Below are 70,959 nucleotides of genomic sequence, written 5' to 3'. Positions count from 1 at the left end.
CAATGGAGAAGTCATCTTATAGTTCCTTGCCTCAGTTTCCCTCTCTGAAAAACAGAGATCTCACCCAACAGGGGAGCTCCTAAGCATTCCAGTCATTATTGATTTGCATGTTAATCAGCCAAATGACCTACGTGAGCTTGTCCATGGACACCTAAGTGAGGGTGTCTGCGTTGCGAAAAGCCATGCATGGGGGATCTCTTCCCACAGACTGGGCTAGAGCTGCAGATTCAGGTCTCAGAACTGCTCCTTCAGCCATTCATCCTTCTGCTGCTGAGCCAACTGCCACATGGTTGGCCTGGCTCCCGGCATAAAAACTGCCCTGCACAAGGGCATCCTGCTCAGCCCGGCCTGTGGTGATGCTGAATAGGTGTTATCCCAGGCTGGGAAGAGTATTTACATACCCAGCACAGTCTGCTTTTAATCAGGACTTTGGTACCCAGAGCCTGCTGTGTTTTTTTTTTTTATTTTCTGAAGGTCTATCCTTCAGCCCAAGCCACCACACTTACTCTTGTTCAATGTTTCCTAAGTCCCCTTGCCATGCCGTTGCAAGGGAGGTCGTACACAACGGGCAGCCAGCTTTCCCCACCGCTCGCTCAGCAGGGAAAACCCCAAAATGAAAGGGCAGAGGGAGCAGTAGATTGCCCTCCATTCTTCCCACAGGGATCAGTAAGAAGGATTGGGCTTGTCTGAGCACCAGGGAGATCAGCTGCCCGCTAATTCACGGGAGCCCTGTGGAATGAACCGGCCATCTGGACCCTCCAGTCCTCGCTGGTAGGTGAGTGTAGGGGACTTCATTCCCACCTTCATCTCCTCTGTGAAGCTCTACAGCTGCTTGTGCTACGGGAAACGAGCTGGGCTAAACAAAATGTACCCAGCGCATCTCCCAAATCACTCACTGTAACACAAGGGCACCCTTCCAGAAAGCATATTTTTTGTAAATTTGGTTCATTTTGCAGCTTTCTGGGCATCACTAGCCAAGCATCATCTGAACAGAGCATCTGTGGGAGGCAGTGGGGTAAGGCTGAAGGGGCTAAAAGATCCTTTAAACTACTTGTGGGTGCAGAGAGATGTGTGACATGGAACTATACATGCCACATGCTTGCAAGCAGTGGTCAACAGAAGTCTAGGAGTGCTTCAGTACAAGGTCTCCACCACGGCAACCTCCCCCATGGCTTTCTTGCTGGTTCTGAAGAGACCCCAAATGCGAGAGGAACCCAACAGAGCTCGACTCTGGAGGGAGAAAGCCTGAGGAGCCTGGACGAAGCCGTTATCCTTTGATTGCAAAGAAGGGGGTTGCTACTCTAATCTGTTTAAGTGGTATTTCTGTGCTTCTTGTTGGCACTTCAGGACCGGAGTCCAACCACGTGACTGGCCATACTGCCTGGGGGATCGCTCCGCAGTGCTAATCCTCCAGAGCACATGCTCGTTAAGCATTGGTTAGGAGAAATTCAGGTATTTCATTCTAAACACAAATTCTGTTCCTTTCTCCTGAAGTTCCACATCCCACGTGATTTTCCTGTCTGCAAATGCACCGAAGAAAATGAATAATTAATTTACGGGGTGTGTGCATTCACATTCAATGACAGCCTGTCCCCCTCTGCACCCAGCCTGGTGTAGAGCCTGTCATTTGGAGAACACCCCGGCACTTAATAATGTGAAAAAAAGGGAGGTGGCTGTTCTTTCACTGCCTTATGTCTACATCACTTGACTGGCAGACAGGTAATGTATCACCTTAGCTGATCAAAGAGATTTAACACACCGATGCTCTCTGCACACTGCTGCTTTCTCGTCCTGCCCTCCAGCAAGTGATCTGAGAAGAACTAAAGATCTTGCAATGTATTTTACTGTTCATCTGAGAAATGGTGAATAAAAAGGTCAAACTTACACCCTTGGAGAGAAGCACCTTTGTCCTTACCAAAACCAGGATTCAGGTCAGGAAGAAAAACAACAGCTCTTGAATGAGGTTAAACTAACACACCTGTCTTTGGGATCTCTAAACATTGTGCATGACAGCGAGCAGAGAGGAGGAAGGTAATGTCACTACATACCGCTCCTCCTACTCTTTGTCCTGTTGGAAGTTGGCATGCTTGGGAAGTTATGACAGTTTGTATTTTTGCATTCTTCCTGGAGCCCCGAATCAGATCCAGGGCTTTGAGGTCAGAAGATATTAGTCTGAATATGGCAGCCATCCATCTTCTTGGCTAACAAGTGTCTTCCCTGCTAGCTTGATTAACAAGCAAGCTCTCAACAGAGACAACCCTCTACTTCTCTAGGTAATTAGCTCCAAAGGCCAAATCATCCTTAGTGTTTAAAAGGAAGTAAGTATCTTCTCCTCATCTGCATTTGCCTTCAGCTTCCCAACCGAAGCTAGCCATATCTCACCAGCCACAACTGACCCCACAGATGGCCCACATGGCAGGGTCTTGCCCCACTGCTGCACCTCCACTTCCCTCGTGCCAGGGTCTCATGCACCACTTGGCTTGGAGGGGTGACCAGGGCATGGAGCAGAGGGAGGCCAGAATGATACGCCGTGTCTAGGAAACTCTTTGCAAGAGGCATGTGCCCTTCCTTTGATACCAGGCTGGGCCCTCTTCGAGGTATGACCTGTGTCTACTGGCTTGTTAGAGCTTCAGCGCCTGGTATCTGCTCCCTGTGAAGGCACTTACAGCCTACTCCCATCAGTTCTCTGCCTTTCAACGAATTGAACACTTAGGGTCTCACAGTAAGAACTTCAGACCACCTGCCATGGTTTCTGAGCTCATCTTGGATAAATCTTAGATACGTCTGATCTTCTGCCACCCAGTGCTGCCTGGGACATCCCTGTCTCCTTGGGCTGTAGCCTCCCATTTTGCTTCCTTTTCTGCACTAAAGGTGAGTTCTTCCATCTGCTCAGGTTTGCCCTCAAAACCTATGTGAAGGTTGGCTGTCCAGGACCTGCTGAGCGATAGATAACTTGAGTTAAACCCCCACATTGATGGAGGAGAGCCCAGACTTTGAGTCTCACTAGATGAGTGCTTTAGCTACTGGGGTGTTGCTTAAAACATGAGCATCTCCCCCGTCTGAGCTTTGGACCAAAACGTTCATGGTAATGGCCATTCACTTACACCTTCCCTTCCCGTAGCACAAATATCTTCATCCTTGCAGGAAGAAATAATAATTTCTAACTCCTCCAGTGCAGAATACATGGAGAGTAAAATTCAGCCTTCTGATTTTGTTACCTGTCACCTCTTTTAATGCGGGGAAAAGATGCATTCCCATGAAAAGCAACAGTACTGCCCTGAATGCAATGGCAACCGGAATTCACCCAGAGTATTTGCTGATTTTTGCACACACAGGACGGCACTCCCTGAGCTTTTACAAGTATGAGACTCTCGTGATGGAGGTTTGGGGACACGGCGAGCACCACCCGGCCAGCACGCCGCCTGCCACCCTGCTGAGAAAGTTCCCTTGTTTATGTCTTAATTGCCGCCTCCGCACGGACGGATCAGCTTGAGGTCGTGATGACAGGTGACGTGAGGAATGCAAGGAAGCTGTCACCTCAGCAAGGCAGGTCACAACAGCAACAAGCTGCAGAAAACCTTAGAATTACCATTTCTCGTGCGACCGGTGCATCCATGACAGGCAGGCTCTGCCTGCCCTGGGAGGTGATCAGCACAGAGCATGCTTTCCTGGAAAAACTCTGACCCAAGCTCACTGAAAGTCAAGAAAAGCCTTTCCTACAGCCTTGAGTGGCCACCAGATTTCCAGCGAATGCTGGTATCAGGAGACAGCGGAATAGCTGCTTTGAAGAAGAGGTGCATTTTGGTGTAAAGAATTACCTCCCCGTCAGCTGTGGGTCCAGCTGCCTGGACAACCGAGGGAAAAAGAGAGATTCAAGCGGAGCTGCAAGCTGACACATAAAGGTGACAGCGGTGGGTAAAGATCCATCGTGAAGCCCTGGATCCTCAGAAAGACTCCTCGGTGTAGAGTCACGGACGCAACACCATGCAGCTAAACAACAGCCTGCGAGGGCTGTTTTAGGGAACATGCAGATTTTTCTCTAGCTATTCCTGCAGCGTTAAGCCTCACAGTGATGAGAACCAGAGGATTAGGTACTAATTAGATTTGAGGGTACTCCTGTCAGGCTTCTCTTTCTGGTGGGCGGATGCTGTTCCCAGGGAAGACCTGGTATTTTGTTGTTTGCTTTTTTTAGAAAAAGGGATGTTCCAGTCATCCTGCAGACCTGGGATCTCCAAACCCAGAAAATTCCAGCTACTCAAAGTAAAAACAACCTTTCCTACACAAAAGAACACAGCCAACCTCTAATCAATTAGCCAAATAACTAATGGGAGAAAAGACTGCAGGCGCCAAGATGGCTTGGTGTAGTAAAACAGCCCAGGGTGGGAGTAATCTTGATGCATTAGATACACAGATACTTTGCATTTCTGAACATCAGCGTTTTTTTCATGCAAGTAGCTCAAGGAAGAAAGTGCAGCGCTAATGCACACTGCAGTCTGTCATTCTGCAAGTGCAACTGAAACCCGAGGAAATGACGCTCGTAACTGAAACCACCAACAAATCGGGTGTAATCTACTCAACATGAGTGACAGAGAGGTGTCAGGGGTTGTGCAGCAGGTAGAGTTTCCAGCCAAAGAATTCAGTACCCAAAATCAGGGTCTGATTTCCAAGAGATCCCAGGTAGAACTGAAAGCTTCTGAAAAATCTGGCTTCTCTTGGAAAACTGAGCACCGAAACCGTGCTCTGAGCTCTCCTCATCGGTCAGGTTGACTATGGATCAGCTAAAAATGTAAACACTGTTGTTTATTTTGACCCAGCTAAAACAACGGACTGGCCAGACCCCCAGCAGTGTGAAATGATCGGGGTACAACTGACTTCAATGCAACCGTGCTGATTCCCACAAGCTGAGAATCGGGGTGCCATGAAATGCCGAGGTGGTGATGTCTCTGGAGGCTGGGTGTGACGGGTTTTAAAAGACAGCAAGTGAAAGGAATATGATCCTCTGTGCCTTCCCCCGCCAGGAGCTGCAGGCATTAATCACAGCCCGCGATGACAGCTCCAGGCTGTGCCATCCTGTTTGCCTTTGCAAAGCATCGCACCGGTCAGCGAAAGGACCGTGGACACTCAACTCCAGCTGCAGGATCTCAGAGCTTGTTTAGTCCTCTGCACACCAGTACCCATCTCCTAACAGAGTTACCCAACCTCCTTCATATTTCAGATGAGGACAAGATAGACAATTCCCCGGTGAGGCTGACACCGCGCGTGTGTTTAGCTATACCGAGGGTGCAAGAGTGCAACACTCTGAGTTGACACCATGTCTTCATAGGACATGTCTCACAGTATTAAAGGAAACAAAACTAACCCCAAAACACCGCAGACATCAGGATGTGATTTTAAACAGAGCTCAAGACACACGCTAAAGCTTCCACAAAGCCAAGAGCCCGTCCTGTGATTCACTTACTACCTAGGAATGGTGCAAAGCAATGCCTGAACATTTCCTTGCCTCCTCCTGGCCACGTGCATAGATCAGAAGAGAGCTGGAAGCTAGTATCAGTGTCACCGGTGTTTATCCACATGACCCTGGGAACCATGGAGTAAGACAGAAGCATGCAAATCCTAGAATGGGAGTTCATTATTGCACATCTCTGTGTGGCTTTCTGCACCAAATCAGCACACGTTGTCCTCTCACCAGTGATAGTGTTGTCATTTAGGTGACTTTGTGGTTCTCAATCTTTTTTTTGTGCTCTAAGTCCCATCTGACACCCAAACTGGGACTGAGCTGTTCAGATACAGACACGTCATTTAATCAAGTCAACTGAGATCACCTCCATGACCATGGGGACAAACAGGTGCTTCCAAGAACTGATTCACTTGGAGAAGTCACTGAGTACAGAGGAAGCCTGAGATGACTGGTTTCACTTGGATGTCCCCTCCTCTCTCCCATCCCTGTGCTCCCTGAGCAGCTGGGAGCATGTCAAAAGACCACTTAGCTGACTCTGCGGGACTGGTTTGACCCTCAAACCACCATTTGAAGGGTCTTCGTAGTAGTACCACCAAGAAAGACACCTCATCTGAATGAGCCCCAGGCGAAAAGGCTACGTTAGGGCAAGAAACCACAAAAACCCTCCCTTCTCTGGAAAGTCACAGAATCAATACATAGCCTCTGTTCATCTGAGAGTAGTCAGGAAACAGGCATCAATTTTTTAAGCCTCCAGCAGGAAGTTCAATAGATTTGCCCTGCATTCAATCCCTCCAAAACGCCCAGCAGGTAGAGAAGCTGAACAAAAGACCTGACCTTTTCTCCCTCCCTGTGCTTTCACATAGCCAGAGCAGAACAATGGGCCACGGCGGCATCCGATCCCAGCTCACCGCAGAGCGCTCAGCGCAGCCTCCCAAGGAGGGCAATTTCCCTTTGTGCACCAGCCTCTACCGGCAACTGGGTATTTTTCAACAGCCACAATAATTAATCAAATAAAGTATCCTTTTGCAAGGAGGTCAGGTGTAATTTCAGCATAATCTAGCAGGCTGAGCTGATCTAGGCAAAATGCTGCACTTGGCAGGTTGGCGAAATGGTGTTTGCAATCTTTTTTCATCTCTCCTTTACCCATAGATGAACTCCCAGTCTTGCTAGGGTCTACACATGGGGCCTGGCACACGACAAGAACAAATTAGGAGTAAAGCCTATATTTGAAATTGAGGGTGATTTAGCACATGAACATGCTCTCAAGACTCTCCTCCTTGGAGCAGGGCTGTCCTGTACAGTGCTGGGCTGTACTGGAAGTCCCCTTGCTGGTCCTGAGCACGCCAGGATGTCCGCACAACACTGTGGAAAGATCAGAGCTCAGATCCTGCCCACTCATGCTCAGGGAACCCCAACTAGACTGCGCTGAGCGGACCAACAAGCATCGGTGGGGTCACCATGGACCTCCTCCTCCATGGGCTGCCCAACCCCTGCCATTGACAGAGCAAGGTATACACACAGATGCGGTGGTTGACGTCATGCTGATGTGTTTTACAATGAATGCATGAATTTGGGAGGAGATTCGTGTGTGGCATGTCCTGGTTTGGGACAGGTTCAGGAGGCAGCAACCTTCTCAGCCATCCGGGCTCTGCCAGCCCTGCAGCTGAACCACAGCCATTAGCCCTTAGCTCAGATGCAGGTTTAATCCTTTGGTCATGTTGCTCAGGCAGCTACAAAGACTGTGTCTATAATTGGAGAACAACACCATGAAGATCCAAGGGAAGGTGTACATGTATATATACCCTATACAGAATGAGAGATATATATATCCCCTAGGTATATACTCTGGCCAATCCTACATTACTGGCTCCAGTTAGGAATAATTGGGCCATGTTATGAAGGAGATTGGACTGGATCATCTCCAAGCTTTCTATCATCTCATGAATCTGCAAGACCACAGGTCTTGCTCCAAGACAGAAGGCAGGAGATGGAGCACTGCACCCTGTAATACAAGCTGGGATCAGGGCCCCAAAATGAAATTTCTGGGGTGTCAGGTGATTTGTCCTGTGGCACACTGGAGCTTGTTCCTGAAGTGATTTCAGAGGGATTTAGGTACTTGGACTCCTTCTAAGTCCCAGGAAGTGCTCCCTTTTAAAACAGTCTCTAGATGATCTGCCATCACCCAGACAACGTATGGCAGAGGTAAGATCTGAATGCCAGACTAATCTCAGTCCAATAACTTAATTACTAACCCACTGCTGCTTCTTTTGCTATAGAAAGGTTCGTTAAAGAGAGTCTTTATTGCAGCCACTGTTTTAGTAATCACTCCAGCGAGCTATTATACTGTGTTATTCCCTCACGAATCCCAGCCTATTTATGGAGGAGGGGATGATGCTATCCTGATTTCACACAGAGGGAAACTGAGGCATGGAGGGAGGACGTGACTTTCCCCAAGGTCACGCAGGAGAACCAGGAAGGTGTGATGTGCCTCTTGCAGACACCTAAGTCTGTGCCTATGACTCCAGCAAAAAAGGCCTTTAATAAAGGCAGCTCCCTTGCTCTTCTCTGTCCTTAAATTGTCCTAATAAGTGGCTGTCTCACACTCTGCTCTTGCTGGTCCCTAATGGTCTGGCCTCGGCTGTGCGGTCTCTCTCCTTTCAGTGCTATTAGTGCTGGCTGGAGCAGGGCTTCTGCCAGCTGTTATAATCCTGCGAGGTTTTTTCTCAGCAGGAACCCCTTTGCTAGGATTTTCAGTGAAATCCTCCCTCCGCCTGCCCCGACACTATCCTCTTATCTCTCGTGGTCCTGGAGAAATTCAGGACGACCCTTCAGTGAGGCTGGGGTCAGCCTCCAAATGCCAGGACTAGTAGGTTTAAGTGGGTTCAAGTCAGAAGATACCAGCACTGTTTTATCCTGCTGAGACTCCCGATGACTCCAGAGGGTGTTTTGCTTGAACGGGGACTGTAAAAATTAAGTAGAGACTCTGTTCTGCCCTTCCAGGGTGCCTTTGGTGCAATCACCACTGCATCCCTCAGGGCAGCATGAGACAGTGCTGGGAGACATCAGCCCTGTAATAGCCTGGACTAGAAGGGGACAGACACTCCCTGACTCATTGGCTGCACATGCAAAATGTTATATTAATTTTTCAGCTGGGGAAGCTGATTCACAGGGGCTGTTTGCTGCTTCATCTACTGCTCTTCATGTTTTGGTGGCATATCGAGTTGCTAGGTGTGCTTCAGCACGTGGGATGCTCTGTGCTCTCAAGGGCATCATCTGGCTGAGCTGAAGACATGCTTATAGGTCTTTGCCAAAGCAGAGTTAGAGTAAAGTGCATATGAGAGGGTAGATTTAGATCAGATATCAGGAAGAAATTCTTTAGAGTGAGGGTGGTGAGGCACTGGAACAGGTTGCCCAGAGAAGTTGTGGATGCCCCAACCCTGGAAGTGTTCAAGGCCAGGTTGGACAGGGCTTTGAGCAATGTGGTCTAGTGGAAGGTGTCCCTGCCCATGGCAGGGGGGTTGGAACTAGATGATCTTTAAAGGTCCCTTCCAACTCAAACCATTCTATGATTCTATGACATGTTAGGTGTTGCACATGCATAAAGTAAAAGTCATTGCATCCCCAAGCAGCCTGGATGGGTGAAAGAACTGGAGGCTCCAGGAGGTGAAGTAACTTTCCTCCATGCCAAGTTCCCACCTGGTGAAGAGCAGAGCCAGAAATAATGCTAGAAGTCCCTCTGTGAGCAGCAGAGCTAACAAAAGCCTCATTTACAACCATGAAACTCCAAACAATAAGATTTCCTGACAGTCAATAGGGCATCGTCCCCCCAAGAAGCCTTTCCTGTGGGTAGGGCATCCAGGACAGCTTTCTCACCCTACCTGGGCTCTCTGGTGTCCGACGGGAGCTGCCATCATGCTGCAGAGTGCTAGTTTTCTCCCACGCCCGCCTGCGTATTTTTATGAAATGCCTAGAATGTCATTTCCTTGCTACAGCTCTGTCAAATTTGGAGTGAACTTGGTCCATAAACTACCGTGATTAGGTGACACATCTAAAGAGACAGGCAGCGTGACCACACAAGCCTGGTTGCCTATGGAAATCAGACTAGATGAGCAAGTCGGCTTTAATCAGGTACTTAATTTATTTCAGTTTTAACAAGCTGCTCTGTTCCCACCCTTGTTTGCAGTATTTTGAGATATTCCTCCGAGGAAAGGGGTGGCTGTTACTATTTGTGATTTGCTCTCAGCTACACATAAGAAATGGGTGTTTGCTGGAGACAAGTCTCACTCCCTGGGCTGAGTTCAACATCACAGCTGCACCTGAAAAGCTTGACTTTTGTTCCAGCCCTTTTTATTTGATATCTTCCCTGACTACTGAGCTCAGCGCTGGGAGGACAGGACCTGGTTTGCTACTCCGAACAGTAGTCTGCTGTGCACAAAACCCAGATATGACAGGGCACTGGAGGAGATCCAGAGGGTTATTTCTAAGAGCAATAAGGTTGTCCAAACAGCTTTCACCCTCTGTTACGCACCACCCTAATCTGTACTGGTACAATTAACCTGAATGAACAGCAGTCCGGATTTGCCCCATCATGGTATCCCAAGCTGACATGGCTCTCACAGCAATTTGGCCAAGATCACAACCCCAGTTCCCTCTTACGAGGAGCGGTTGAGAGAGTTGGGTTTGTTTAGCTTAGAGAAGAGGAGGCTGAGGGGAGACCTCATCACTCTCTACAACTGCCTGAAAGGGGGTTGTGGTGAGGTGGGTGTTGGTCTCTTCTCCCAAGTGATGAGTGACAGGACAAGAGGAAATGGCCTCAAATTGCGCCAGCGGAGGTTTAGGCTGGATATTAGGAAAAATTTCTTCACTGAGAGAGCGGTGAAGCACTGGAACAGGCTGCCCAAGGAGGTGGTGGAGTCACCGTCACTGGAGGTGTTCAAGGAACGTGTGGACGTGGCACTGCGGGACATGGTTTAGTGGGCATGGTGGGGTTGGGTTGATGGTTGGACTTGATGATCTTACAGGTCTTTTCCAACCTTAATAATTCTGTGATTCTGTGACTGGGTGCTTTCTTGTCTCCCTCCTGATGCTCTGGGGGAGAAACTTAGCAGTGGAGAAAGCAGCATCTAAGTGCCTTGCTGGAGTAACACAGCTGCACTCTCAGAAACTCCCTTCCCCGTGGGACAAGGACGTGCTCCGTCACCCACAAGCACTGGTGGCATCACCAGGCAAAGCTTCACCCATGTTCTGCTGGAGAGGAGCAATTCCTTACACAGGAGGGATGATGTCCTTGCAGTATACCTGCTCTGAGAGACCCCCTTGGCATGACAGCAGATTGGGCTGACCTGCTCATTAATTGTTGATGAGTCTCCATGTACCAGTTTACTGAATTACATAAAAGGTCTAATAGTTCCTGCTATGGATCCTGATCCCTGGGCAGGCTGTGTTGCAGCACCCCAAGTGCTCTGAGATAGTTGGTAGCTCTGAAAGCCTGCAGAAGTGAAAGGAAATCCTAAAGGACTGTTGGAGAGTTTGGTCCATCCTTTTTTTGGCTCAAGGATACCGTAGCACCACCAGCCTGGCATGGGGGCATGTCTGGGAGGTGTATCGTTACCACCATTGACAGCTCATGGGGACTTTCAGTAAGTCCAGCAATAGGATGTTTTCTCGTGTCTGTTCCAAAGACTGCTCTGGGCCCTTGCAGCTCTCCAGCATACAAAAAACCCGCACATGAAGTCAGCTATGCCTGACCTTTTCCTGGGCTTTACTTCCAAAGACAGACCACAGAAGTCTGGGTTATCCTGGCTCTGTTGTTCCACTGGGATTAAAGGCAGCCAAGAAGCTCAGCGGAGGAGCTGAAGAGCAAACGGGGATTGTCTTGCTCACTCTGACAGCCCTCTGCGTGCAGCTTCTCAGCAGGCTTGAGGAAGGCTCTTGCACAGAGGTTACAGATGAAATAACCACCCCCTTTATTTCTCCAGATCAAAACCTTCTGCAGGCTGTAGGAGAGACAAACCCAACGTGTGTGTCGCTTCCAGAGTTTGTCTCAGCCCAGGGTAATCTGCTGGCCTTGATGGCACTGATCCAGCAAAGCTGAGGGATGAGAGGAAGCAGGACAGAAATAGCTGGGGCAGCACAACGTAATGGCAACCACCACTGATGCTGGAAAACACCCGAAGGCTCAGATGTAGGAGGCAGAAGTTTGATGCACTCTGGCTAGGCTTGCAGAGCTCCTTCCAACTCACTACAACACGCACTTGCTGTACCCCTCTGTCCTAATGCAGGAGGTTTGCATGTCCTCCCGACAGCCTCAGCCAAGCAAGGGGACCCTAGCTCTGATGACGGGAGGTGTTACGGTTTGTGGGTGCTCCCCCCCTTCCCTTTCAGCCCCACTGTTTTTGTGAAGCTCTTTGGTCCCAGTGGGGACCTTTGCCCAGACTGGGAACTCGGTGCCACCAAGAAGCAAAGCATCTTCTTCTCCCAGCCTCTCCCGTCGGCATGAATTCAAACTCCCCTGCACCAACACACACCGGGCACACGGAAAACCACCTTGCTGATTTGCAAAGCAAACCTCAGTCTAACGACAGCATTGGGCAGCTCTGGGATTCACAGGAAACCACTCGCAAACCCCGGCCTTTCTAGCAGCGAGCTAGCTGATCATCAGCTTTGTGGCAGTTCCCTAATGGCCTACAAGAGATCTGGTACAGAACCTGCAAGAAACCCCACTAAGCTCCTCTCTGTATTTGCCGGCATGAAAGTATTTTCAATGAAAAAGGAAGAGAACAGGCTTTATTTTCCTTGACCCACATGATACATGGCAGTGCTACTGAAGTGATGAGGCTGACGCCTTATCTTCTCCAAGACAACTAAGAAGTACAGCAAGGCAAATATCTCAGAATTATTTCAAGGAGGATCTCAGGGCATGAACAAGTCTTGGTGAGCGGAAGCATGAGCTCTACATAAAAAGCCCATACTGGATCCAGCTTATGGGCTCCCCACCTATTGTATTTCTCTGACAGTGGACGACAGAGGATGCCTAGAGAGCAGCATAAAAACAGGGTGAAGATTTATTGGCACTACTCTATAATCCTCCCCCAGACACTAATAATTTGCAGCTCAAGAACTCCTAGAGCCAAAGAAGGGAAGCTTTTGTCTTTAATATATATATTTTATAGCTTTTGAGAGGCTTTTCATCAATGAATTTGTCTGAGTGATTTTTTAACCCTTCAATACTTCTGGATCTACAGGATCCTGCAGTAAGGAGTACCACAGATGCCAGGCTGTGTGAACTCTTTTTTGCTTTGAACCTGTTCTCGGTTAGCTATATTTGATGCTGCCTAATTTTTATATTATTTTATATTATGTTATCCTTCCCTGATTCCTCCCCAGTTGACCTACATCGGTTTTGGGATGGAGGGACCAGAACGGCACACAGTAGTCCAGTTGCGGGCATGCCAGGGACTCACAAAGGTGTAGTGCTGTTTCACTCTTCATTCCTCTCCTGACATCTGCTTTGCCTTTTTTGTTTTGGATTACTTGAGGTGAGATGAGTCAACAGAGGAGTGAAATGTGTTCTCTGGACAATGACAGATACCCTGGGGAACACACAAGGACTTGGTCCCAAGAGTTGTGTCCGGGTTCCAAGTCTAGCACAGCCCAGGCAGGGCTCAGAGCACCTTGTCCCTATGTCTCAGTGTGTTAGGCAGTTGAGTTCTGCTCAGCATTTGCAAAGCCCTCTCAGGTGGAAGGTATTTCACAGCTGCAACCTGCAATCACTACGAGACTAAACCATAATGTTCAAAAAACGTGTAGACGTGGCACTGTGGGACATGGTTTAGTGGGCATGGTGGGTTTGGGCTGATGGTTGGACTTGGTGATCTTACTGGTCTTTTCCAACCTTAATGATTCTGTGATTCTGTGTGATTCTGTGATTCCTAAATGTCTTTATATTTACATGGTGCCATTGACAGCTGCCTTCATCCAGACACTGTATATACCTGCCGTTTTCTATTGATCCTCCTTTGCCAACCTTCACATTGTGCCTGTTCTCTCTCCAGCTCTGTGATGATCCCAAATTTATCTTGCCATTTCCAAAGCTGGGAACTGCTGCAGTGAGTAGCTTTGTCTCCTGGGGTGAAGCCCCCTCCCAGCACAGCTCCCACTGTACAACCCAGTGTCAGAAGAGGAAGAGAGGACAACTTGTGCTTATGGCAGGATTCACAGAGGCTCAGTTCTCCCAACACTCAGCATAACCTCAGGCATGTCCTCTTGCGAGTCTTCCTTCCTCCCCGTCTTAAAGTTGGAGGCCAGGCTGCTTGTGCAGCAATAACAGCAGTGGAAACCTCCACCCAAGGCAGCCTGAAAGTCTATAATCAACCTAAAGCGTAAGTTTTAACTCCTTTCATGCATGTGGAAACTGTATTCAGGTCATCTGCGTCCCAGGCAAACACTGGGTTATTACACCAGGTTAAATGAAGGAAAGGGGATGGCAGCAGCTGAACCAACATGCTGTGAAAGGACCTTGCTAGGACTGAGGTCCAAGAAGAGCTCAACGCTTTTCTGCAATTGCTCCGAGACTGCCAATGGGATCAAGCACTCAGTTTTTGGATCCCAGCTGGGCTGAGGTGGGAGTTGGTATCTAGCTGCTCGGGCTGGGCAGGTCTGGGGAGGACTCAGCCAACTGTGCCAAGAAATGAAAGGGTCCCCAGAGATTTTTTGGCATTGGATGTTGAACTTTTATCTATTTATTTGGCACTCAATCTATTTCAAATGCCTGTTTTTCATTGAACTTCTACACATTGCACTCCCCTTGCAAAGTGGGAAACGCACACTGCTCTCTCCCAGCATCCTGACAGCCAGAGTTTTTCAGAGCAGGGGCTCTGCGCACAGCTCTGGGCGCAGGGGGGTTTGGGGGACAACCCGGGGATGGATGGACAACCTAAGCACGGACACTGCCGGGGCAGTCCTGTCCTGAGAAACGTTCTGGCTCTACACAGCAGCTCGTCTGGGGGACCAGACCATCACAAACACACCAGCTCATCCCATATCAGGTTCTCCTTGCACGTTGCCTAGCAGAGAGGAGCATTTCACAGTGCACAGCTCTCTGACACGCTGTCTCCACATCCTGCCAGCCCCTTGGTACAGTGACACTTGTCCCACTCCGCTTCGGGAGCAAGAAACCTCTGGCTCTGCCCCAAGTGAACAATTAAAGTCCCCATTTCTCCTCAAAAGGGATGAGCAGAGCTGATCTGTCAGTGAGCGGAGGCAGCAGCTGCGACCTGCCAGGACAGTGTTGGTGCAGATAACCAAAAACATGCCTGGGACCGAGTGCCTGAAGCCGGCTCTCCCGTCAGTCCCTTTCTGTCGGGCTTGGAAGCTGTTCTCTGCAGCTCCAGGAAAGGCTTTGAAAAAAACCTATGAGCTGACAATGCCTTCATTAATCACAGCATAATCCTTTCCATGGCAACCCAAGGATTGCGAAGTCACAAGTTAGCAAGCATAAGACAGAAACACTGTACAGCAGCCCCTGGTCCATGGAAACTTAATAGTGAGCGAGATGAATTGCTCTGAGGAGGGGAAATGAGTTAGAAATAATACTGCCTTGGAAAAGGGGTTCATCCCTGGGCTGGATTCAGATCTCATAAATGTTGGTGTCAGTGGGGAGATACTGTAACTTCATGAAGTTACTCCAGTCTCACCCCAAAAAGCCCAAGAAGAGACTTTGGCCCTACATGTTGGTTTTACAGAAGCGCAAAGCTTTCAAGGAGGTCAGGCAGAAAAGAAAGACAGTTTGTTGCTGGCCCATCACCGTGACTTAAACACGATTTAGACAAATGTATTTGGAAACCGGCAGAGCTCAGAGATTGCAAAGCCACAGGTGAAAACAATTTGAGTGCCAATCAAGGGGAGGGAAGTGCTGTCCTGGTTTTGCCCTTGTTTGTCCCTCTCCTGCTGTCCCTGGGATCATTTAGACACAGGGTAGCAGGGAGATTTGCACAGGGTCTCACGGGGATGCAGGCTTTGACTGAAGCTTTGGCAAAGCTGCAAAACCATCCCATACCTTCACACCACCACCGTTGGGACCTTGCCATCCCTCACCTCATGGGAAGAGAGATAAGACCTGTAGCATCATACAGAGGAGGGGAGAGGAGTCAGCTTGCAACACAAGCCACGTCCTCGACATCTTGATGCAAAACACAGGTTAACCCCATGGGGTTAGTTCTTGGGCTATGGAGAGAAGCACTCTCACACCAACACAACAGCCTGGGGCAGTGGGAAGACCACTTCCAGCTCCTGCCAGCTCCTTCTGCAGGGGGGATTTAACAGCCAGGGGCAACCAGGTAATCTTAGATGCACTGGCCTGTTGCCTTTCAAACTCTCCCTCCACGTCGCTTATAAGACAGGTTCTCCACTGTACACCCCAGTCTTCCCAGAGATGCCAAGAGATGCCAGTTCCACCTTTGTTAGGATATCATGACTGTAACTATCCTAGGAAAGCCTGGGACTGATCTTTGGTACGGTGCTCAGCTGGTCCAGCACAGCCCATGCACATAACATTGTACTCCCAAACCAGGCAGCAAAATGCAAACTGCGTTGTGGGAATTGCCTGTCCCATCCTGGGTCTCCGTCCCTGCCCAGGGATGGTCTTAATAATTTAAAGAGCCTGGGAAGGTCCTGGGCATTGCTTATCAGCACTGGTGTGACCCAGGGGACGTGTCACCAAAACACAGCCTGGACACAAGCCGTGTTATGCTGCAACCAGGGGAAACTCCTGCTGCTCTCCGAAGAGCAGCACCAGCTGCCTGAGAGCAGGTTGTGCTTTAACCGCCTTGGAGCTGGATCAGAGCAGGGAGAGGGTGAGGTGGTCCTGGGACCGATGCGGCTGGGGGGACACCTGGGGTCTTGTGCCACTGCCAGCAGGTCCCTGCAGCAGGCACGTCCCCAACTGCCTCTCCCCATCCCTAAGCACTTCCAGACATATCCCAGGATATGAAAGGGCTGTGGAGGAAAGGGGGGGTTGAGGGGTGGGGTGGGGGTCCTCCATACCGCAGCACAGGAGGGAAATGACCCCCGCCCCACAGCTCACTGCTAGGTGAGCCAAGCTAAACTAAGCAGCAGCTGGAAATTACCGAGGCACTAATCCCCGCTGCAGGAGCCGAGCTCGGGGTGCTGGGCTTTCCTGGCAGCTCTGCGGTCTTCTCGTCCCCCCCGCGCCCAGCCCCTCCCCAGCTTTGAGCCGGGCGCTGGAGCAGGTTCGCTGCCACGGAGACCCGGCGGGGTCCCCCCGCTCCATCCCACCCCACCGCACCCCCAGTGCACCCACCGCACCCCATCCGGAGCATCCCCAGCTCTCAGCCTCGTCCCTCCCGGCTGCAGCCTGCCACCCCCCTCCCCTCCGCCTTACCTTAGCGGGGCATGGCCGGGGCCGGGGCCGGGGCCGGGGAAGGGGCGCTGGTGCCCGGCGCGGAGCCGCGCTGCCTCCGGCACCGAGCGAGGGCAGCGCCTGCCCTGCCCGCCGCTGAGCCTCTTAGCGGGGGAGGAGCCGGGATACAGCCAGCCCCCGGGGTGGGGGGGGGGTGTGTCTGTGTGTGTGGGGGGGTGTGTTTGACACCTCCAGCCCGGGGACCCCGCAAGCGCTGCGCTTCCCGAGCATCCCCACACCCCAAAAATGCATCCTCCTGCATCCCTGGGGTCTGCCCCCGAGTGCGGCACCCATGAAGAGCACTGCTCTGAGTGAAGCTGCATTTTCAGGTCCTCGTTGTGCAGAGACCTGATGGGTGGGCGGGTGGGTGTGTGACACCTCCAGCCCGGGGACCCCACAAGTGCTGCACTCCCCGAGCATCCCCACACCCCAAAAATGCATCCTCCTGCATCCCTGGGGTCTGCCCACAAGTGCTGCACCCATGAAGAGCACTGCTATGCGTGAAGCTGCATTTTCAGGTCCTCGTTGTGCAGAGACCTGATGGGTGGGTGTGTGATACCTCCAGTCCAGGGACCCCGCAAGCACTACGCTCCCTGAGCATCCCCACACCCCAAAAATGCATCCTCCTGCATCCCTGGGGTCTGCCCCCGAGCGTGGCACCCATGAAGAGCACTGCTCTGAGTGAAGCTGCATTTTCAGGTCCTCGTTGTGCAGAGACCTGATGGGTGGGCGGGTGGGTGTGTGACACCTCCAGCCCGGGGACCCCACAAGTGCTGTACTCCCCGAGCATCCCCACACCCCAAAAATGCATCCTCCTGCATCCCTGGGGTCTGCCCACAAGTGCTGCACCCATGAAGAGCACTGCTATGAGTGAAGCTGCATTTTCAGGTCCTCGTTGTGCAGAGACCTGATGGGTGGGTGTGTGATACCTCCAGTCCAGGGACACCGCAAGCACCGCGCTCCCTGAGCATCCCCACACCCCAAAAATGCATCCTCCTGCATCCCTGGGGTCTGCCCCCGAGCGCGGCACCCATGAAGAGCACTGCTCTGAGTGAAGCTGCATTTTCAGGTCCTCGTTGTGCAGAGCCCTGATGGGGGTGTGTGTGATACCTCCAGTCCAGGGACACCACAAGCACTACGCTCCCCGAGCATCCCCACACCCCAAAAATGCATCCTCCTGCATCCCTGGGGTCTGCCCACAAGTGCTGCACCCATGAAGAGCACTGCTATGAGTGAAGCTGCATTTTCAGGTCCTCGTTGTGCAGAGCCCTGATGGCTTCTTGGGCAAACGGATGGCTGAGAGCATCCCTCTGCCCCGTGCAAAGAGGTCTCGGGGTGTGCAAGGGACCATACTGAGGTCCCGTGGGATGGGGCCAGGAGCTGACAGGCATTCTGCTTTGAATGCGCCAGCCTATGCTTGTAAATGTGGAAGCTGGGAGAGAGAAATGCTTGAGGATCAGGAAACTCAAGAGATGAGGTTTTGCCTAGAAGCTTAACTCTGACCTGGTGACTCCCTGCCCAAATCTGGGCTAGTGTCTTTTCTCCCTCCTGCTGAGAAAGGTGGGGTTGGCTTTTAACTGTGCTATGAAACATCACTGAGGTTTCTTACTTAGGTATAAAGCATGGCATTTTAGCCAGTGAATTGTGCAAAGCACGCCTTTTTATTTGCAGTGTTATCACACAAGGTCTTTCTAAGCTCCGCTTCAGAACGAGGGGGAACCCCTCCTGGGGACCGGGACGGCTGAATTTTTTTTGGTGATACTGCAGAAGTAAGGAGCAATAAGAGGAGCCTCCTTCCTCCAAAGCCACACCAGGGACTCTGCTCAAAATGTGGGAGAAGTCATGGCGCAGCCACCCTGTCCCTTCCCCAGCCCTCTGAAACTCCCCACTGCTGCCCAGCCCTCTCGTGGGAACCAGCTATGAATAGACTCAGTTGACTTTAAGCTCAAGAGAGATGATTTATGACCACCTGGGGCCATGCCCAGTTTCATTCAAGCCCTACTCACTGTGCCAATGTGGTTTGTGTGGATGCGAGGGCAGATATTGGCTGTGCCCGGGATTTGCTTTGCTCTGGACCGTATCCGACGTGCCTGGAAAGGGTCCAGCCTCAGGCAGCCTTTTCTTGTGCCCAGCACGTCCCATGGATGTGGGGGAAGGCAGCGACGGAAGCTCTGCCAGGGACATGGGGCTGGACAAGCTCCTCTGCCTGCATTGCTGGGTTTGGAGGTGGGATTTGAAGAGTGTGAGGAGCCTTTGGATGATTCCTGCTCAGCAGTCACAGCTGTGGGTCATGGGCTAATCCCTCGGTATTTAATACCTGGGACATTGGCCAAGGATGTGGTAGCACCTGAGCAGCTCTGAGGGACAGGCAATGAACCCAACCTCTCACTGAAAGCCCTGCTACCTCTTTAGCCCTTCTCACTGGTAATCCCTGGTCCTTTTGAGCAACAGGACGCTCATATCCGTACGGGGTGGCAGTGGGGGAATGTATACCGGCGTTTAGGATGGGAAGCTGCAGGCTGTAGGGGACCCAACGCCAAGGAGAAATATTCCAGCGTCACCTTGCAACCATGGCAGGATGTCTGCTTCTCCATGAAGATGCTCTTGCAGGTCAAAAGGAGACTCTGAAGTGTTGGTTTAGTTAGTTTTAACATTAGTGAGCAGAAATCCCTAGCAGATGGCAGCGCTGGGGGAATGAAGAGATGCTGCAGGACCCTTGGGGAGCTTGGGATGGATGCTGCCTGGAGCTGGGCACCACTCTACTACCTACTGCTGGTCTCCAAACATGCACAAGCTCCCCACATCTCCACACTGATGTGCTGGAGTCCCTCACCAATTCCAGCATCCCTGCCCACGTTGCCAGCCCCCGTGTCGGTGCGCACCACCAGCACAGGGACAGGCAGGACTGCAAAGCAGCCTCCACTTTTAAGCCGGCTGCCCCAGTACCTGCAAAGCTGAGATGTGGATGCTGGTGGAGAAGCATGACTTCCATGCCTACACAATGATTTGTGGCTCATCCAGGCTTGCGTAGACCTTTTTTTGAATGTGCACAAAGCAGGACTCGGTAAAGCCACCTGGTCTACACCAGAGCTCTTGTGTTATATCCAGCAACAAGTATCACAGCCCCATAGGCGCTCAGCCGTGTCTACTGCTGAGGACATCCTCCAGGACAGTGTTAGGATGTTTGTGAGGTTGAGATGTTTGCGAGGTTCCCCCTGAAGAATGGTCCTTTCGCTTTTCAAATGCTCCCAACATGCAACCTGCAGGTTTGTTCTTTGAGGGAAAGCCATCCAAAAATCACATCCTCCTGCTGCTTTGTCCATAAGTTATTATTTTTTTTTTAACAATCATTTGCAGAGGTTTTTCCAAGTCAGATGAGCCTCAAAAAAAAAAAAAGTTCCCTGCATTGTGGCGACTCTGAAGCACAGGATGCAAAGGTTTTACAGTCAGAGGAGCTTACCCTTCCCCTCCGTGGCGTTACCCAGTGAACATGAGTGTAACCTTGCGTGAAACCTTCATGCAGATTGCCTTGCCTCAGTCTCAAAGTCCGCAGAGAAAATAATTTGAATGCAGTTTAGTGAATCAAGCAAATTAAAAAGGCTCTGCAGAGCCACCTTGTGCCCATCAAATGCAGTCTGGAAGAACACAGCAGTTTAAAGGCAGGGAGTCTGAATAAAATATACACAATTTATTTATAGGAGGTTTACAGCTGTACAACGTTGGCTTTCTGTTTGGATCACTCTCGGATCTTGTGCAGCGTGACACGTCAGTGCCTTTGGAGATGAGACAAATCATAGCCTGTTTTAACATGCAGATGTCAAAAAGAAAAGAATTTCACAGAGTGTACCGGCAGGCCACATGCAACCATTGAAATGATTAACAAAAGAAATGGGAAATAAATCCGAGACATGTCCTACATGACCTAGAGGGGACTGGAAAGTGCTTATCAGACCTGCCCTCCCCTCAGACAAAAAAACCCCTCAATATTTCTGTTTACTTCATTCAAAGAGAAAAGGCATCAACATTAGGAATGGCATTTCAATAACTGCCCTCCCCCCATCTGCTCTACAAACAAGACAAGACCACAAAAACCCAACAAAGGTAATTTTTGTTATTCCATTGGAAATGTAGGGGGAAGAAGGCTTCTGCTCTAACTTGTCAAAAGTTTTCAGAAAAAAAAAAGGACAAATATTACTGATATTAAGACATTTTGGTCCTGATATAGTATGCTGATTTTAATTACTTTTTTTTTTTTTTGAAGAAACTGTTAAAAAAACTGGCTTTTCTCTCTTTATGGCTTGATTCTCTGTAGGAAGGAAGGAGGCAGGAAGGAGGCTGCCCATAGGTACCACGGCATCGCTACTCCTCGGGCAGCTTCAGCGCTGTTCCTTGGGGATCACGGTGCAGTTTGGCACATGTCAGGGCACTCCTGGCCAAATGGCTCTCATTTGCTGAAGCTATCAGTAGCCTGATTTCCTGAGAAAACAAGGCTAATGCAGGCAGGCTGGCTACCCCATCTGATGATGATGGTGCAAAGCTCCTGTGATGTTCTTTTGGTGGTCTCCCTTAGCTAACCAGCTCTTCTCCTTGCCAGGTGAGGTATCTTTGGGCACCACAGTCCCTCTCACATACCACTCTGAACATGAGCCGGTGAGATCTTCTCCCAAGACCTAAATCATGCCTTCTAGCCTCACAATACTACTTCCATTTATTTTCAGTGATGAGTCCCATGAACAAAACCAGAATAAAATCAAAATATCTCTGAATAGGTCTGCCCAAATTCAAGGATTTGCTTTGATCTTGGAGTGAAAATGTCACTTTACCAAACTAGGAGTATATGAGCCAATTCTGCAAGATGCTGAACTAACCCAGGTCCCTATGATGGCACCAGGAGTTGGAGGGTGCTCAGCACAAGCCACGAATAATTGGGACCTGGAAAGAATATCCTGTGGGCCACTGCTCGCCTCTAAGTCCTGGAAAATAAGACCTAAGAAAATAAGCAATTTGGTCAAAAACCCAATTCATAACCACAGGAGGTAAACTCTGAAGATGACGAAAGGGGAACAACAGCCTATAAAAATCAATGAAGTCGTACCGTATGCTTCTGGATGCACCAAGAATTGAGCTGGCAGCTAATGCGACTTTGGGGAACATCTTATCACGTTACAGAATTAGCAGATCTTTAGGGACTTTAAAAAAAAACCACAGATTTGCAGCACAAACATGGACATTTAGTAGGACAAACAGAAGCCCTACTTGCTATGGCAAAAGAAGGCTTTCCTGTTCACTTATCCTTGCAGGCAGAGGACTCCGCTCAGACCAAAATTCACGGATTGCAAGATTACATCATATGTATTCATTTCCACTTGCATGCCGGTGACTGCGAAAGATTTGCTTGTTAGAAAATCTGTCAGAAAAATGCCTTAACTTGCACCATTTTTAAAGCCACATGAATAAAAAACCCCAACCTAACAACAGGAGAAAAAATCCCATGCTTCAAAACCTGCCCTGAAAGGCCAGACAAGGGTTTGTTGTTTGGCTTATCTGGGATGGTTTATAAGAAGCCGGATTCTGCCACCCAGTGGAATGAGGAAGATAAACCCAGTCTTCATGGCAAACAGGAGCAGAGCACGGCCCTAGACGTGGCCCCGAGGATGCGCTTGGGTTGTGCTCGTAAGACTGGCTCTAGCACTGTGCAACTCATCCTCCAGGCCAGGAGACTGGAAATTAAAGGTGAGAGATGGACACTGGTATGAATTAAATACTCCCAGCATTTTCAGGCTGCACTGGGAGCAGTGCTCCTCTTCTCTCCTCTAGCACAAGCTAAAATCCCACTGTTTTTTAAAAAGAATTTGGGAAAGCGAGGCACTGAGAAATGATGCACTATATGCAGCAGTAAAGATAGCGCCCATTGAGCAAAGCTCCCCATCCCTTGGACCTGACGCTTTGGCCTTCCGAGGAACTGATCTCCTCTTATCTAAACGCTGAACGGCCCCAGCAGACAACCCACCCCAGCTACTGGGGTGAGCTCTTGGGATGGGGACTGCATGAAGACATGGAGACAGCAGGCACCACGGCAGTTCGAGAGGCACATGCAGGAGCTGAGTTCAGACTGATTCAAAAACTTGACCCCAGAGAACAGTTGACCCACCACGGTTGTTGGCATTTAGTATCCTTCAGAGCTGCATGGGGTTGAAGAAGACTCAGGAGGAGACAGCTCGTCCCTAAAATGATGGAGCCATTAGTCTTGTTGCCCCTGTGGATTTGGGATTTGGGACTGCCTTGGTGCATTTTCCTTCAACTTGCAGTACGCAAACCCATACCCAGAAAACATCCAAAAGGCCCCAATCTATTTTTTCCACTTCTCCATGGTTGAGGTGCCTCCACAGAGAAGCGATTAACCAGCAGTTTCACGGGAGACGACTCCACGCACACCACTCTAAAACCAAGCAGACGCATCGAAGATGCATTGAAGCGGCTGGTGGGACCGCGGTGGCCACACGTGTGCGTGGTGGCACGTGTGTGCCAGCCCGTGTAAACAAACAGCATCAGGGCATCGTGCTCTGGCTGTCAGGACACACAGCGTGCCTGCAGCGATCCCACAGGGCACACGGCGGCGATGGGGGCTGCAGAGGATGCCAGCAGAAGGATCGTTGCGGTTCCCCAAAAAAGGCACCATTTTTTAACATTGAAAACACAAGATTGGCTCCTTTGAGTGGAATGCATGCATAGTTCATATACACTTTGCAGATGGTAGGTAGGCTCTGTGCGTGTATATATATATACGTATGTATGTGTGCATGTTTATATACACATATGTGGCACCAGAAGAAGAGTCCTTGAGTACTTAGACGTTGGTGAGGATGTTACTGCTGAGCAGCCTCACAGCGATGGTTCCAGAGAGATCGTTTGATCTCCTGTTCCCCTTGTCCTGGAGGTGCAGCGTGTGCACTGACTGCCGGTCACTGGGATCCCCTGTGAGCACCACTTGGCCCAAGAACTCGTCACTTATTAAGTTGTGGTTCCAGATCTGCGGAAACAAAACAGACATGAGGACAGCTCCTTGAGGGATGCAGCCAACCTTCATGCACCGGGGAGGATAAGGGGTTATTGGGGACCTGCTCTGAGCTGGAGTCGTGGAGGTGGTCGAGGTGTGTGTGGGGTCACTCTGTAACTGAGAGGGGTGAAGGACATGCATTCACCAGATGTCATGGCTCAGCCGTGGCGGTGAGAGGTTGAGCTGCACGAACTGATAATGCTCAGCCTTGGGGAACAGACCTGCTGTGGACGGTGTGAGGAGAGGGCTGGTGGGGGGTCCAAGTGAGAGAGGGTCTCCATCCCTCAGCTCACTGCTTCTCTGCTGGGTACCTGAACTATGATGGGTTGTCCTGGCTTCTTGCGGTAGAAGAGACCTTTCACGTCAAATTCTGGAGACACCGTGTTCTTCTTCACTGGAGAGCGAACCTTTTGCCCTTCACACTTTATGATCACATAAGGGTCAGCTCCTGGGGAGAGAAAAGGGAATTTTTGCTTTGTTGTAGCTCCTGTAATTCCTCAGAGCCCTTTTCCAGGGGTGTCACACATCAGTTTTTCTCCATACCCCACCAGAGGAGATGGATATCTGCCAAAGAGTTCATCACACCCCAGATGATGTCCATGAAGCTCAGCTGATGGGCTCAGGCTTACTCCTGTTAGGTGACATTGTCCCTGGGTGACATTGTCCCCAGGTGGCAGGTGGTGATGGACTGCTACGAAATGGCCACTTCTTCCTTGACCACATATTCTACATAAACACTTCTTCGTCACTCAAAATCCTCCTGGCCTTTGGGATACATCTTTCGTGGAAGCCACTGACCTGCTCACCTCTCCCTTTCAGGATTTGATCTGCTGAAGGCAGGCAGAAATAAAGCCATGGAGAATAGAACCGGGCTCACAGAGCTTGTTTCACACAAGGAAACCGAGAGGAACGGCAAGAGCACAAATCATTGGCACATCTTAAATTCTTCCCAGACTGAGTGAGACTCAAATGCTTCAGGGGCCGTCAGTATAACGACTAATGCTGGGGTAAGGAAAATGCTGGGTGGTCAAGGTGATGAGAGAAGGCGCAATGCTGAGCCAAAATTAAGTGCCAAGATGTGCTAATTTATGAGATCCAAAAATGAGGCCACTCGGGCACTGGGAAGGTTTGGTTAGCAAACAATGAATGGGGAGCCTTAGGATGGAAATATATCGAAAAGGCTTTTAAAGAGGTGAAAATGGTTCTTAAGAGTATTTGCTTTGGGCAAGAATCCAGGAAGATCAAAATGTCAAAAAGGATCATTGGTGGCAGTGAAAGAGATGGGGAAGAGAAAGATTGGGCATTGGGGGGCAAGCAGGGGAAATGAGTGGGAACCCGAGGAGATGAAAGCAGACAAAACAGGTAAGTGGGAAGCCAGAGGAGAGTTTCATGAAGGGCTGTGTAACAGGTCCGTGGGAAAGGATGGTTATCGCAATATCCCAGCTAGAACAAGACAGTCATGGGGAACAAGCAGGCCACAAAGACGGAGAGCAAAGTTACCAAGTTCAGAGACTACCAGCCCACAGCTGGGACAGTACCTGAGCTTCCAGGAGAGGGAGAGAGCCCCTCATTAGTGAACATTTTCCCCTGATGAAACAAGTGCTTGTTTGGGGAATTTCAGTAGAGAATGAGCTGTTGCTATGGAAATTTAACTGCCAGAATGCATTTTCTCACCATGAGCTTTAGTGGCTATGATGGAAACACAGACCAGGTGGATGAGTTTTTTTGTCCAAGGGAAATATGGAAATGAGGAGGAACAAACCACCCCCTTCTGAGGGCCAGGGATTTAAGAACCACATCTTTGATTGCCAGACCACCTCCTTGCTAGCTTTCTGTTTGCAAGGAGCTGGCTCCCCTGGTGAGACACAGCTGCTGGATTTCACAGCTGTTTTTCCAAACTAGCCTTGTCTTTTGGGATGTCCCATTAAATCCTCATATTCCATCAGCCAGAGCCAAACTGCTATCTGTAAATCACTATTTCCAAAGTAGTGTGAAAGGCCTGGGCTGGGAGATGCGAGATGCCATTGCACTGGAAAGCTCCACACATGCAGGCTGTTGGTGGTGGGAGCTGAACAGCTGGAAAACAGCTGGAAAAAAAGCCATTCCCAAGGGCCTCTTGCTGAAAAAATGCTTTATGGCTCCAGAATCCACAGGTACCCTTGGCTGAAGGAAAGATAAATCTCCTTGTTTCTGTGAACAGTTCAGAGACCTTTGGCTACAGATTTCCCTGTACTGCTACGGATACACTGAGCTATTGTGAGTAACCCAAGAGAAAACAACCTACTTAGGATAAAATTCCCTCCCCAAACACCAGACAGGATAGAAGGTCTGCCTTTGTGGCATGTGATAAATATGCGAATTGGGCTAGTCCTTGCCCTGAGGAAGGATCCTGCTCATTACATTCAGGGCTTTAGGGATACGCAGCCATGACAATAATGCTTGAGTGGAAAAAAAAAAAAAAAATTAAGTTTTTAATTTAGATTTTTTAAATTTTAAGTTTTCAATTTTTATACTTTAAATTTGTCTTGAAAGTGCCTGGCTAAACCTTGCCACATTCAAGACATGTCCTTGACTCAGGAAATGGGGGACAAAGGCTAGGATCTGGTCTGTTCCCATGGTGGAAAGGCATTTGCTTCTCTAATCACAACCTCTACACCTTTCATCCCTACTTCACGATTTCCCAGTACAAGTCATCACTACCCCTGGGTTTCTTGGTCCAGATGCCCCAGAAGGACTGAACATGGGGCTCTCACCATGAGCTTCTGTGTGGCTGCAGGACACGGTGAGGCATGGAGCTGCTGCTGTCTTTCATGCAAGAGAAGTGTTGGATGTCAACATTGCAACAGAGCATGGTAGGACCATGAAAATGAACCTTTAGAGGACCAAGAAGGCAGAAACACAGTGCACTGTGCTGGTGGTGGCTCAGGTCATCTCAGAGGGCTCCTAGGAGCCAAGCCTGGAGCAGGACTTACAAGAAATAGAAGGAGAGGCTCTTGATCCACAGCACCCCAAAATGAGTTAAATTTGACCTACCCTCTACTGAGAGACATTTATCCAGCATCCAGTGATGAACACTACCCCAACATATCAGCCTGTACTATTGCTTCTCTGTCCTTCCTACTAAAAAGCCTTTAAATATGATTCCTGACCTTTACAGCTGCTCACACTCAGAAAAGCCTGGATTGTTACAGGACAACTGCTAAGGCCTTTGGGGAAGTTTTGGGAGGATCTCCCGAGGATCTTAGACAACAGCCTAAATATAACAGCTCCCAGATCATGTCCACAGCAAGTGAGTTTGATTCTCCATGGACTTTCTCCTCCTCTGGTATCTGAATCAGGAAAGTTCACTGAAAAAAACACCTGAGGACATAACAAATGCCAGCAACCTCCCATCTCATGAAACCACCTCCCCCTTTTCCCACTGAAACAACCACCTCCCAACTCCTCCGGGACTAGACAGCAGGCAGGGAAAGACCAGTACCTCCTTGGGAGTCCTGATTCTTGAGCCCGGCTGCGGCGAGGACGTGGATCTGGGATACCACTTGCGGATAACCACACATCCCACTCCAGCAGGTGTGTGGTGGCTCATCCAGTGTCAGCTCTCTGCAGGGAAAAACATGTGGCCTTTTAGAGGTGCCCAGCCTTACTCCAAGGGCAGACCAGAGAGTTTGCTCTAGCAGGATGGAAGGACTATGCTCTGTCCACTGTCAGACTCTGCTCCCCGCTCCAATCTCCCCAACCTTGGTTTGGGATGCTCTCCCATGTTATGCTTAGAAGTGGAGTAGGAGCTTCTCTGCATGTTTGTGGTGAGACCTGTAAAGATGCCCTGTCCATTGGCCACCTTTGAAAGGAAGCCAAACACCAGGTCCAGGCAAGGCTATGACCAATTCCAATCAGGAAAACCACATATCAAAAGCACAGGGCTGTCTCCAAATAGCCATCGCCTCCCCATCAATGCTCTTGCTACTTACCGGCAATCTGAAGGCACATCTGTGAAAATCCTGAGAAGGAACTCGCCTACATGACCAGGGTCAAAAGTGGTGGGGATGATGACATAGCGGCCTTCCTTCAGGTCTGTCCTCAGGAAGACGCTGCGGGAGTTGATGTAAATGGAGCTGGCCACCTTCTGCTGCAGGGTGTGCATCCGGTAGTTCCTGTTCAGCTCCACCTTGGCAGAGACCACAATGGGACAGTCAGCCGGACAGCACTGACTGACAATGTACTGGTGTCCACCTTGGTGGGGCCAGACTGCAAGGACTGACCCCACAGTGCTGGGAGAGCTGGAGTTAAAAGAACCAGCAAAACGGTCCCAACTGGGATGGATGGAAAACAAGTGCGGGCATGGCTCTCCCAACTCTGTTGGCTCAGGGACTCGTTGTCTCTTGCATCCCAGCTTGACACTGGGGGCCCAGCAAGCAACACATAGGGATCAGTCTAACGGATTTCAGCACTTGGAGACAACAGACTAACCATTGCTTTTAGCAAGGAGAACTTGTCCATGCTGTCACTGTTCACCTCTGAAATCTCTTGTCATCTCTAGAGGGGGGCAGGATCTGCTGAAGGCACCCCAGAGGCACCCAGATAATGCTTAAACGAACAACACTATTGGTCACGCAGGACTCATGTACCACTCCACCACTAACAAATTTATGGGGGTATTCAGGCCAACATGTAGGAACCATGGTCTACCTTATGGATATCAAAGCCTATGGCCAGGTTCTCTCCTTTGCCCTCTTTGCGACTGGTCCTTTTTGGCTTCTGCTGGATGGAGATCAGCACTTCATCTTCTGCCTTCTTCACATCAAACACGTACTAGAAGCAAAGGGAGGAAGGTAAGGTAGGACTTCTACTAAGACAGGATCACTGGGCATGGCTGGGGGTGGACACACAGCAGAGTTAACCTCAGTGTCTCCTCACCCACCTCACTGCAGGGACAACCTGGCTTCAGTACCAGCATTGAGAACCCACACCCACTCCTCCTGGGAGTTGGTACCACCTTGCCAAGCCAGAGACCTTTTTGGCTCATCTTAGAAAAGACTGCTAAATCCAGTCTTTGAATTGCTCAGCAGAATCCAAGGAGTCTAGATGCAGTCTCGTATCAAAGAGTTTCACCCCTTGCAGTCTGCCACAAGTCCTCCATGGCATGGGAGGAGGAACTGATGTTCACAGAGACCTAAGATGAAGGCTAACACAGAGCTGGAAGCAGGAAACCACTCTCCCACATCCTTGTTGACAACTCCTGCAATGGACCAGACCATTCTTCATCTGCTTGTTAGATGAAGGACTCACAAGAATTTGTCTTATATTACTGAGAATCCCGGTTCAGTGCAGGACAGGACAGAAGAGCTTGTTCCAGGAGATGAACTTCAGAGCAGGGCCTTTTCTGAAGGCCAAGCTAGAAGGAAGTGGCCCTATAGACTACACCTGTCCTGGTAAATTTAACAGTGCCAAGGTTTGCGCAAAGGAACTGGAATGTGGTCATTCAAACATCCAAATTGTTGGAAATGGTTCCTGGCCTTGTTTGACTGGCACAGCTAACACTGCACAGTTTGCTGTTTGCGTGCGCCAAGATGCTCTACACCAGGTACTTGGATACAGTCTCCCTGATAAGAGGGATGAGGTTAAGAGTTGGCCTGGATACTGGTCATGCTGTGCCAGGGGTCTCAGCCAGAGAATGGTTATGAGCACATTTAATCTACTAGAGGTCTGGTAGCCATTTTGGCCTTCTAGGTGCCTGTAGGAGATTTAAACACTTGGAAGCACATGTGAAGGCTCTAGAAGGTCCTCTGCTCCATGACTCACTTGAGGGTTCTGCAAAAAGGTGTCCTTGTGATTGATACAGCCTCCACAGCGATTCTTCAAGGGGTCATTGTTTCTGGTCCACTCCCCGTGTAGCACTGCCTCCTCCCAGGTCTTGTGGATGCTCAGGTAGGACGTGTTGATGAGACGGCACTTGATGATGTCCGTGAAGTATTTGCAGAAATCTTCGAAGGTCATCCTAAGTCAGGAAAGGACAGAGTTGGGTTATGCTGCTTCATTCCCCTGAACAGTAGTATGCTGCAGGGATTTTCTTGATCACCTATTAGAGACTGCGTGTGGGTAACCTCTGATATCTGATGAGTAACACAAGAGATGGAGATGATACCTTTCTGCATGCAGCAGTAAATACTTCTTCTTCAGTGTAAACAATAGAGCTATGTGTTTTGGAGTGGGAGAACCAGAGTAGAGGCCCTTCCTCCACACATGGGTAAGGAACGTGTGGATGAGGCATTGTGGGACATGGTTTAGTGGGCATGGTGGTGTTGGGTTGATGGTTGGACTTCATGATCTTACAGGTCTTTTCCAACCTTAGTGATTCTGTGATATGTTGTATTGAAACATACCTGGTGAGGCTGTTAAGTTCAGCACAATCATAACAAGTTCCCAGTACCCTGGTGAAATGGTTTGGACCCAGTGTGATACAGAGCAGCTTGCAATCCTAGGGTCATGGCCATCCAAAGCTAATACCCATGGGCTCAAAGAGGAGGCTCCACTAAAGATCCTAGGGCTTGGAAGGCCGTTTGCTCTGGATAGCTGTTTGCATGGAAATGACTCACATGTTTCATGGGGTGGGAGGACTCTGTGGGCATGGCCTGTGGCGACAACCCCAGGAGGGACTCACCAGAACTCTCCGTCATCTTCCACCGTCATCCCCATCTTCTCTCTCTCACTTTTACTTACTTTCTGCCACTCCTCAGAGCTGTGGGAAGAGTACAGGATCATTACTGAGAGGGCAAGGGGACACACAAGAATTCAAGAGGCTACTTGGCCTCGGCAGGATCTGTCAAGGGCACAAGGCTCCATCCATGCAACCAGTCCCCACAAGGCTCTGGTTAGCTTATCTTCCAAACATGAGGGGAGTGCAGCATGGCTTGGAGCTTCAACTTCCTTCCTGACCAGTGGTGCTGAATCTAGCTTGGCAAGATTTTGTTTGGCCAGTACAATCACAACCCTATCAGTGAAGATAACAAAATGGACTCTGGCCAAAGGCTCTGGTGACACCAGCCCTTGGTTCTTCATCTCATCCACAGACACCACAGCAGTCAGTGGTGGCAGAGGTTGATTCTGTTGGGTGCTATTTTTGCTGGAACAAGACTGGGAGCAGAAAGGTGAGCTATAATCATCTTTCACTAGTGTGAACGTGCTGGCAATTTCAGCACAACACCCACCAGAGCCTTAATGAGAAGGTCTGCCAAGCTCAGCCACCCTCCTGCTGACCTCCAGGGACCCCAGGGCAAGGAATGAATCTACCCCAGTGAAATAGTAGGTTTAGGACATGGGTTGAAGCAGCATCCCACAACTGCCCATACCATGTTATCCTGTGGGTGTGGACATAGTCAAATTATCTCATGTCTCAAGGCTTGCTCCAACCCAGCTTTTCCCACCAAAAGAAGGTGCTGCTGCTGCCCATCCTAACTCACGTGTCACTCCAAGGGCCGTTCCACTCCCGCTCGCCCCATGGGTTGCGCATGCGGATCATGTCCAGCTTCTCCGACTTGAAGAAGGACAGCAGGCCATGGCCCAGGCGGACCTTCCGCACGTCCGTCACCGCGTATGCATGGCCCTTCACCAGTCCGCAGGCCAGGCGGGCCTCCATGTCAGCCGCTGAAGTGGCCTGGGCAGGGGGACACAGACAGTGCTCGTACCAGGGGGGTGTGACTGCCTTTGCAGGAACTGGGTAAAAAAGGAGCTCAGATTTCCTTGCGGGTTTCTCTGAGCCAAAAAGAAGAGCCCCAATGCTCAAGGAGAGAGCTAGTTGTCTTGGCAGATGTATCAGATGCCATTTTAGGTTCTAGATCCTTCCTGATCTTCATCTGCTGCACGAGGTCTCTGAACTCCCATACTGTCGACCAATAAAGCTCATTCTACTGGTTATAATGGGAGGTCTGGCACCCAGTGTTTGTAGTGATGTCCACATGTAGACACCAAAATGCCTTTCTCTGGAAGTGAATCCTCTCCTAACATTTAAAGGGTGGTGGGATGAATCTGGGCTCTTGGACATAGCAATGAAGAATAAAGAGGGCTGGCATCCAGGCTTGACTCTTTTTCCCATCCACAAGAAGAAGCAGGAACCTTTGGCCATAACTTATCTGATCTAATTTAGAAGTCTCCAACAGTGTAAGACAACTGCATCCCAAAATGCCTTTTCCCATGAGACCGTGACCATAGAGGTAACATTGCTTACTTTGATGGAGCAGCTGATGAGGCCTCCTCGGTTGTGCACCTTCAACACACGCTCAAAGAGGAGGTTCCGCTTTGCTTCATCAGCAATGTAGTCCCCCTCGGTCAGGTCGATAGGTTCAGAGATCCCGCCAGTGAAGTCTACCAGGGCATCAGCTGTGTTGCCTCCATCCAGGGCCTCATAACAGCCTGACAACCTGAAAGAGGGTGACAGGGATGGCGCAACAACACTGGCTTGACATTTTAAGGGGTCTGGGACAGTTTTTGGGTCAACATGGAGAACAGGGATTTGTAATAAAACTTTCGGTGGGTGAGGACAGCAAATGAGGGTGAAAAATTATTAATTAAAACCAGGGTGAAAACCCCATGCTGCTTGCAGCACTCTTGCTGTCATAGGACAAAGTAAAGGGAACTTGAAATCTCCAGGATAGGTGTTACTTAAACAAACGTGGAGTTGGAGGATATTTTGCTTTGAGGGTAAATTAAGGCTAGAGAAAGGTTTTTTTTATAGTTTCTGTCTGTTTGGGATATGTCCCATTCCTCCCCAGGAAAGCTGTTGTTTCCACTGGTGCAAACCAACTGATGAATGAACAGAGAGGAAAAACAGGGTGCCCAGGTCCCAGTTTGTCCTGCAGCTCCCCGGGTACCTACTTGGCATAAGCTTTCTCCACCAAGGCACACCAGAACTCGTTCCTGGAGTTGGAGTGGCAGTAGATGAGCTGGTTGTGGAGTGTGGGCAGGCGGTCATCTATCACCACGTCCAGCCACTGACCAAAACGCCAGAACTGGAAGTGGAAGATCCCCACATAGCTCTCCGGTTTCTCAGGATTCCATTCCTGCTCCTTCCAGTCTGGGATGACCTGCAAGAGAGGAGGCACATGCACCGAGGTTATTCCCTTTTTTGCTGGGTTTGGCTCTGATCCTGGAACTAATGCAGACAATATCAAAGACAAGGAAGAAAATGAGGGGGATGGACTTGCTTACAGCCTGTTGGGGCCAGATTTTGGACCTCGTTCCTCCAGTGCAGACTAGATTTACATGTACTGGAATAGCTTAGACTTCATCGTGCCTTGGAAGATGGAGCTAAAGACCCTTGTCCTCTTTCTTATAATTCTACCCTGGACATCTGCTGCCATCTACTGCTGTAGACAGGCTACTGGAGCAGAAGAGTCCTTGGTCTGACCAGGGATGGTTATTTTTATGACCACATTTTTGTTCATTTTAGTGTCCGTAGGGTACCACTGAGAGAGGGCACCTTCTTTGATTCTCTTGATTCTGGTGTGACATGACTGGCCCAAGAGCAAGTGTTGTATTCATCTACCTGGTGGCAATGAACAGGGACCAGACACTCTGCGTACATCTACTCTGCTAAATAAAAGAGGGAAAAGTGAGATCCCCATAGAATGATAGAATGGTTTGGGTTGGAAGGGACCTTAAAGATAATCTAGTTCCAACCCCCCTGCCATCCCCATAAGGTCTCCATTATTCTCTGTCAAGAGCTACCATACTCATCCAAGCAAGCACGGGGAGGTGACTTGTTGAAAGAAGGAAAAGAGGGCCTGGGGTGAAAGAAACCCTAGAGCAGCTGAGGGGCTGAGGGAGCGCAGATTTGGTGTCACTGCCATCTGCGCTGCCAGTGGGACAGGCACAAGTGAAGGGTAACTGCCGAAGTCCATAGTCCTTCATGGCTGCAGGCACCACCAGCTTTCCTTTGGATGGAAAATCCACCCAACAGCGGGGGCAGAAATGGGCACAGCCACGCACAGATGCTACATCTAGGAGGATCTGCATTTTATTTAGAACCAGGACATAGAGGCACACAGCAAGGAACTGCCCCACCACAGCTTAGTTTTTGTTGAGGGTGAAGGCAACATGGTTTTACTTCATGGCCAGGGTGGGCCGTGTGGCCATGTATAGTTAATGTAGTTGACTGATAGTTGACAAACACTGACAGATTCAGCTGCAGTAATGTGACCGACTGTCCACACCTTTGCTTCTTTACTTACCTGGTCCCAAAGCATCATGACCTAAGCGAGGAAAAACCCCAACATGCCCACAGGGAAAATTATATTCCAATACACCAAATAATCACTGTCCTGTGGAGACAGCTGCGAGTGTTGGGGTGGGATAGGACAGGACACAGCTACATTGCATGGAAAGAGGCTCCTGAGGAAGTCCCAGGCCATGGTGAGACCCCCCGCACCATGCCTTGGCCCTTGTCCAGCTGCCAGAGCCTTCTGCTTTTTTTTTTTGGCTGCTGCCACAAAGCCGTAATGCTGCAGAGAGACTTCTTTCTGGAGAGCCCCTCGACTCCTTAGCTACCTGCAATGATCCAGCCCAGGGCTTTTATTGCTCCTACACTGAAATATTAATGATGCCGTCAGCCCTGCGAGCTCACTGGCACTCTTGAGTTGTCTGGATCAATAGAAGCAGAGCAGACAGAGCCATGAAAAAGAGCCACTTTGGAGGGTTTGGTGTTTTCCAGGAGGGCTAACAACAATGCCCCAGACTCCCTCTGGGAGAGTGCCAGGAACGGTCAGAGAGACCTCCATCAGTCCCCATCGATTCCCTCCTGACTGGAGCTCATCTTAATGAATTGTCATAGAGGACCATTGTGCTAATCAACTCTCTATTAATGTGGGCTTAGAAATGATTACGGCATTGATTAGAGGCAGCTTGTCAGCCAGAGCTGGTAGTGACAGCTTCCAGCTGGCTGGTTCTGAGACTTGCTATTACTGTCAGTGGTGGCAGGAGATACCAGTCCCCACCATCCTCCTCCGTCCCTTCATTTGGGGACAGCGCTGAAAACACCCTCTGCCACTGAAGGTAGCAAAAGTGGTCAGCCTTCATACAGAGCAGGATCCAGGAGCAAGGACTGGTCGTGTTTCTACACTGACTCAAGGCGAAAGGAGCGGAGCCTGATCTCCACAGCCTGATCTCTAGAGCCCAATCTGTCCTCAACCTACCAAAGTGCAATGCGTGAGCTCAAACATCAGGTTCCTTCCCCCAGCTCCTCCCAGAACATAGCATCCCACCCAGGCCAAGGATCCCTCCCATCACTTCACCCCCTGGTCAAGGTGTCTGTGATTCCCCTGGCTGTAGGGGAGAGGTGGCAGCTCTGGATGCGGTGCCTATCAGGACACCACACTTCAAGGCATACAGCACAACCCCTACCTGTGACCTGATGCTGCGTATTACCTAAAGGATTAATCTGGGGCACATCTCCAAACCCCATCAGTAGCTGGAGCCCAGATCCCTCCAGGAGATCATCATGCGATTGAGGTCCACGGCTCCCACCCACTCCCAGGAAACCTCCCCAGACATCTCCACCCCTCCTCAGTGGCTGCTGGAGAGCATGCCATGGACCATCCATCCCAGGATCCCACTGAGTCCTGGACTCAACTTGGTTGTGTGACACTGAGGCAGTGGAGATCACATCTCCTCATTCACCCAACTGTGCTGCTTTTTGCTTAGGGACTCCCAAAATCTGGACCTGTAACACCCTTTAGTGGGACAAATTTACAGTGAAAGGGCTCAGAGACAGGTAAATCGGGGGCCCAGAAACACCAGGTTCATTTCTCTAAGCTGGTTTAGGGCTTTTCTCATTTGTCTTAAAAGTGGCTAATTAAGAGGAAAGGCACCTGTGACCCTGGAGGAATATCCCTGGTTAGGAGGAGGAATTGGTAGATGCCGATTCTTCCAAGCAGGGGCTCTTCTGCTGGGAACTTGCCAGCTCAGGAAGGGGAGGGAGGGACCCAGTTGTGCCAATCCGCTGAACCACAGTACAAACCAGGATGAAACTCCCCTGGGAGATGGGACAGAGTGGTGTATCTGAAAGGCTTTATGGGATGCTGAAACTGTGTAGGGAGAGTTTCAGTGACTGGTATAGAGGCTCATCTTCCCTGCAGCAGGGAGAGATCACCCTGCCCCACTCACCTCCCACCCCCAGCTCTGATGGAAAGGAGGATCCACCTGAGGATCATTTCCCCTCCTCTGCCCAGCTTCAAACCCCTCCCCAAACCACACAAACTGCTATATGCTCCATTAAGCCTTTTCACACCAAGAGAAAAGAAGGTAAACGTTAATTTTGCTTTTTACAGGAGATAAAAAGGTGCTCAAAAATACCAACAGTGACTTGAAAATTGGCGGGTGCCGCTTTATTGCGTGCAGGATTGGGGCAGCTTCCAAAAAGGGCATGAAGAAGACACACACAGCCTCAGGGGAACCCTGTTGACTAGGCTTTCATTTACTGTGGTACATCAATACCCAGCAAAGTATCTGCAGCAAGAACTCTACCCCAGCAATGTAACAATGGCATATTGTGAGACCTGGCATGCAAAACCCCCTTTGGATGTTGGCAGTGGCTCTTGGTTTTGGGTCTAATGGGGTTTGTAGTCAGGAGCTCTGCTCTGGGATGCACAAGGAGGGGTCTCCTATGGGAAAATCTGCTGAGACCCTAGAACTGGGTTTGGCCCACAACGAGTCCATGCTATGGCCAAACAGGGATGGATTCACTTTTATCTCTCTTCATTGAGTCCAGAATTTCTTGGGGTCTAAACAAAGACATCAACTTCTCCGGCAATGCCCATGACATGACTGTATGATTTGGTGGTTGCTGAGCTTTGGTTGTGGGCAAGACTCAAAGCTCCATCTCTCCAGCCAGTAGCTGATTTTCCTGCTTGCCTGCCTCTCTCTGCCTTGTGCCAATCATTTTATACACTATTATTGGGCTGGCAAGGGCAAGGAGTCTGCATCTCTGGAGGCTTTGAAGAGGAGGTTGGACTCTTTTTGCGATGGTCTGCACAAGTCAGCAGGCCATGGGTACAAAGCCACCGTGTCCTGGCTTTCCCATCACTGCCCTCTACTTACACATCTCATGAAAACCTCAGTCCATACCTTGAGAAGTGCTCATCCACATTTGGGTGCAATCTTAGCAAAGGACCAATTGTAGTAATACTTAACACTTTCAAAGGACATTTCTATCTGTGGGTCTCAAGAAGCTTCATCAAAGTACCCTCCACTTTTTTGGTGGAGGAAAAGGGAACATCCAAAGTTAGTAGTTTATTCGCAGTGATGGGACAAACCAGGCACAAAATACTTTCCTGCTCCTAAACTTGCAAAGGTACCGTCTCCCCTCTCTGCTCCTGTGGCCACCCAGACACCGCTCCCTGCCTCAGCATTTGTAGAGGATAGGAGATACTGCTTTTTGGGGACAGCAGCAGCAGGTTCCTCCTCTGTGGTTTGCAAAGTGCTCTGCAGCCTCACAGCTCTCTATAGATGCTTCAGAATAAATATATTCATGGGTGCTTTAAGGCCACAACCATGCACAAATTGTTTTTGCTGCAGGGGACGCAATGCTGGCTCAGACCTACAGCCTGCTCTGAGCTGCTGGCTCACTCGCCTGGCTCTGCACACGCATGCACGCGTGCTCCAACCCATCTCAGGACCAACGTTCTCCAGGCAGCACAAGGTGAGCAACGTGCTGGAGTACACCTCCCCACAGTGACCCCCAGCAAGAAATGGTGGTGGCTGTCAGGAAAAGGGTGGTCCAACCTCCCTGCACCAGTTTCTCCAGTGGGTTTGCAATCTGCAGAATACGGCATGTCCAAATGCACTTCAGCTTCATGGCAAGGTGATCCTCCATGGGACTGGTCTTCAGAGACGCCGAACAGCCACAGTCACAGCGGGAGTCACTGCAGCCTGCAAGCACTCAGCATCCGTGCGAGGAGAAGCACTCCATCGCAAACAAGCCCTCCCTTTTTAATGACTCGGGTGGAAACTGGAAGCCAAGGCTCTCTCCAAGTTGTCTCTCCTGTTTCTAGTATGGCAGTTTCTTATTTTCCCATCAGGCTTTTTCTATCCAGGTGCCACAGTTGGAGGGTTTAGGGCAGCCTCATATTTCCAAGCCAACAAGACCCTGCTCCAGTCAGACCTGGTGATTCCCTGCTGAATTCACAAGCATGCAGTCTTATACTCTGGACAAACACAGCAGCAAGCTCATGGGCTATCCTCCCTCCTCCCCATCATTCAGGCAGAGGACAGCACATATGGGGAACGTTTTGCAGGGGTGAAGGCTCCAGAAGCACTGAGCTGTCCTCCACTTTTTCGCAACGCTGTCCCTCAGTGAAGAACCACAAAAAAACAACCAAAAGAACTGAACTGAGAGAAAGAAAAATGAAGACATAAGCATAGCTGGAGCCAGAAGGGCTGAGTAAGAAGGGATCAGGCTTTAAAAACAACGGAGCCCTTCAGCTGAGCTGGTTCAAGGCCGTCAGTGAAAGCGAGGAGGAAATACATCACCTTGCGGATCTGGGCTAACTCCGCTATCCGCTCCCCAAATTCCTGGGCATCCGCCTCGTTGCACTCCACTTCCTTGGCCCCTGGCTTCTTCCAGAAAATGCCCACCGGCTCCAGCAGCTGCCGGTTCATAAGGTGGGTGAGATCAGGAGTCCAGTGCTGGGAGGTGCCGGTCACCGTGACCTTCCCAGGTCTCTCCAGCTGGATGTCCCAGCGGACAAAGCGCAGGTTGTGCTGCCGGATAAAATCCACTCGGTAGACATGCTCGTTGGGACGCAGCAGCTTCTCGCCATCCTGGGGCCTCATATTTTTTTGCTGCAGGCTCTGGAATCGCAGCCGCATGCAGCGGGTGAGCTGGTCATCACGGACAAAGGGCAGCTCGAGCATCCCTGCTTCGGCTGCCATTGCCTCGGCGGCTCCTCTGCTACGTCCTCCGCAACGTTTGGCTCTCAAAGAGGACACGCAGGGGAAAAAAGCCTCCAAGCCCCCGGAGCTGGTGCCCCCTCTCCACGGTCCCAGCGGTGCTAGGCAACCCGGGCCAGTGACGCAAAACACCCTCCGGGGCTTCCTCTGGGTGCCCTCCCGCCTCGTTTGCGGATTAGGAACTGATGGTGCTGCTGTGCGATAATCTATAGGGAAGGGATGTCTGATGTCAGCCTCCCTGGCAACCTCCCTGACAACCACGGCTCGTTATCCCGAAACGAAGGCCTGCGGTCAGGGATGCCACCCAACAGGTCTGGGTGTCAGTGGCTTTCTCTGAGTGTAGGCTCAAGGGATAATTCAAGTTGGAAGAAGACTCTGGAGGGGTCTGGTCCAGCCTGCTGCTCAAAGCAGGACTTACTTCAAGGTTAGATCAGGTTGTTCGGTGCTTTGTCCAGTCCATCTTTGAGTATCTCCATGATGGAGATCCCACAGACTCTCTGGGACCCTGTTCCAGTGTCTGACACATCATGCTGAAGATAAGCTGCAGCTTGTGCTGTTGTCTTTTGTCCTGTCTATCTTGTCCATACCCTCCCATCAAGTAGCTGCAGGCAGCAATAAGCTCCCCCTTCAACTTCCCTCCTCCTGGATGCACAAACCCACTTCTCTCAGCCTCTCCTCATCTGTCCTGTTCTCCACACCATCTTGGTGGCCTCCATCAGGCTCACTTCAGTCTGCCATTGTCTTCTTCTGGGGACCCCAAAACAGTGCCCAGATAGATAGGGATCACCAAATGCCAGACAGAGGGAAAGAATAATTTCCCTCGCCCTGCCAGCTGTAGTCATATTAGTTTGGCCCCGTGTGCACTTGGCCTTCCTCTCTGCAAGGGCACATGTTTGACTCATAGTCAGCTTGTCCCTCAGGTCCCCGTGTCCTTTTCTGGACGGCACAGCTGGCAGGATTCAGGCTCCACACTGCTCCTGCAGCAGCAGGTGGGCACCAGCAGCTCAGCGTGGGTCTGCCTGCCCTTGAACGGACCGGCCCGATGTGGGAGAGGGTGCTCCTCTGTGGGCTTCACCTTAGTGCTCCTGGGACAGGTGAACTCAGGCACAGTCTGTGCCTTGATGCTTGTCTCTTTGGGCCAGGTGGAGAAGCAGGTCCAAGATGCAAGCAACCCAAACAACCTCTTCCCGGGCACTGTAGGGATGCTCTGAGCCCACATGAGCACAAGCAAGACCATCGTGCCCAACCTGGAACCACTTATTCCCCAGCACGATTAAATCCAGAGCGGTGGTGCTGTGATGGTGGGTTGTCCAGACAGTAGATGAGAGAAAGAGGGATAGTGGTGAACACCTTTCGCTTTGCAAGGTGCTGGGTGGCTCCATGAGGCTGCGGATCTTGAAGAGAGGTGCCATGCCAAGCCGTGAGCCCCTCTACCAGGTGGTCCCGTGAAACGACGGCTAAACCACAGCCATGGTTTTAGATGCACCATGGAAAAGGCCTGACTCCTGAAAGCGTGCTGTGGTATCTTTGGGATGTAGTCACTGGTCCGCACACTCAGAGAGTATAGGGGTTTCAGCACAAAGCTTTAGAGGGGACATCATGTGGAGTCAGGTCACTTGGGTTCTTGCCATCCTATCTGTGACTCAGGTTGGCTTCTGCCACATGCAGTGTTTGCAGGGCACTTTGGGAGCTCAAACTGTGTTAAGGTTGAACCTTGTTGAGGTTCAACAAGGCCAAGTGCCGGGTCCTGCACTTGGGTCACAACAACCCCATGCAACGCTACAGGCTTGGGGACGAGTGGCTGGAAAGCTGCCCCACAGAAAAGGACCTGGGGGTGTTGGTCAACAGCCGGCTGAAGATGAGCCAGCAGTGTGCCCAGGTGGCCAAGAAGGCCAACGGAATCCTGGCCTGTATCAGAAACAGTGTGGCCATCAGGAGTAGGGAGGTGATCATGCCCCTGTACTCGGTGCTGGTGAGGCTGCACCTCGAATGCTGTGTTCAGTTTTGGGCCCCTCACTACAAGAAGGACATTGAGGTGCTGGAGCGTGTCCAGAGAAGGGCGACGAAGCTGGTGAGGGGTCTGGAGCACAAGTCTGATGAGGAGCGGCTGAGGGAGCTGGGGTTGTTCAGTCTGGAGAAGAGGAGGCTGAGGGGAGACCTCATCGCTCTCTACAACTCCCTGAAAGGGGGTCGTGGTGAGGTGGGTGTTGGCTTCTTCTCCCAAGTGACGAATGACAGGACAAGAGGAAATGGCCTCAAGTTGCGCCAGGGGAGGTTCAGGCTGGACATTAGGAAAAATTTCTTTACTGAGAGAGTGGTGAAGCATTGGAACAGGCTGCCCAGGGAGGTGGTGGAGTCACCCTCACTGGAGGTGTTCAAGGAACGTGTGGACATGGCATTGCGGGACATGGTTTAGTGGGCTTGGTGGTGTTAGTTGATGGTTGGACTTGATGACCTTACAGGTCTTTTCCAACCTTAGTGATTCTGTGAAATGAACTCTAGGAAACAGGTTTTCTAAAATATTTTTTAAAAAGGCTGTGCCATCACCTGTACTGTGTCACACATGACTAATAACCCCCTAGTATCATCCCTAGAGGCTATCACTTTGAATTCCAGAAGAAGTCCCAAAAAAGACCATCAGAAGCTGGCCTTGGCCAGACAAACCACACACACCAGGAACCCAAGGCAGGTCATTTTAGTGGGAATTATCCTGCAGGTACCAGTTTGCTATCACTCCTAAAGACCCTGAGGACAGAGTCAAGAAAGCTAAGACCTACACAGCCCCATCTGAAGGGACAGAAGAGAGGTCTGAGGAAACCAGACCCTTCTTCCTGTCCTCTGAGCAATTGCCTCACTTGTTTACTAGCTTTAAAACACCTTTAGCAACAACTGTTGATCCAACCCTTGGGTTTTAAAAGTTAAAAATGCCTTCAGGTAACCCTGGAGACCTTTTCTGAGCTGAACTACATGCGGCAATGTCATGTGGACCTTGCTTGGACTGCCTTGGTTCTTTTACCTCCATATGCAGCAGCAGTAGAAGGAGCAATGATCTTCCACCTGACAATGAACGGACTGCAGTGGGGGTCCAGCCCCAGGCACCATGTAATGTTCCTCCCCTGCCCTGGCTGAGGCACAACACCAGCCTTCGGGTCCTCCTCAGAGAGCAATAACTAACCCCAGGTTGTAGAAGACCTGTGCAAAATGGACTTTGGGAGGTGGGTGCCCTCAGAGCTATCTGCTTCTGGCATCTCATCCAAGACTGCCCTGTGGCTCAGAAGCAACTGAAGGGGAAGGAGACCAGGCTAGCTGTTGGAGATGCAGGGTTCTCTGAACCACTTGGCTTCAGAGGCTGGCCCCTGTTCCTTGTTCGTTGAGCAATGCCAATGCAGCCTGTGGGAGTACAGGTTATAGATCCAGACAACCCTTCAAGACAAAGCACTGTTGGAAATTATTTAACACACCCCCCCCCCCCATTTCAAGGCCTTAATTTCTTTTCATAAGCGCTAGACACCTCTGAAGGGTCACAGAAAGGGTGTTACAGAGCCCAATCACGCCTAAAGCCATGTAGGGCCAGCCAAGAGTCAGGAAAATAGAAAACAGCTCTAGATTAACTTCCAGTCCCCCATTCCCACTCTGTGACTCAAACACCACAGGCTTAATGGGAAGGAGGGACACGGGAGGGAGCCTTGGAGCGAAGTGGAAGAAAGCGTGTGAATAAAATAATCTCTTGGGATACACAGGGATGTAGTTGGCCCGTCTCCTATTCCCTTGAAGGTATTCACCCTCCCCACACTTGAGACAGATAGTTTCACTTTGTGAAGTGGATCAAGGGACACACAGAGCTTAAGTTACATCCTGGTGCAAATCAGGATTACGTTTTCTAGCAGCAATGGGAGACCTGGGCCAAGATCCCTGTAACTGATATTTCAGGATACTAAAACCATCATCAGCATCTTTCAGCTCCTCCTGGACCCTGAATCAGAGACATTTTGGTGTTTAATGACCTAGTGTTTTGCTGCCTTGTCTGTCCTCTCAACTGTTGCTTACATCAGCATATTGACCCGTCAGGAGTAGAGATTTGCCCTGCAGGCATCGGGTCCTACGTGTGGAGATGCCCGAGGGCCAAGGAGCAACAGGAATGTTATCACTATTGCACATGCAACTGTACCGAGGACCAAGAGGTCCACTATTTCTGGGCCAATGAAGGGCTCTGAGATCTTCAGCAAGGACCACGCTCTAATCCCAGCACATCTAGCAGAGCTGGTGTCTCTTTGGACCAAGGGGTTAATCTGTGCACTTGACATCTTCCATTTTGCTTTAAAAGTTGCTGGTGCAGTTTATAGCCATGGTTACTCCTTGCAATTCATCATAAGCCCTCAGAGCACCTTGCAAAGGGTGAGTAAAGGCCCCATCTAATTCAGAGATCTCCAAAAGCAGGCGTGTGCTGAAGTGTGTCTGACCAGAGCCCTGCAGCCCACAGCAAACAACTGGGAGGGAAGGCTTGGGGAGAGGGCTGCAGCTTTCGCTTTTGCCGGAAAACAAACCTTTCTGAAAGAAAGAGGAGGCAGCTAAAGAAGAGCCTCTGAGAGTTAAGGGCATGGAAAATGAGAAGTCACAAACACCCACAGCCAAACTGCCAAGGGAGGAAAAGCAATGCCATTGGCAAACTGAAATAATGAGGTGTCCAAAGAGACCCGGCTTCTGTTCGGTTGGCATTTCCCAGGGCAGGGCTAGAACTGAATGGTGAGGAGGGAAGACAACTCGCCCGTTTGCCCTTGGGAGACATCAGTGCAGGGGAACAAGCTAAACAACACCTTGCACCACACCTGTAATGAGAGCCACAACAGCCACCACAGCCATGACGGGAGGAAACCTTACTGCTTATCCAGAAGCTAACAACAACTATCCTGCTCCCATATAAAGAAAAACCTTGGTTTTAACAGAAAATGGGGATGCTGCAACAAACACAAATTCCTGAGCTTAGCGTCCGTGACCACAAAAACCACAGGCAGCAGAGACTGGAAGCACCACAGCAGAGAGCAGATGCAAAGGTGTAGGGTGGAGGGACCCCTTTTGGGTCCGTTGCAGTAGTAGGCTGTGGGTGAAGCAGGTGATGCTGTCTGCACACACTGTAGGACTTCGGTGGCTGCCTTTTGCAGTAAAATCTAGGAAAAGGCGCTTGCAACTTGTTGGTCTCTTGTCCTATGATGAGGCACGCCTGTACCAGGGTCTGAAGCCCCCCTGTACCTCTGTGGTTACTCCCCGGCTCTGCAGCCCCTTGCTCTGGTGCAGCTCCTTGGTGGCTTTCCAGCCCATAACACAGTCCCTTTGGACCCACACTCAAAGGAGCATTGCTACGTGGTGTAATCCAGCCATGGGACACGCCAGGGGTGGATGCTTTGGGGAAGCAGCGGCTTGGGAGAGACACTAATACCTCGAACTGCCTTACCCGCTCCGGCGTAAGGTGTCTCATTGCCCAGGTGGGCACCCACCGAGCAGCCAAAGAGAGGTAACACCATGGGAACTAGGGGAACGGGGCCAAACGCTGCAGCTGAGCATCCTGAATTTTGTTCTTCTTGTTGTTTTTCAGGTTGTTTTGGAGTGGGGAGGGTCAGATTTGGGATCTGGAAGACAGGATGGGACTTGATCCACTTGGTTAAGGAGAAACTGGCCAAGGGTTTGGCTTGAGTGTGATGTGACTGCAGTCATGATGACTAATTTCCCTTGAAAGATAGCCCTTTAAGGGAGGTTTTTGCACATGAACAGTTTTTCAGGACCTGAGGCATCTCTCAAAACCAGTTTTTGAGCCGGACAAACACAACGCAAAGCCAACGTGTTGCAGACGGGCTTTCCCCCGGCATGGGAAACCGCTTACCTTCTGCCACAGAGACTCCCGGGACGCCAGGGAGGAGCAGGCAGCCACGAACCAGCAGTTCCCGACCTGGCCCTGGTGTAAGTCATGGGAGCTGATCCCATCCACAAAGAGATGTGGATCGTCGCAGATTTCCTGTGGGACAGGAGAAAAACAGACACACCGGGTAAGCGAGGAGACAGGGAAATCAGGAGCAAGGCTTCTTGGCAAAGGATAATCTCTTTCTCTCCTCCTCAGGCTCCATTTAAATCCCACCTGCAGCTTTCTGCTGGGCTTGCTCATCATGCTGGTGTCAGGAGGACCCTGTCCTGCCTTCTACTTTCACCAGGAAACGGGCAGCATCACTGCCGAAGTGATGCCAGACCTACTCCCTATTCTGTTCCAGCATCAGCACAGCTTTGCTATAATTAGCCCTGGTGATAATGGTACGTTTTCACGCCATTACAGCCCTAGTGACCCATCCCCTCTTCTAAGGCCACTCTTTGCTATTTCTCATAAGCCCTTCAGCTCTCTCTACTCCATGACTGCTTTACAAACTTCTCCCTCTGTTATTTTGCTCTGGAGAACATGAGCGCATCACCCAAACCCACTGTCTCCCATACTGGAACTTGTGGATCCATCCAAAATTAAAACCTTGCAGGAGCAGGGCAGAGCCAGGCATTTAGATTAGAAATCGCAGTGCCTAAATCAGACAGTTCACCCAAGAAAGCTCAAAGCACTTTGAGGGCTCAGCCATGGTCGCAAGAAGCCAAGTGTCCTCACCCAGGAGGTCTGTCCTTCCAGATCTTAGCACAGCAGATGGAGAAAATTCAGTGAGCCAAAAGCTTTGCAGCTGGGCCAGGAGGATTAAATGCTCATTCTGACACCAAAACCAGCGTGGTGGATTGTGCACGGGCACCATGAATGGAGGAACTGGGGTAGGAGGCAGCTAGGAGGTGAGCTCATCCCTCCAACCACTCAGGCACCAACCACATCGCCTTCCCTCTGCCCGGCTCCTGCCAGGCTGCCCTCCCTTCTTCCCGCTCCCAGAGACTGGCCAAGACAGCACTTAAATAACAGAGGGTGTTGAGCAAGCTTTGTGTGAAACAGTGATTTTTTTTTTTCATCTTTTCTCCCGAACAATCCAGTTTGGAAGGTCATGTCCAGCTGGAGCCTGGGAGCGGATGGGACAAAGCTGAGAGAAACTCTTTCGCTTTGTTATTACGTTTAATTTGAAGGAAGGAAAGGAAAGCAGATTTTTCTTCTCCTCTATATCCCCCAATTTTTCAGGTTGGCTGCATCCAGAATAACATGTTCCCCCCAAACTTTGCACATGAGGACTTGCATTGCCTCTGCCCATCATGGGTGCTTCGTAAGCACCTCCTGCTATTCCCAGCTAACCCAACCAGCACTGTACACCTAAAAAATAACCTGAGCTCCATCCAGACACAAACTGGGCAGGGATCAAGCCCAAGGGAGAGGACTAATCCCCTCCCAGCTGCTGGCATTGCAGGAGGTTGGGATAAGCGCTAGAGGGAGGCAAGCTGACAGCCACCAAAGGCAAGAGCCACCTGCGCTTCTCAGCATCGCTGAGCGCAGACAGGGATGGGAGAGGAGCAGTGGGGTTTAACTCCTGTTTCATACCACCGAGGAAGCACCCTGCAGCAGGGGATACATCCATCCTGTCTGGTGGTGAGAGGGATGTCTGCAAGATCTTAGTGATCTTGCTCTGGGAGGCAGAGGCACCATGTTTGCCCCATTTGAGGACCACAGCTGCCCGTTCTACTCTTGGGTGAATCCGCAGTGTACAAAAAAGGAGTCACTTGGTATTATGCAGACAGGGGAGGACATGAAAGCATGAAAAACATAGCTTGCTTGTCAGAAATTAGCATAGGGTAGAGGTTGTCAGATGCTCAGGGACCTTTTCTAAGAGCAGAGCTGCCAATTAGCTGTGATTTCCCCATCACCAGGAAAGAGTTTGCAAATTAAAACCCCATGGTTGCTCATTTTAGTAGAGGGAAGCCCTACGTACTCATCAAAAGAACAGCCTGCCCTGGCACAGACGAAGGGTGCAGCTCATTAAACACTACTCTCTTGGACCCACGGCAGCAGTGAAGGTGCCATGGCTGGAAACGTTCATGTCAGGGCAGGCTCCCTCTGCAAAACACACTTCTCATTTGACTCAGCTTCTCTTCCCACTAATGCAGATGGGTCCCTAAGGGCATATCATTCTTGAAATATTCATTCAGGCAACTCTTCAGATGTTGCAGTAGGCGTTTCCCATTCAGGTGCACGCTGGGATGTTGCGTTTCAAGGTGCTTTTGGTCCAGCCTGGTTGTGGCTGAAAACACACACATGCTCTACAGCTTAGCAGCCCATGGACTTTTTAACCTCCTTCCCTCATAATGTGCAAAACCCCATGGCAGTTTGCAGCTGAATTGGACGTTTCCTAGGAGCACGAAGGTTGCTAAGTGCCACAATCCTCTGCTGTGGCAGGGGGTGACAGCCTCTCCCCTTGACCCAGGATCTTGTACACCTGGTGCCTGGAGATGCATCAGGCCTTGGAGAAGGAGTGATGCTTTGCATGAGGACCAGCCCAGCATGATATACAGGCCTGGCTGGAAGGAAACACCATGTAAGCTCTGCACAAAACTTGGGCAAATCCCAAAATGCTCGGTGAGTCTTCCCAGGAGTCTACCCTGAAGGGCAGAGAGGGGCTGCCATGCTTCCCTGCAGAAGGACCACGCAGCACCCTCAAACCCAAGGACTGAGTGCCATCCCAGTGGACTCCCTAAGCACAGAATCACCAAATCAATGCAGTTAGAAGGAACTTCTGGGGATCATCCAGTCCATCACACTTACTCAAAGCAGGGTCAACTAGAGCAGGTTGCCCAGGACCATGTTCAGTCAGGTTTTGAATATCTCCAGGGATGGAGACTCCACAACCTCTCTGGACAACCTGTGGCAGTGTTTGGACCACCCTCACAGTAAAAAAGTCTTTTCTCATGTTTAAATGGAATGTCCTGTTTTTCAATTTGTGCTCACTGTCTCTTGTCCTGCCATAGGGCTCCACCAAGAAGTCTGGCTCTGTCTTCTTCATTCCCTGCCATCAGGTATTTATCCACATCGTTAAGATCCCCCTGAGCCTTCTCTTCTCCAGACTGAAGAGTCCCAGCTCTCCCAGCCTCTCCTCGTATCAGATACTCCAGTCCCTTAACGATCTTCAAGGCCCTTTGCTGCACTCGCAGAGGGGAAGGCAGCATTGCCTCCTTACTCTAACACTGCGGAGCTGATCCCATCAGGGTAAGACTCATCTGTGGGTCAGTCTCTGCAGCAAAACCTCCTGAGAAGGTTTCCCAACCCCCTTAGACTGGAGCTTCCCAATATTAAATTACTCAGATTCTTCAGTCCCCACTGAAGCTCCTGAGCTCCCACTCACACATTTTGGCCCTGGTCTAGACTGTGTGGCCTTCAATCCACAGGGATGACATTCCCTGGGTGCTCTGCCTATACTGAGGTGGGAGCAAGGGACCAAGGCACTGCTTCAGCAAGACTGCAATGCCCCCAGGGTTGCACAGAGCGTAGCAGGGCTCCGGTCTGTGGTGCAGAATCTTCAGGGTGCAAAGCACACTCAGAGCCATGAAGCATCACGCCCACATGCAGAGGTGGGTGATGAACTAGCAACCAGTGGGAACTAGGTCAAAAAGAGACAAGAAAAGTATTGAACTTAGTTTTCCTTTTCCTGTGGACAGAGCTGAAAGAGATAAAGAGCTTCTTCTGCAGCCAGACTGAATGACAGGGTCTGGGGTTTGCATGTGCAAGGGGAGGAGAGAAGCAGAGATGCTCTGATCACAGAAGGTCACCACCTTGGTTTCCTCCCCTCCCTCCTGTGCAGCAGGCAGAAACCAGGTGAGCAGTAACATTTACCCAGGCAGGCGCTTCTCCAAAAAGCAAACACCACGTCACCCTCCCAGCACCACGACCCCGAGAGAAGAGGGCAGCACACAAACACGCACACCCACACACACCCTGGGGACCTTTTGTGTTGAGCCACCCCAGAACCAGCTCAAACTGCCCTGTGGCACCCAAGGCTTCAGCAAACAGTGAGTCTGTCCTGTCCTTCATCTCATCACAGCCAGATCCTGGGTCGTGGCTGCTCCTAGTCTGGACACAGATGGTGAACCGCAAGGAATGGGGCGGGGAAGCCAAAAGCTGTGGCTGCAGGGAAGATACGGCTTCGATGTGTTGCTCTTAATTCCACCTTGGCCAAAAAAGCCATCCATGTCTCTTTTCGCCCCAAGGAGAACCTGTCTTGGAGGATCCCGAGGATCCTAAGCACCATCAGAGAGGATTTTGCCCTCCCTAAAAGTGCCTGCTGAAATGGCCGCTGAGCTCCAGGCAACAAAATACAACTTAGAGAAAGCCTGTGCAGATGGTCCTATGGAACAATACCGCCTGGTAACACAGGGAGGGCCAAACTAGTGATTCAAAGTTCTAGTGATTCATATACTCCTGCCCACATCCTTCCTCCTGCAAGGGATGTGGGACAGAGCTGGAAATCAGAGCCGGGGCTGGGAGAGGACTTTGAAGTCCCTGTCGATGAGAGGCTGATTGCAGAAGTACCAGGTCTGGCTTATGGGAGCCCAGAACGGGCCAGTTTGCTCCCTCTGGCTTTGGGTTATTGAAGTCCATCAAGGAAAAAAAGACCCAATCAGTGCAGTTAGCTTGCAGTTGGTGGTGTAATTTTGCTACCCACCAAAAAGCATGTGGGCTTTCCCTCTGCTTTCCCCTTTGATACTCTTTCCCACACACACCATTTCCTTCCAAATGCATTTAAACCAGAATATATCACCCTCATCTTCTCCAGCTAGTCCAATTCCACACAGGGTAGTAATGAGCAAATCACCCTCTAATGGGCTTTATAATTGGTGTCTGTCTTATCATAAATGCTTTCCAGCGCAGATTTCTGAGCTTTAGATTCACTGGGGATCTGGATCGTGTCAAGCCAGCTGTGGGGAGGGAAGAAGCTAAGGGGGTAAATAACCATGTGAGATACAACATCTGCTGCATGTCAGGACCATTTTTTGCTAACAAGATTTTGCAAGGAGCAGACTAGTCTAATTGCATTGCAGAGCTTGGCTGTTTCAGGAAAAATGCTTTCACTCAGACTTGCAAAATCAGCAAGATGATCTATTAGCGTGGCTGCGCTTCCCCCCTCCCGGGCAATGGGGAACCAAAAGGATCCTGTGTCTTAAATGTCATTCACACAGCCAAGAGAGCAAGAGGCGTCCGAGCAGAGCAAGCAAGGGTGACACAGCTCACACAAAGGTCCCTGCACTGCCTTGCTGCAGGTACCTGCATTGGGATGCGTTTTTGCAAAAAGGGCAATTAAAAACTTGGCACCAGGGTGACATAGGGAAGGGAAGGCAAATAAGGTGAGTTTAGAGAACCAGAGGTCCGTGTTTTCAGAGGGATTATTATAGAATCATAGAATGGTTTGGGTTGGAAGGGACCTTTAAAGGCCATCTAGTCCAATCCCCTGCCATGGGCAGGGACATCTTCAACTAGATCAGGTTGCTCAGAGCCCCATCCAACCTGACCTGGAATGTTTCCAGGGATGGGGCATCGACCACCTCTCTGGGCAACCTGGGCCAGTGTTTCACCACCCTCACTGTAAAAAATTTCTTCCTTCTATCTAGTCTGAATCTCCCCTCTTTTAGTTTAAAACCATTACCCCTTGCCCTATTGTTACAAGCCCTACTAAAAATTATATCCTCAGTCACTCGGCTCCACACATGTCGAAGGGTAGGTTTGGTTGGTAACGTCTACACTCTATAAAACTGTTTGTGGGGGTTTGTATTGCCTCAGTCAGGCATCCCTAATGCTAATCCACCCAGAGTATCTCAATGTATACATGTTTCTATCTGTTATCAGCTCCCATGCCATGCAAAGGGCGTTGGACACTCCACCCACAGCAAACAGGACTTGCTTGTAAAGGGAGGCATCAAAAAAATACACTCACCACCAACCCCCTGACTCTGCTTGTGTACCTCAGCAGCATGCCGTGCCGTTTGTTTTGGCACCAGAAAGAGCAGGGATGGTGGCAAACAAGACCTAAAGGTCAATTTGCAGGCCCAGCAGCCTTGACGGATCCCTCCGCAGTTTTATCTTCTGGGTATCCAAAGTACAAAGGCACCAAAGAGATCTCTGCTATAGCAATGAGACATGGAGAGATGCAACATGCTGTGAGAGCACTGCACCTCCCCTGGAGCAGACGGAGAGGGAGAAGGATGAGAAGAAGACTAGAACAAGTGCAGAGACCTTGGACCCGCTGTTCCCATTACAGAATCACAGAATCACAGAATCATTAAGGTTGGAAAAGACCTGTAAGATCATCAAGTCCAACCATCAACCCAACACCACCATGCCCACTAAACCATGTCCCACAATGCTTCGTCCACACGTTCCTTGAACACCTCCAGTGATGGTGACTCCACCACCTCCCTGGGCAGCCTCTTCCAGTGCTTCACTACTCTCTCAGTGAAGACATTTTTCCTAATATCCAGCCTGAACCTCCCCTGGTGCAACTTGAGGCCATTTCCTCTTGTCCTGTCGCTTGTCACTTGGGAGAAGAGACCAGCACCCACCTCTCTGCAACCCCCTTTCAGGTAGTTGTAGAGAGCGATGAGGTCTCCCCTCAGCCTCCTCTTCTCCAGACTGAACACCCCAGCTCCCTCAGCCGCTCCTCATCAGACTTGTGCTCCAGACCCCTCACCAGCTTCGTCGCCCTTCTCTGGACATGCTCCAGCACCTCAATGTCCTTCTTGTAGTGAGGGGCCCAAAACTGAACACACATTCCTCCTGCCTGAACTCTGCAGGGATGTGGTCTTGGAAAGCCTCACCATTACTCAGCCCAGGACTTCTTTGGTCTCCACCCAGCCAAGAGGCCACCACAGCCCGACTTTTAGCATCTCCACGCATTCAGACACAGCCCTCTCCGGACTGCCTCTCCCACAGCAAGTTGTTTTGATGCATCTGGTTGCAGAGCTGCTAAGAAAAAATACTCCCCGGATCCGGACAGCCCTGAGATCTGCAGATCTCAGCTCCAAAGCAGGAAAGTCTTCACATGCCTTGCTGACAAAACCGGGGGGGTGGGATGCTCGGAGCAGTGAGATGACATGCCCCAGGTTACCCCGGCCAGAGGCAGGAGTGGTCCTTCTTGGTTTCAAGTCCCGGCGCACTCTGGTGACCGCACGGGCCATCATTCCTTTATGGAAATGATGTCACTAAGCTTCATTTCACTGTGCATCACCTGAGCCAGCCTGACCCTTACAAGTGCACACAATTAGTCTCATGAAGTGAAGGAGAGGACACGGAGCGAATGCAGCAGCTCTCAGGGATGGCTCCACCTGGATCTTCTTCCCTTAAATCTTAGTACATGTAGGCGTGGGCTATAGGGAGATACACCAGAGAGGTGGAGGAGGAGAAATAAAAATAAGCTCCCATGGCTGTTTTAACTTTAACACCCTATAATAGATATACCCCTCTCATTCACCGCAGTGCCGCTGGCCACCTTCTCCAAAGTCCCCCCATGCTCCATCACATCCCAGCCTTGAGCTCTCCTACAGATCTCCCTTGATCAAGCCCCCTTGGGCCGGCGCTAAGGACTTGCAGGGCGAGGAACAACCGTGGTTTGGCAGCATCATGGGTTTGAAGTAACCCACCCTCCAAAGCCCATCCTCTCACCGTGGCACACTGCTCCCTAATTGTGCCAGCACTTCTAGTTGTGGGGTCTAACCTCAACCAGAGGAACTGCTTTGGCTTGAAACTATCTGCATCAGGCCCCAAACTGGTTCTTGGGGAGGTTCACAAACAGTCACGTTGGAACAAGTGAGGGACTATGAACCACAGACATGAGCCATGAGGATGTCCACAGCTTGCACCACTTTTGAGCCATCAGTCCCCACCCTGGAGGACATGGTGGTGGGGACATGTTGGTGGGAAGGGAGGAACCTATTCAAGTAAGCCCTGCTGTGAGAAACCTCAGTATTTGGGGAGGAATGGTCCAAAACCACCCACTCATCACAGAGCTATTGTGAAATCCCGGAGCGAGCTGGCATGGCCACGAGTTCGGCTGCACCGTTTCTGCCTCCAAATGACATAATTCAGGTTTGGCACTCACGCCTGCTGAATGCTGCCCTGCCTGAATCCCAATTCCTGTGTTGCACCGAAAGCCAATCTTCTAAAATAGGATTTAGGAATTCAAATCATGCAGGGGTTTTTTGTTTTGTTTTGTTTTGTTTTGTTTTGTTTTGTTTTGTTTTTAATTATCCTAAGGGACGAGTTATTGATGGGAAAAGAAAGAACCCAAAGCTGCAAAGGAGAATTACCTCCACTCTCCACTGTGCATATCTCAGATCAAAACCTCCTAACTACTTTCCCACGGGGATACCTCCCACACCCCCTCGGGCCATACTCTCCCAGGGCGAGGAACTGCCCTTTGGTTTGTGATTGTATCATATTTATAGCACAGCAGCACCTCGATCCAAGACCAGGACTTTACCCCACCACAGTCCACATTAATCCCTGACTATGCAATGATGATGAAGAGGTTGTCACGAGTTTAAGCCATTTAAGGAAATGACTTCCAGCTCACACCTATTCTGGTTATTCATACCCTGGGTGTGTTATTTACAGAGAAACCCGCTTTATGAGAAAAACATCCTCTAGAAATGGGGACTCACGAGCTTCTGTAATCTGGGAGAAAGGACAGAAAGAGGCATTATTTAGAGAAAATGATTCAATATTCAGCCACCAGGAACAGGCTGAGCTCCTGCCACTGTTGAGAGAAGGAATTGGAGTGGAGTTTGGCAGCAGGGTTGGCCGTAAGCACCCAGTGTTAGCCAGCACTGGCTGGCACCTCCAAGGGGGGGTTCCCCAAAAAGGATGAAGCCTGTGTTTAACAACCAGCAGGGATCTTCCCATGAGGCCACGGGCTCGAGTCATGAAACTGCAAGAGTTCACAGAGCCATCAAACCTAAGCAAGCTTCATCTCTCCTCAGTACCATCATTTTCCCCTACGGTGATTTCCTCCTGACCTGCTCGACTTTCCCAGTAACACAGCCAATATGCAGCATTTCCAGATGAGATGTTGAAGCCTTCAACTCATGCTGATTTTGCTGCCAATTTACTGAGACACAACAATGTAGTTACAGCAGCAGCAGCTCCAAGACAGGAACACGCACAAGCTCTCCCAGCAACAGGTAGCATAGGGTCTCCACACAAACTCACTACATGGTTTACATGGGCTGTATACAAGCTAAGCATGTGTATGGTTAGACTTTTAGCCAGTTTCTCCAGTTATTAAGCACTCTGTTTACATTTTCCATCATTAATTCTTGCATAACTCTATTGGTGGTATTTGTATCAGACCACAGTGAAGCTTTAACCATCCATGACCACTCTCCATTAAGATGGTTTGCCCATCCTTTTCTTTCTTGGAGGGGAACTGGGAAGAATGCATCACTGAGCGGTGATTTCTTCCCAAAGATCCAGAAGTATCAAAGATGTGGGATGCTTTGTTTCATCTTTATGTGAACACACAGGTCACCCCTCCCAAGATGCAGTTTCTTGCCTTCTTGGCCAATACAGCTCCTGCTCTCCCCAGCTATCCCCTGAAGGGGACATATGTTGACCTGATTTCTTCTTGGGAGATCTGAGTGAGACACCACCAGCCTCAAGAGGTGGGGAAGTGATGCCAGCTTGCCCCTGCCCCACAGGGACTGGGAACAGTGGCTGAAGCACTGATCTTCTTTAGGGCACCTGAGAAGCCAGGGCCAAAAAGGGGATGAAGCCAGAGCATCTGGCAAAATCCCATGAGAGCATCACCCTGGGGTGTTGCTTTTGGCTGTGCTTTCTATGCCAAAGTACAGTCTAAAAGGGACCTAAAAAGGCAAAAAGTCTAAAAGGAAAAATGGGTTTTCATAGAGATGAGCATCCAGATGAGGATGTGAGGGAGTCAACAGATCACACAGGTTGGCACCCCGCTGTGCAGACTTGGTCCTGGTGAGCTCAAGAACTGGGTGCCTGTGCTCTGCTCCAGGGCACTGCCAACACCTAAAAGCTTTGTCCTTTCTCAAGGATGATTTTCATTCTCCTCCACTCCCCTGAGTGTCCCAATTCAAGACTGGTTTGTTCCATATGGGTGCCTGGGACATAGCAGGGAGCTGAGCACCAGGTCCCTACAACCGCATGTGGCAACAAGATAGCACACAGGTTGGGAACAGATGGCCATGAGCATGGGTAAGGCGGTCAAACAGGGCAGCACCGTCCCAAGGAATTCATCCCCTCATTGCACAGTGTTTCAGCACACACAGGTCTAAATGACTGCACTGGGCTAAGTGCCTTCGTTTAGGACAAAAATCCCACCCTACCACGCTTCCCTGCACTGCACATTTCAGCCTGCCTCATAAACATGTTTTTAATCTTTGCAGGGCTTTGGGGCTGTATTTCCACACTCTCTGTGTTAAATTATATATATCAGAGGAAAAACGGTGCCATTCCACTTACTGTCAAATTGTGTTGGGGTTTTATTTTGAAAAGGGATGACTTGGAGAATTTGACGCTCCCTACAAATAATTCAGACGGCGTCAGTCATTTGGCAGCAAGGAAAGGACAAGCCCTTGCCCTGGGGTGTTTACAAAGACAGATGCTAGCTGCATTTATGCATCCCTGGTCAACTCATCGATGCCTCTGGACTGGACAGGAGTCCAGGCTCTGCTGAGCGAGACAAGAAGCGAAGATGATGGAGAGAGGATTTCTACCTGCTTCTTTACAGGTATAGGTGTCCCTCTGCCACGATCGCATATGCATGACAGGGTTTGTTTGTTTGTTGTTTTTTTTTTTATGGTTGGACTTGATGATCTTAAAGGTCTTTTCCAACCTTAGTGATTCTTTTACCATATATTTAAGGTGAACAGAAATGCAGAAGCAAGTGAGTGTGCACACCAGATCCAAGGGGTGTACGCTGAAGCTAAGCCAATTCACACCAAAAAAAAAAAAAAACAACCCCAAACCGCAAATCCTGAGGCGGGGACTAGTCTTTAGAGCAAGTGATTCAGAGCTGCGGTGGATTTTCCTTTCCTGGAAAAACAAAGCTGGATGGTGCTAAGAGGAAGCAGGTCAGGGTTATTTCAATGGGGAGTTAATTCAAGGAAGTGCTGTGACCTCTCCTTATGCAAAAATCAGTCGATGCATTGACAACGGTTCCCTCTGGCTTGGAATCCACCAGACCAAGGAAACGGCTCCTTTTCTGCTCCTACTGCAGGGCCAGCGTGACTCCGCCTGTCGTCCTCCCACCAACGCTTCCTCCTATTTGTTTCTTTCTTTAGCCACTTCTTGCAGCAGCTGGAGTCAGCCCTGGGTTTTACTGCACCTCATGTTTTATTTTCCGTCTGCAAGAGGCAGCACCATGCCCGATCGAGTCTTTGCAAGGGCTTCGGTGAAAGGCACTTGTTCCAGCAGGACCGAGCCTGCCCTTAACAAATCTCCCTAAAATCCCATCCTCTCTGCGGCCGCAAAAATTAGAGCTCACAGGCGGTGCAGCATCTCCCAGCTTGCACCAGAATGAAAAGCCTGGGCTGATCCAGGGCATAACTAGCTCTGTAACTGCTCCGCAGGCTGAACGTGCCCCTCCAGCACCCCAGAGCCAAATCCAGGAGGATTTGCACCATTCCCTCCCACGGAGCTCAGAGAGGGCAGCAGATGCCCAGGGCTCCTTCCTGCAACACCCTCTGCTATCGTTATGCTCTTCCTCATTACCAATGCAATAATTTCTAGACACTGATGCGCAGTTGCATTAAGAAGCAGGCAATGAATCTAATCCACTGATTTCCATTTTGCATTTAAGGCCATGTCCTTCTGATGCTGAGGACAGGGCAGACTGGCTGCCTAATTTCTTATCAAAGGCTGCAGTGAGCTATACTCATGCCGGGCAGCTTATCACCCCCTGTCCTTGTTGGGGAACAGGGGGAGAGCGTGTTTTCCTGGCACCATGGGGCCATGGCCCTGGGAGGACCCGGCGAGATCTGCTGGAACACAGCCAGGGTCAGCATCACGTTAAATGAGAGGAGAGACCTTTTAAAATAAGCATAAATAATAACAAAAATTATCTTGTCCATGCTTGAAGGGAAGGAATGGGGGAAGCCTGTGAATGGCTTAAAAACGTAAAAACAAGGTCAGTTCAGAGATTGCGTTAAATGGTGACCAAATCCTTTCCTGGCAAGGAGCGACCAGACTGGCAATTAGCTCCAGGCTTCACCCAAACCAGCAGATAAATTAACAGGTGAGCGGCTCATAAATTCCTAAGCTGAGAAACGCAAAGGTCTGAAAGGACTCCGACTCCCGTGATGGATCGCAGACAGATGACAGACTCTGCTCAGAGGAGACGATCCCTCAGTCCATCCAGCAGCACAGAGGAGCCACAGCATCAATGCTAACTACAAGCATCCTTCTGGCAGGACCAAAACTGAGCGAGACAGGCCAAAAAGCTGCAGAAAGCTGAGCAAAGACATCCCTGGAGTGCAGGTGCCAGAGGTTAGTATTTCTGGCAGAAGAAGCTCGAAGTGGGGCACCAGAAGGTTATTGCTCCCGCTGACCATTACCATTTCAATTGCCTCCATGTGCCTGCTTCGGGTGAGCTCTCAGAGCAAAGAACTGCAAGAAGTTAACCTCTGTCTTCCCCATTATCTTCACCCTTGTGTTTTTGCCAGCTTCCCAGCCTGCGCTATACGCTGGGGAAAAGACCTTTTAATGCAGAAACTTGCGGGCAGGCAAGTGCCGGTCCTGCTTTTAGTGAATTAGTTCATTGACTCCTCTCCCCTTCCAGGAAAACCGCATGGGGATTGATTGTATAACCCTCACTCAGCAAGATAAAGGAGCTAAGTGCTTAATAACACAAGGAAAAAGGGATCTGAGAGATGCTCTCCCGTCCTGCAACATCTCCCCACCCTCCAAACACAATAGCATCAAATTCAGGAGACAATGGGTATAATGGACAAAACCCCTATGCACAAGTCAGGCCAGATATATGTCAGGCCAACAGGGAAGTGGCTACTGAAAAATGGTATATTCTCAGTTTCTAAAACAAGATTCCTCTTGTCTGGCTGGAGAAAAAAAAACAGGGCTGTGAATGAGAGTATCTCTCCCTAGTGCCACAGTAGGGCTGAAAATGCCATGGCCCTACTGCCCTGAGACCTCCTACTTCCCACAACCCTTCCCAAAAATACCTGGCCTCTCTGTCTCCCCCCAAACTACTCTGACTCTCAGACTTTCCCCTCCAAATGACTTTGCCTTCACCCAGATAAAATAATATTGCCATGTAGCAAGAATCTACCTTTATGCTGTTTAATCAGTGACAACCTCCCCTGACAATTCACGCAGAGATAACTCGGCGCTTGCAAGCAAACGCTGGAGAGATACAAAAATACTGAGAAACAGGGTTGGAGGGCAAAACTCTTCCCCTGAAGACAGGAGGGTGTAGACTTCATCCAAGAGAGTTTCTCTGGTGGTTGCAACCAGCCAGGCTTGAACTCACAGTGCAGAGGTGCAGCTCAGGTTCAACCATCACTGCATGTCACCTTGAGCCACCCAGTCACTGTGACAACGGCCTGCTTGGAAACCCTCGTGCTTCGTCACAGCTTTTCGTTACACCACCTTTGGTGCAGCTCAGGACTGAGTTGCCACCTGGTCCCCTCTGAGCATCTTTGGGATCTCTTGTCCCAACCACTTTGCATCTTAGAGAAGACCATGGGGTGCTTCTGCAACACGCTGCCGTGGACAGGGAAACACTCAGAACACAGCAGCCCCATCTGCCTCCCAGGACAGGGAGGGAAAAACCTTCTCCAGGCTCAACCTTGCTCCCTGGGAAGGGCTGAAGGACCAGAGCATGCAGTTCACATGGTTCAACATCACATCTGTGCATGGCGTAAGCCTCCCGCCAGGCTTCATTTGCTTCCCACAGGAACATAGTGATGCCCAAATTTGTCCTGGCTGGTGACCAGTCTCAGCAGCAGGTCATCACTTGGTGGACTGAACCTGAACCACGTGGCCCCCCTTGCTGCAGAGAGAAAACAAGCCCTGGCTAAGGTCCAGCGGTACTAACGATCCTAATTTAAACCTGTACGAATCCTATGGCATCACTGGAAGTGGCCTGTACCCAAGAAGAGAGATTGGGACAGTGATGATTAGAAGAGATGAACTGTACCCAGTGGGAAAAGATGAGCCTCTTCCAGCCTCGACCATCACTGTTTTTTCCCCAGGGGATCAACAGACACAGCCAGATGCCCCAGATCCCCCCTTATTTCGGCCACCCAGCCTGCATCTCATCCATCCCCTTCCCTTCTTCTCAGTACCACCCTTCCCCATTTACCTAGCTCCCAAAAGCCCAGGCCAGCTCACCCAATGCACAGACTAAAACTCCTGCTCCCGTGCTGCACTGCCAGCATTCCTGTCTCAAACGGGGAGGGCAAAACCCAGAGCTTGAGGATCAGGCTAAGGCTTTCTCTACGGGTGGTATACTTGCCTTAATACAGAGATCTCTCTCTCCTTCATATGGTAGCAGGCAGAGTGAAAGGGAAAGGAGTTTCAAGCAAGGAACTAGGATTTGGGCTTAGCCCAAATCGTTAGGTTTAATTTCTAATGCAATAGCCAAGTGTTGCTGCCAGAAAGAGCCGCTGATATGCTGCCCTAGCCTGCTCCAAAGTCTGCTTTGGCTCAGCAACGAGCAGTCAGACTCATTTTTAAGTGGATGCACTAGAATAAAGATCTTCGGGACCCCCTTCCCAGCTCAGGCTGATGCTACGGCTTCCCTCCCTCCGATACACTCGAGCAATTCGCTTTCTGGTTTCTCCGTGCGGAACCACAAAGACATCTGGCAAACAACCACCCAAGCCAAAGCCCAATTCGAGGGCTCAAACAGCTGCTCCCTCTGCAAAGATCTGGCATCCAGAGCAGGGCTCGAGGCCAGGGGAAAGCAGGGAGGAAGGGAGGGAGGGAGGACACCCCACTGGAAAGAATAAGGCTGAGCCCATTCCAGGAAAGGCTGTAACGCCAGATGCAGGAGGAAGTTGAAGCAAAACAGCCTGACCTGGGAAGGGTTATTCATGGGCTGTTCCAGCAAAGCCCTTCAGCTTCCCCTTTACTCCCCCACCCAGAAAAACCTCAAGCCAGAGGGAGAGCACTGCAGAGATTGCTTTTTTTTTGGTTTTTTTTCTAGCCAAAGCAACCTCAGGCTTTGGGAGCGCGTGGAGGAGCAGAAAGGATGAGGGCACGTCCTGGTGGGGAAGGAAGAGATGCACACAGGAGGGGTGGGCTGTTTAGATCTGTACTAGTGCCATGTAAATATATGGGAATGAGATCCCGCCTCTGCCAAAGCTCATTCCCAGCATCCCAGTGGGTTCACTACAGTTACTTTTCACATACGAGTGCTTTGCCTGAAAAAGTTAGCTCCTAGGTATCACTGCTCTGCATAGATCATAAGTGACAACCTTTCTGAGATAGCAAACCGTTGTTTTTAATAGCTGATGCCTTTTATTTCCACTCTCCACCCACTCTGCTCTCACAGCATGGCTTGAGGCATGATGAGCTCTTAGGTTTTATCAGGCAGTTTCAGCTGAAACTCTCCAAAACAAACCATGGCCACGGCCCTGAGAGATAACAGAGGTGTGTACACACCATCCCCTCCCAGCAGACAGCGTCCCCGGGACTGGCAGACTCCATTTCTGGGTCAGGAATTCCCCAAAACTGCACTTGCCAAAAGCTGGGAGTATCAGTCTGGTTTTTCTAAACAAGAATAAAATGTGATTGCCTAAGGAAAGATGTGCTGGTTGTAATAGAAAAAGGATGCTGTAGGGACTTAGTGTGGCTTAATAACCGTATCGTGCAATTACCACACAGCAGTTGATTTGAATTTCATGGACATTTTGGACCTTACTGAACACTGCATTAAATTGGAGAAGCCGATGGTGTTTCCCAGCCCTCTTGCAGACAGCAAAATGGTGAGATATATACCAAGATCCCTAACATCCAGATGCACTGCATTTGATTTCTTGCAGAAGATGCTGGGACCTTTTGCTGGGCTCTCTCCCTTGGAAAGCTGGTATGAATTCAGGCAGAATTGGGTCCAGCAACTAAAAATGTCACTTTGCATTGGCTGGCTGGCACAAAGCAGTTCATCTCCCCATGAAATTCAGTCACTTTTGTCAAAATGGACAACTGAAAGGAAAGAACCTGGAGAAGTTCTTTAGAGAAAGAGGCCTCTGGAAACTTCAGCAGTAACCAGGGCACATGTGAGCTCAAATTCTTTTTTTATGGCAATTTTGTGGTCAGGGCAGCTAGACAGGTCTGTTCAGACGATCCTACCAGACAGAAGCATCAAGGAGACGGCTATTGCTCAGCTCGGACTCCTGGTGCCGAAATCGCTGGCAAAGTTCCCTTCGTCTGGTGCAGAAGCAGTGGAAGAGGGACCATCGCCACCTCTAGTTAAGTGTGCAGGACCTTGCTTGGACATGGCACCCGCTTCCAGCACCCATTCCCACTGCCAGCCCATGCCAGAAGGAGCTCCTGTTCAAACTGCAGAGCTGGCTGGTGGGAAAGCGCTTGAATTCACTCCGTGCTTCAGCAGAGATGTGCTTGAACCTAGCTGAGCATGCCACCATGTAGGTGAAGACCAGGAGGTGCAGAAACCTTTCTTGGAAAGACCTCGTGCTCTTGGGAGCAAGGCAGCAAAGACCTCTTATCTTCCTAAGCAAGAGTTGATGCTACATGCCTGAACACCAAGGGCTGCAAGTGAGCTGAAAGCCAGAAAAGAAGATGGAGAAGAGGTGGGTCACCCCTTCTCCCTGAAAAGAAGCATCAACAAGTCTATGCCTGACAAAGTCTGAACAACCAGAGTTGTTCGTGACCCATGCAGCAAGCTCTGAGACATAGATACTCAGCAGAAGATGAGCAAACTTTGCCCCTCTACAGCTGGGTCCAATCCTCCGTCATTAGATGTGGGGGCTGAAATAATATGTGTCTCTGAACACAAACCGGCAAGGGGGTGTCAAATACGTCCCTACCCTTTAGTCCCAGGGAAAGTCTTGGGCATCACCTATACGTAGGACATGCAAGGTGTCCTCCACAATGAGACCAAACCATGGGGGGCCCTCCCTTCAGAAGGCAGCTGTGCACAGAGCATCTTTCCAGTCCAGCGGACAAGGGAATAAGCGAAAACACACGCAGAACCTTGCACAAACCCCACGTCCAGGCAGAGCTGGCATGGAAGAGCCCAAGGCAGAGCAGAGGAAAGCGAGACCTCCTCCCACGAGGAGCCCAGTGGGATGCCGGGGGGCTCAGCCCCTCCTGCCACACAGAAAGAGTCAGTTCAGCTCCATCCCTCCCTTCACACAAAGCCTTTTTGTCCGCCCCCCCAGACTGCCCTCACCCAGACAAACGCAGCACTGTCTTCCAAAAGGCCAGCTGATTTTCTGGGCTGCCGGTGGGGGCAAGGAGGGCAACGGCTGCTCATGCGACCCTGCCACGCCGAAATGCCACCAAGCTGCGTCCAAAACAGCACGGGCTGGGCAGTGAGGGCTGCTCTTCCCCGCAGGCAAGGAAGGAGAACCAGGTGAGTTAGACGCTGTGATATTGCCTCTCCCCAGCTGCAATTATCGGTGCTCCCTGGGACTCCCTGTATTTCATGGCAGTCAGAGAAGTGGCCTCATGGTCAACCCCAAGCAGATGGCCATACCAGGGAATACAAGTTGCCCTAGACAATGCCCTCAGGCCCTGACGTGCATCTTTTGGGCAGGCATCGAGGACAGCAGAAGGGGCACAGGCTGCACTGGAGACAGGCGACATCACCCCCAGCCTCCCACAACCTGCCTCCATGCCAGACAGCAGCATGGAGGACGTGCAGAGTGCTTTTTGCAGAGGACATGCAGAGGACACGGGTTTTGCACAGGAGAGGAAGGATGGGTTAGACCACCCACCTCCCAAAGACCCCAGGACCAATAAACCTACCCAAAGCTTGTCTTCTTTTCCCTTTCCAAATGGATCACCAAGAGTATTCAGAGATAACCCTTTGCCCTGCTGGACACACCAGACTTAACAAGACTGCCCAACGCCAACCTGGCTGCAAACCACCTCTCTGTTTTATGCATGGGGAAACCGAGACACAGAGAAGCCTCCTTTGCTCCTGGACCTCAGTGGGGGCAGAACAGCTTGGACCTGAGTGCAGCAGGTCTCTCTGGCATCCCAGAGGCTCATGATGCTGAGCCTGGACAAATAAACCCTGCTGGGGAGAGGAGATGTCAGCTGGGGCTTGGCACCCTTGGTGAAGGATGCACTGTGCATTTTCGGGAACACCTGAGAGAAGAGATGGTGGACAGCAGTGTTGAGGGGTAAGGGGACAGGCGCACTTACTTTCGGCCGCTTCCACTGGATGCCCTGGATCCTTGACTTGTAGAAGAGCGAGTCATCGTTGGCGGGGAAAAGCGGATCCTCAAAGAGCTGCTTCCGCCGCTGACACTCCTTCTTCAGGGAGGCGTAGCGCTGGTTCTCGTATGGCTTCACCGAGGAAAACATCCTTCCTCACCGGCCCTGGGATGACAGGCAGAACGGGAGTGAGACGGGGCAGGGTCTGGCCAGGGACACTCAATCCTCCTCTGCAGCATCTGACTGGCAGAACCAAGACATCGTGGCTGGAGTCAACCACCTAGCCTCTCTCTCTGCCTTCCCCCAGATCTGGCTGTCCTACATCGCTAGACCCCACATTTATAGTTCCATGAAGCACCTCTGGCTCACTCCAGGAGGTATCAGTGTGCTCCATTACCAAATTAAACAGGCAGGGAAAATCCTGCATCCAAATGAGGAGGGACAGATGACTCCTCTAAGACCAAGTGTACCTTGCTGATCCCCTGGACACAGGACTCCCATTTACCCCCCAAGTTGGCCAAACGCCACCAAAACAGGCACAATAGGAGATGATAACTGGTGTCCTGCCTCTTAGTGAATTTGTAACTCATTTGGAAAAAACAGCCCTCGGAGGCAAAGGAGGAGAAGACATCCCCTGCAAAACTGGTGTGCACATGTTTTATGGGGGCTGAGCCCTACTCAGAGCACCCCCACCATGCAGCCTCAAATCATGGATGTACATTTCATTTCATCAGAGACGCCAGTTTCTCAGACTTTATCAGATCTGTTTTTAATTAAAAAAAGGCCTCCTGGCAGAGCGCCATGTGTTTCTGGATTAATTATTCTGTCTTGACAATCGTCTAGCTTCCAGGGCAGAGACGTGAATTTAGCAATCCAGAAGACAGCAGGAAACCATTTCCCAAATGCCCCCCAGAGAGAGAGCAGCACCTCTCAATCCCCGCTCCATCACCCCTGCCATTTGGTCACTGGGTACCAACCCCTTTGCTCGGGTCCTCATCCCTCCACCCCACAGGTCGAGTCACCTTGTCCCCACAGCAGGCACAAGGGAAAGGGGTGCTCTACCTTGTTCCCCTCTACTAAATCACAGACCTTCTTCCAAAGCTAATTCCCTAAAGTTTCCCTTGTTTATTTATAACAGCCATGTACAATCCTTCTCTCTCCCCAAAATAGGATGCCCTTTTCAAAATGTTGACCATTAGTGATCCTAGTCTGGAAACACCTAGTCTGGTTTCCTAAAGAAATGGGGGTCTGTGTGCCACATAATCCCAACTGTGGTCTCCAACACCATCCACGGTAAAATGAAGGGTGCCCCATCCAGCGGGCAGATGCATCCAACAAGGTGACCTAACTCATTGCTTCCAGTGGGACATATAGGAACCATATACTTATCGTGGTATCTTCACATGTGGTGGGACAAGGAAGTTGCAATAAAGGCTAATTGGAAGCAGCTAATTTGGCAACATCCAAAATCCCAGGGATTATATGATCACTTACAGATGGGCATCAATTTAGGAGCGGTGTCACATCGCTTGTTAATGAATCGCTAGGATTAGCTGAAGGAAAGTAGGTGTTTGAGAGCTAAACCAACGCCCGTGCTGATCAGAGCAATCCTTCGAGAGCATCACCCACCCAGCCAGCCTCCTCTGGCCTGGGAGAGACGAAAACACTTCACTTCTGCAAAGCAGAAGAGCAAAGCATAGGTTTTAATTGACGGTATTTATCAGCCTGATTAGCAGCACTAGTGCTCATCACTCAGAGCTTAAGTGAACCCAAAATAACCCCCTTTTTGGCTGCTCCACACGTCTCTGCTGCTGAGGATCAGCTGCCAAAGCAGTTTGTGGGGTGCTTTGTGCCAGCCAGCCGACCTCTCTCCAAATCACCTAAGCATGTCCCAGCCCCATGCCCTGAGATGCAGTGATTGCAAATAACTGTGCAAAGGGGCAATTAAGCCTTTAATTAAATGCGATCTGAACTGCAAGAGAGGCACCACCCTGCAAGAACTGCATAGGATGGACTGGGGCAACAGGTAGATGCATGTCCCATGAGGAGACCATTGGCACTGGATGGCCAACACCCCACCTACCCTGATGTCTCTCTACTCCCATGTCCCCGATGTGGAGGAGGAACATAGCGAGCCTTTAGTGATGATCCTCCAGGACTGTGATTTGAGATTTTATAGTTTATAACATCCTAGCTTGCAGACCAAAGACAAGGAGAGCAGCTCTGCCTTCAGTGCATTGCATGACCTGCTCTATTTGGAAACCAAGGCTAGGACCTTGCCCGCATAGGGCCAGTTACAAAAGCATTACAGAATCACAGACTCACAGAATCACTAAGGTTGGAAAAGACCTGTAAGATCATCAAGTCCAACCATCAACCCAACCCCACCATGCCCACTAAACCATGTCCCACAGTGCCAAGTCCACACGTTCCTTGAACACCTCCAGGGATGGTGACTCCACCACCTCCCTGGGCAGCCTCTTCCAGTGCTTCACCATTCTCTCAGTAAAGACATTTTTCCTAATATCCAGTCTAAACCTCCCCTGGCGCAACTTGAGGCCATTTCCACATGTCCTGTCATTAGTCACTTGGGAGAAGAGACCAGCACCCACCTCTCTGCAACCCCCTTTCAGGTAGTTATAAAGAGTTATGAGGTCTCCCCTCAGCCTCCTCTTCTCCAGACTGAACAACCCCAGCTCCCTCAGCCGCTCCTCATCAGACTTGTGCTTAATTCACCCAGGAGCCTTTGAAGGCAGCTCAGCAATGCGTTGAGGTGCCGTGGTATAAAGGGCTTATAGTGATGCTCACGGCATTTTCTCCTTGGCATCAGGACCAGTTCCCAGATGCTACAAAGAGGTCCAAGTGCATCACTTGCCCTCAGAAAAGCCTTAAAAATAAATGGCCCAATATCAAAACCTGAATAATACACCAGATTTACTCCTTGTAGAAAAGCAGACAGCCTCACTGAGGCGTCAGGGAATGCACCCAGTAGTCAAAACATGCATCCACTCTGCTAAGAGGGCCAGAGACTGAGCTAGCCTCCGGACCTGCCACAGAGGAAGGGGATGGAGGACAGGGGACATGTCCCCAGGGAAGTCGTGGGGACGTCTGGGCAGTGAATGAGCTCCTTTTGATCGACAATCAGGCAGGACTTTCACAGTGACAGCACTCACTGCTACAGAGAGACACAGGCCAAGCAGCAGTGCTGGGAGAGGATGGTTGGCAGCTGCCTTCTGCACGAATACCACCGGCTGAGAGAGAAGGATGCTGCTGTTCACTGAGACGCAAGATGAATTGCTTGGACTGGTGCGTGAGCTGGGCTGACAGACGAGAAAGGAGATTTCCACAGGAGGTTGTGCAGAAAGAACCAGCGAGATTTAGGAAGAGAGCCTGGAGAGCCACGGTGACTGTCACCTCGGCAGCCATCTGTCCTTGCTGCTGGGTTGCTCTCACATGGATGAGATGGATTTGAGTTGTGAAGGAAATGTCAAGCAGAATGAAGAGGAGATACTGTTCAGGATCATTTGAAAAAGAAAAACACTTGCAAAATAATTAAAAGGAAGGGGCGGGGGGAATGTTCTTAGGGCAGTGTTAAAATTCATTACTCCCTCTAATTTGCAGCATTTCATGCTTACCAGAGGTTGAACTTCAGATCTGCCACATTAAAATGCTCAAGAGCCGTCTAATGACTCTTTGCCTTCTTGCACCAACCTAGGACGCTCCAGGAGCACAAGATCTGGGCATTTTCACGCCTGGTCCCAATTAACAACCCTCCACTTGCACGTGCATGTGTGTGTGAGAGCAGTGAGGGGTATCTGCACTCACAACTCTTAGCAGAGCTGAATTTTTGGGAACAGAGGTCTAAGCCCAACCTCAGTCCAGCCATGAAGGAGTTAAAGAGGAAACTATTTTATCTGAGCAGGGAGCCAGAGTTATGACTCAGGGGTGTTGTAGACTCCCCCTTTTCACCTCCAGCATCGTCCAGGCGTTCTAGCTCCTGACAGCTGGTAATGATCACAGCTCCCAGCGATGCAAAGGGGAGAAGGATTGAAAGTGCTTGCCTTGGCCAGGACCAAATACTTGCTGAAAAGCTCTTCCTTCCTCCCTCACAAACCACTTCTTCTCCTTCCCTTCCAGCTCAGAGGCTCCTGTACCATGGCTAGCCGGCACGGGCTTGCGTTATCGCAAGGCTGCACCCCGGCCAGGAGCAAAGGGCTCCTTGCTTGTAGATCGTACGGTTGTCTGCCTCTAGGTCAGACAAAACTCTTTGTCCTTAGGGGACAGGATCTGCTGGCCCGTGTTCTCCAGCTCTGTTCTCACTGAACACAAGATATCTTTGATATCGCATTGCAAAGGCGTAGGATCAGCCAAGGAGAAGATGAAGCAGGAACCAGGCATGTGGCTGCCCAAGCCCCAGCCAGGCGCAGTCTTATGGTGGCTACCTACAACACTGCAGCCTGACAGCAGGCTGTTCAGACCAGCCAGGCTCCTTCCAAAAATGTTATTTAAGTAATTTTTTCCGTCCTCCTTGGGTGTTTCTATTGACAGACACGGGCAATGCTGGGGTTGCCCTCCTGCCTACCAACACCAGCTCAGCAGAGGAAACACTGCAGACACAAGGACAGCTTTATACACCCTTTCTCCATGACCCAGAGAAGATGCAGTTGAACCATGACTCACTCTCTACACCCAACACCACCCAACACGAGATAAGCGCTCCACACCTCTTAGTCAACATCTCTATGAACAAAAAAGCCTCAAGTCATGGGCTACAAAGCAACAGTCCCATTGAAAGGCCATTGGGACTGGCAGCACACGGGTCTGAGCCGCATTCCCAAAGCCCTTTCCCGCTCCCAGCTGTGTATCTGCTGTAGCTTTGCTTTGAACTCGAAGTGGCATGGCCCAGAGCCAGCAGCACCGCGTAGCATCCTGCATTAGCAACGTCCACAATGACTGGAAGGTGAAGCCAGCCTGATGAAAATTAGAAAACAAGACATCATTTCTTCTCAAATTGACTGCGGTTAACCAGGGGAGCTAATCCCTATGGGAAGTTATAGGTAGTTCATCTCCAGATGTTTCTGAGTGGAGCTGGACATCTTTCCAGAGAAGCAGCTTTCTCCAAAATACAAATTACTGAGCATTTACGGTGGTTACTTGCTGAAACAAAACTGTTGAAGAACGGAAGACTAAACGTCCCTTTCTGGCCTTTATCTCTTCCCTTCATCCGGTGGTATCTCTGTTCTCATCTAAGAGCAAAAAACTCCACTAGGCTAAAGGTGAAACAACCGTTTTTACTCTTATTATATTTATATCAAGCTCTGATTTTTTGCCAGTGATTTGCTGCAGCACGGCTGGGTTCTGAATCCGGACACCTGAACACGGCACCCTTCAGCCAGAGGGTTAATCCTGTGTGCATGCACGTGGGGACCAGACGACCCCCCCTCAAAAACTAGGTATAGTGGATTTAGTTTCAAAAAAAGTCCTGATGGGGTTAGGGACTGTTTGTTCTGAGTGAGTAAACCCGCCACATCGACACGGCTTTTTGCAAGCATCTAAGTATGGCAAATGCTTTCTGATGATACCTTCTCATCTACAGAGTGGGAAAAAGCATCATTCTCCATCTGCAGGGATCCTGGTCCCTTCTGCAAAGCACTCCGAGACCTACAGAGGAAGGTACTGTCTAACAGCTGGCTATTACTGCAAAAACCCCAAGGAAAAAAGTAATCTTTCATTAAAAAGTGCATTTGCAGCACAGCCAAGGAAGGGGCCAGGGTCACTCATCATCCTAGCAGAAAACTAGTGCAAGTGACTCCGTACCACCAACGCATGCCTGGCTGGCAACATCTGCACAAAATCAACCAAAGATAAGCTGTCACATTTGGAGGCTGGTTCCAGCAAAGCACAGCAATTTTTATCATGCTTGCTTTATTTCCTCTGTTTTTTTCCTCCAGAACATCGCTCCTTTGTTGCTTAATGCAACTAGACGGCACAGGGAGAAACACAGCCAGCCAGCGCAAGTCTTCTCCTCCTTCTGCTCTCCCCCAGGGCCACGTGAGCACCGGGCAAACACCACGGGCAAGGAAAAAGCAAAACCAAAACTCAGAGGTTTGCAGCTGATGGGGGCATCAGCCGGCACCTCGCACCCACGAGCAGACCCCGACAAGCCCCTCGCTGAGAAGGGACTGATGGGTTTGCATGGAGGTGCAGCATTCAATCTGCTTTTTCCTGGGAAGGCTGGGGTTAATGGGAGGGTCTGGGCATCCCTGGATGGAGCCAGCTGGCTGTGATGGCCAGGAGCTCCCTTTCACTTGGATAACTCACACCAGGACGCTTTTGGCCTCCGGAGTTCCTCATTCCTTGCAGATATGAGTCACTGTTTGCAAACAGAGTCAGTGTTCGAGCTGCAGGAAGAAAGGGCAGCCCTGCACCGTAAACACCCTAATAACCCTGCGTTGGCGGCAAGCTCTGCCTGGCAAGAGCGTTGCGCACAAAATGCGTTTGTGGCACCAACCAGACTGTCCCTTCTGCTCAACACAGACGTTAAGGTCAGATTGGACCAGGACATATGTCTGAAGGCATCCTGGCACAGGCAGGAGTAACAAGCTCAAAGGAAAGCTGGTGGCAGCATCCCCCACCAGACCGGCAAATGCAGGAGGCTGGAGAGACGCAGGACTAGGAGGGAGAGGGGTGGAAGAACAGCAAAAGGAGGTGGCAGAAGGACAGCCCAAAAAGCTGTGGGAAGAGGAAGGCTATAACGTGCCACCAGACAGCCAGTCTCGGCCGAGGACAGCAGAAAATATTCACCACTCTGGGTCCAGCTCATCCCAACCCACTCATGGTTTGGGGAGAGCACAGAAGTTCAGTTTTGGGTACCCCTCAACATGTCCCCAGGTGCTGTTCGAGCCCCGAGCCAGCCTTACCGCAGCAGACACGCATTACATTAGGCTTGTTCCCCAGGTCACAGCAGGGTTAAAACCCCTTGTAGTTCAGCAGAGGTTGCAGGACAAGCACGGAAAGGTGAATTAATGGGCTTTGCCAATGCCCAGCCCCTGGAGACAGCCATCGCTTCACTAACTCTCCACGCCCCAGCACCCCGACCGTGACCCTGGTTAATAATTGCAAAGAGCAGCACTGAGCACCAGCAACAGCGAAGCACTTGTGAGCTCACTCAGGAGCCCTGAAGCTTCCCAAAAAAAACCTTGCTCATGGCAGGAACCATCTCCAGGGCTCCCCCAGGTTTACATACAGCAGCCCTAACAGGGATGGAGTAGCACAGGGACGTGGGGCAGGTCTCACCTAGCAAGGTCTAGGTTCAAACATGGCATTGCTCACACAGAGCAGGTTTTCAGGCATCGGAGAAATACAGCCTAGGAAGAGCAGAGTTGCGCACGAAGAATTGAGCCACTTCCACCTATGGTCATACAGCCACATGGCCCTTGCTTATCCCAAGAGGGCTGTCACCCCACACGTGCATCGCGTTGAGCACAGACCACCCACCCCACGAGGTTACAGGAGTGCTGTGCTCTGCTCAGCATCCATTTTGATCATCATTGTTTAAAAAAAAAGAAAACAGAAGGTTGCTATCTTTGAAGGAGTGGACTGAACATGTATTTCTATTATTTATTCAGGGCTTCTAACCGAACGTCTGGGTCAGCTTCTTTTAAATCCAGTCACACTGGAAGCCTTGCACCACATCAATACACTCACACTGGTTTTCTTGCCAGCTGGGCAAAAACATTATGGTCTAAAGACAGACCTGT

At 50.4% G+C, this 70,959-nt stretch overlaps 2 protein-coding genes across 2 annotated transcripts; both read right to left on the bottom strand.

Annotated features, from left to right (window-relative positions):
• Positions 1-23,701: 23,701 nt before the first annotated feature.
• CAPN5 (calpain 5) lies at positions 23,702-63,349 on the bottom strand. Its single transcript, XM_059820009.1, has 12 exons — positions 63,188-63,349; positions 44,750-44,881; positions 32,806-33,014; positions 32,159-32,351; positions 31,395-31,588; positions 30,596-30,673; positions 29,737-29,932; positions 28,624-28,746; positions 27,906-28,102; positions 27,416-27,537; positions 24,246-24,382; positions 23,702-23,907 (listed from the first exon to the last, which is right to left on the bottom strand). The coding sequence occupies exons 1-12, from the start codon at positions 63,347-63,349 to the stop codon at positions 23,725-23,727; spliced, it is 1,926 nt and encodes a 641-aa protein (XP_059675992.1). The 3' UTR covers positions 23,702-23,724.
• On the bottom strand, positions 38,377-38,856 carry OMP (olfactory marker protein). Its single transcript, XM_009810003.2, has one exon. The coding sequence runs from the start codon at positions 38,854-38,856 to the stop codon at positions 38,377-38,379; it is 480 nt and encodes a 159-aa protein (XP_009808305.2).
• Positions 63,350-70,959: the final 7,610 nt, after the last annotated feature.

The sequence above is a fragment of the Gavia stellata genome, chromosome 1, assembly GCF_030936135.1.
Source record: "Gavia stellata isolate bGavSte3 chromosome 1, bGavSte3.hap2, whole genome shotgun sequence".
NCBI classification, from domain to species: domain Eukaryota; kingdom Metazoa; phylum Chordata; class Aves; order Gaviiformes; family Gaviidae; genus Gavia; species Gavia stellata.
The sequence above is the reverse complement of the archived record's forward strand: the minus strand, read 5'-3'. Positions and strand labels throughout refer to the sequence as shown.

What these genes read in the sequence shown, in the direction of transcription:
- OMP (XM_009810003.2), bottom strand. Translation starts at nt 38,856, where the DNA reads ATGGCAGCCGAAGCAGGGATGCTCGAGCTGCCCTTTGTCCGTGATGAC.
- CAPN5 (XM_059820009.1), bottom strand. Translation starts at nt 63,349, where the DNA reads ATGTTTTCCTCGGTGAAGCCATACGAGAACCAGCGCTACGCCTCCCTG. An exon ending in GTGGAGAAAGCTTATGCCAA is followed by an intron (nt 32,352 to 32,805) that starts GTAGGTACCCGG and finishes ACCCTCTTTCAG; the next exon opens with GTTGTCAGGCTGTTATGAGG. An exon ending in TAGGCTTTGATATCCATAAG is followed by an intron (nt 28,103 to 28,623) that starts GTAGACCATGGT and finishes GTCTCTGCCAAG; the next exon opens with GTGGAGCTGAACAGGAACTA.